General features: G+C 43.0%; 1 protein-coding gene across 1 annotated transcript; it reads left to right on the top strand.

The window, feature by feature from the left end:
- The first annotated feature begins 40,004 nt into the window (after nt 1-40,004).
- On the top strand, nt 40,005-66,691 carry STMND1 (stathmin domain containing 1). Its single transcript, XM_075543085.1, has 5 exons — nt 40,005-40,085; nt 51,784-51,964; nt 56,547-56,698; nt 64,804-64,935; nt 66,407-66,691. Exons 1-5 carry the CDS (start codon nt 40,005-40,007, stop codon nt 66,689-66,691), a joined length of 831 nt encoding a protein of 276 aa, XP_075399200.1.
- Nucleotides 66,692-72,089: the final 5,398 nt, after the last annotated feature.

The raw sequence follows: 72,089 nt of genomic DNA, 5'->3' as shown, positions 1-72,089 counted from the left end.
AGAATGATGATGGCAACAAATGTACAATGGATGTATGTATGGATTGTGATAAGAGTTCTATGAGCCCCCAATAAAAAGATTTAATAATGGAAAAAGAATACATGCTGTTTTTGCTGCTGTTTGTCATTAGTGCTACAGATACAGCATCCACATTTGTAACCAACTGGCTTTCAGAAGTGGTGGGAATGGAGTGCATAACCATGAGACATTCAAAGAGCACTTTTATTGCTCTGCAAAGTGGAAAACATTAGCAGTATGACTAAGGGTGTTTAAAGTCATAGGCGATGCAGCTATTGCTTTGATGGAGATGAAACAGTAAAGTGGAGGCACATCTCACACCGACTGCTTGATGTAACATTATTTCTTGCCATGCAGAATTTGGCGATCCATGGTCACAAGGAAGATCAATCTTCATTGAATAAAGAGAGACCTTTCTTGAGATGGTCAAGAGGCTTTCAAAATTTGATCCGATGCAGATAGAGCACCTGAGGACATTAAAGTGGGAAACATGGAAACACATGGAAGTACTGGTTTCTTATCTTGTACCCAAAACAGAATGAGGGAAAGTAAGTCATTGGGGGGGGGGGGGGGTTTGGAAAAAGCTGCCATGGACATAAAGTCTGTAAAGTGTTCAACAACACACCCTGCATATCATGTCATGACCTGATGTCTGAAGGCATCACATACGTAAAAGTCAACCATGAGAACATGGAAGGGAAAGAAATTTTCCCTTTAATGGGTAACAGAGTCGCTGACTTCGGTCCTGAATTCTCACAGAACTGGAGAGTTATGGGCTGGGGCATAATGATGTGCAGATGGCGACGCTGCCACTGTGGCTGGAATCCATGGAAGTGAACTAGCCATTCTTAAAGGAAAGGCTAAAAAGGGACCTTTAATTTGTGCGGTCAGCACTCTCTTGCTGAAAATACATTGCGTGTGACAATTTTTTCAAACCCTTGAGGCCATGTTTTCTTTCCCTGTTGCTTCCATCGTGGGGATGTGTTAATGGACCATACAGGGGTACCAGTGAAAGGATCTCAACAAATAGGCTGGCGAGCTCATCCTCCCACAGCTACACCACTAAACACATGCTTGATCAATTTTGATTGAAACTGTGATCCACACGAAAATTTGCCTACAAGATAAGCAGCACCAGCGTTTTTGTCTACTGTCTGTCTGGATTTCAGTTTTCTGTGTTTCCTGTAGTTCTGGTGTGGTGTAGTTGAGGAACTTAATCTAACACAGCAATACCTGCAGACTGAGGGCTTACCTCTCAACAAGCTGGCGACAAAACTAGAAGCACTAAAATTTTTTCTCCGCAAAAGGAGGGCAGTCATCCAGTGGAGGGTGCAATTGAATAGGGCTTTGAAAATCAGAAGAATATGGAATTACAGTAGAGAGAAGAGCCAGGTTTAGCAAGGGATGGAGAGCAGGCAAGCAATGGCAAACTCCATCTGCAAGAAGACAGTCAGAGTGTGAAGCCTGAGTGCACTGATTGCTTTCATTCTGAACTCCAGATCAGAGCGAGAGCCACTGAGGATGGAGTAGCTATTCTTGAGGCTGCTCAAGCAAAAAGTCTTCTATCCACCACTGAAAAAGAGTTAGAGGTCTCCACTCCAAGACTGGCCACTTTCGAAAATGAGTTTCTGAGAATAGAAATACCAAAGCTGAGCAAACACCTGAAGCCCACAGAATTTGATCTGGATGCAGACAAAAACTGGGAAACATCAGACACATTGGCATTCCTTGTGAATGGACCTTCACAGAAACTTTCCCAACCCTTCCACTAAGCTTAAAATTACTTCGAACTTTCTGTGTCCGTGCTTCACATAAGAAGAGCTTTTCAAAGCTGAAACTTATAAGAAACTATAGGCAATCTGCCCTGAGACCCTCAAAGCTTTCTGATCTTGTGAATATTATTGATTGAAAGTGAGTTGGTAAAAGGCATTGATGTTGATGAACTGATCCACCAGTTCATAGCTTTGAAGACCAGGAGGCAGGAGGGAGGGGGACCTCTAATTTAATCAATATGTTCACCAAGTGCTGAAATACTTGTGTATTTGTTTACTTTTATAATATTATATACTGAATGAATAATCCAAGAAACTGAACTGGACAACGAAAAATGTGACATAAGGATTGGAAGAAAACTCATAAACAGCATGCAATATGCAGATGGCATACTCTTGCTTGCTAGAAGCACTTAGTGATGAAAATCAAAGACTACACAGCTTTCAGTATGGATTACAGCTCCCTGTAAAAAGTATATTAAAATTCTATAGTGGGACCAAAAAACAACATCATGATAAATGGAGAAAAGATTGAAGTTGTCAAGGATTTAATTTTGCTTGGATTCACGATCAATGTGCCTGGAAACAGCAGTCAAGAAATCAAATGATGTACTGCATTGGGAAAATCTGCTGCCCCAAACCCATTAAAGTGTTAAAAAGGAAAAATATCAATCTGAGGATTAAGGTGCACCTACCTGAAGCCATGGTATTCTTTCCCATTCCATAAGAATGCAAAAGCTGAACAATGAATAAGGAAGACCAGAGAAGATTAGATGGTGTGAACATTATTGTTTACACCTAGGTGACCAAAAGAATACACAAATCTGTCTTGGAAGCAGTACAGTTAGAAGGCTTTTTAGAGACAAGAATGAGAAGACTGCATCTCATGTATTAACTAGAGGGTCATAACAAAGTGGAAGACCTTCAGTGATATGAATTGAGATGGTGGCGACAACCCTAAGTTCAAACATGGGGTTGGTTGTGAGGTTGGCGCAGGTCAGGGTAATGTTTCATCTTGTTGCATGAAGGGTCATTATTGAGTTGTAACTGACTCACGGCACCAAGCAACAACTCAAACATTTCATTTATGAATGTATTTCCATTTGAATTTATTATGTCTACAACGTCTGCATCATTTGATCCTGTCATTGATCACACAGACCCAATCCACCAATGGACCTCCTAAAATGGCAAAGTTTGCTCTTAAAACAAACATAACTTTGACGCTGTTCCTTTAGTGTTTCTACTTCTATTGTTCTGTTACTGAGTTTTTATTTTAACCAGACGAAACTATGTAAATGTGAACACATTTCGGCTGCGTGTGTGATCAGGCGATTTAAAGGTGTCATTTTAAACTTGCTTGTTGTTTATGTTCAGGAATATGCAGGGATTATGATTTAAGAGTAAGCACTGTATCAAACAGACTATGAAGGTCCGGAAAGAAGTCCATGGGGTGGGAGAGAGGTGACACTATACATGAGCGTACTGGGTGGCATCACCACTTTCTTCTTGCCTTCATCCCTTTTATTACATCTGATCTATATGCCTCCTGGTCATGATCAATAGCCTTCTTGGAAATCTGGCTAGACACTATGAAGAAATGAATTTGAGAGTAGATGTCTTGATTAAACAGTGAGATGGAGATTGACTGTGAAATGTGTAAAAAATGACAGAGCTCTGCAGGTCTTTTCCAGATGGTTTCTGATGAGACAGTGAATTTAGATTCTGAAACGGAAAGGCTTTAACAGAGAACATTTGGAAACTCTCAAGGATCACACTCACAAAGAAAAAACTTCTCTTCAGAATTAATGATAATTCATGCTTAGCTAGTCTTCAGCAACAGACGAGAACAGAGCACGTAGAAGCTTAACATTTGCATCATAACGTCTGTAGTATTACATATATCGTTATATAAATGCTCGCTTTTCTTTTTGTTCTATAGAGGGGAAGTATATGTCTGAAAGAGGAGACAATAATAGAAAGAGTTCAATCTAAGAACAATAAAGAGAGTCTAATTAATCTCTTTAACTTGTGTCTTGTACTGTGTTGAGGATTAAAAAAAGATATTGTTAGTCCAGTGATACATTATAACTTAAACTTATCTATCCAAATTCTCACCTATCCTTATCTATCCTAAACAAAGGGATGGAAAACTATGTTCTAGAAAGGGCTCCTCAGGTCACATCTGATGGAGGAGAGAGTGGGGGAAGAGAGTCTTAAAATGAGAATATGACATCTGGGAAGACTTCAGACTGAGGGTCCAGACTGCGTGAAGAATAATTCGACCAGTGTGACCCAGTGTTCCTATACCCTAATCTATGGCTATGAATGAGGTCATGTTGTGTGCCGCTCAGTTGGCTCAGACTCATGGCAGTGCTTTGTGGCCAAATAGTTCTGTCACAGGGAAGCTTGAATGTTCCTGGGCTGCAGTCTTTACAGGTCACCAAGCCTTTTGCTCCTATAGAGCAATTGGTGAGTGGGAATCATCCTCCTTTTGCTCAATAACCTAGAGCTTAACTATTGTGCTACCAGGACATGGGGTTAAAAATAAGCCAAGCATTTCAGGCTTACCACTACCATCTGCATAATTCAGGCGCAGCACCTCCACCCTGACACTTGGAATCCCTTCTATACCTTTCATCCATTTCTGACTCCCCATTTTTGTCCATTGTTGGGTTGTCCCCTGTGGAGATAGCCCATGCTTGCCCCTACCAGTGCCCATTGGATGCATGGACTTCATGACTGATGGCTGATGCACCCAAGACACTTAACCATTACTGTTCACAATGCTTACTGTTCCAGTGTAGTACCACGTTATTCACAGGAAGGCGAGCCTGGCCATTGAGCAATAATTCTCTCTTCTTTCCAAAAGAAAGCAGGAAGTTAGCATAAGAGCATATAGAATTCATGGGACAAAAAGAAAACAAATAAAAAGACAGAGCACAATCAGTCCATATCCAACAGTCACACTAGATATGAAGGATGTGAACAACTCATCAAAAGAACAAAAACACTCCATTTTTATTTAAAAAGCCAGGAAACTGTATGTTAATGTGAATAACACAGAGCCATAAATGATTTTGGTCTCATTTGGCTCTCGATGTAGCTTTCCCTTTTAAAACTGTAGATAATTGTGTTATATAAAAAGCAGAATATCTCACTTCCGTTATTCCCATCATAAAAGGGTTCAGCTAATATTTGAATATACTTTAAAAGGACAACTTCATTATCTTTGAACTCCATTTTTCCACAAAATTTTTGAAGTCGTCTCATACACTATCCATGTGTACTAATACAATATGATTTCAATAGGTTATGATATTAGTAGGAACAGAATTGGCATCAAGATCTGTAAAACACATATTTACTGTTACAAATTATAGAATAATAGTAAATAAATAGTTACTTATTTATAAACTCAAAATATCTAAAAGACTTGGTGAACCTGGGTTTATTTTCTTTCTCTTGTGTGTATCATACCTATGTGTTATTATTCTTATGACCATTTTGTTGAAGAATATTTAGTGTTGGTTAAGGTGCATGTGCCTAGACTCACTGTAGAAATATGGGAAACCTATAGTGTTACCAAGATTCATATGTGGTTGACCAATTCTAACAAAATACAGGAAAGAATTAGAAGATAAAAGGTGACGTGGCTATGTTAACGTCATACAAAGGTAGCATCCAGAGGAACTCGTATTATCAGGCATAAGGAGTGCCATTTCATACTCATAAAGTCCATTACGCAGTCGTATTCACGAATACACATAACAGCAAAACTGATCTTACTGTAAAGAGAAATATACAACTCCTGAATTACAGTTGAATAGCTCAATAACCTTCTCAATAATTGATGGAACAGGTAGACAAAAATATCAGTAAGGACAGGGAAGACTTGAACAACTACCAGCCTGTTTGACCTACCAGGTACTGTATTCAACAACAACAGCATGAAAGTTTGTTCCAAGTGAATATGGAAATTTAAAAAAAAACATAAAGAAACCATGACCCAAACCATAGAAAACAATAACAATAAACTTTAAAGAGTTCAGAAAGTATATTTTCTGGCAATGGAATTAGATTGTAAATCACTAACAGAAAAATATCTGGGAGATTCCTAGATATTTGGAAACCAAGTAACACGTTTTCAAAGGATCCTTATAGTAAAGAAGAAATCAAAAGCGGAACATAGAAGTATTACTAATCTCTGCTCATCTTGATAATTTACAAATTAATAAGCCATGAAAGGCAGAACATATTCATAATGTATAAATCTGACAAAAGACTATTATCAAGAATACAGAGCTCTTATAAATAAATAATAGAAAGATAAACAACTCAAACAAAATCTGGGTAAAAGACTTTAATGAACAACTAATAAAACAAATTATTTATATCTGCAGTAAGCACATACAAAGTCACTGAGAATCTTTAGTCACTAGGAAAGAGCAAATATAAAAGATTAAATACCAGCAAATATCTATTAGAATGACTAAAATTAGAGAAGACCAGGAAGTGTCAGCAGGGCTGAAGAGAACTGAAACTCTCATGTGTTTATCATCAGTGATAAATATGTTCAATCAATTTTCAAAATCACCTGGCAATTTCCAAGAAAATTGAAAAGGACCTAGCAGGATGTATGCATCCAAGATAATGAATGGACAACACTAAAAGACTTGTATAAGAATGTTCATATTTGCTTTATTCAAATTAATCAGAAAACAATGCAAATATTCACCAGCAAGAGGTTGGATAAACAACTTATGGCAGAGTCAGAACAAAGAATACGACTCAATAATTTTTTTAATAGAACAAATAGGATATGCGTGAATCTCAGAAATATATTATTGACTGGATGAAGACAAAGGAGTTCAGAAGTGGCTAAAGCAATGGATGATGATGAAAGTGAGAGCAAGTACTAATTGGGGGAGGACAGGCTCTGAAAGAGCCCCGGTGGTGCAAGGGTTAAGCACACAGCTGCTAACCCGAAGGTGATTGTTGCGAGTTTATAGAGCCTTCTTTGGAGAAACGACTTGGCGTTCAGCTTCCCCAAAGATTTCAGGCTTATAGAGTCACTAGGAGTTGCAATGGAGTCAACAGAAACAATGGGTTGTTTCAGAAAGGGACATCCAGGGGAAATACTTCCTAGGGTGATGAAAATATTAAGTAAGCTATAGGAACATCTTTCACATCTTGATAAAGCTGTATATATCTTTACCTCACTGGTGGTGACATGAGCATATAAACCAAGTAATCCACCGTATCGCATTGGGAAAGTTGGCTGCCAAAGACTGCTACAACATAAAAAGTGGTGTCTCCTGGCAATGGACTGTCATTCAGCCATTAAAAGAATAAATTTCTGAAACCTGGTACAACTTGACTGAAACTTGAAAACATTACACAAAGTGAAAGAAGCCAGACGCAATGGTCGCCTACTGTGTGATGTCATTTCTATGCAGTGCCCCAAATCCTCAAATCCATAAGATAGAAAGCTGATCAAGGGTGTCCAGGAGCTGCAGGGTGGGAAATGTGAGTGACTGCTAATGAATGTGGGGTCTAATTGAGGGTGATACATTTTCTGTCATTAGGTAGTGGTGATTGATGTACAACTTCGTGTATAGGCTTAAAACCACTTAATCTTGCATTTATGAGGGTGAACTTTATGGTATATATAGCATATAACGAGATGCCAAAAAGCTGTTATTAACAACACAAGAAAAATAAGTTGGAATAGGTCTTAAAGATAACCTTAATATGAATATTGAACACAAGGTATAGAGCAAATAATAGTCCCCTCCCGCCTGGAATGAAAAACAGGGAAACCATGGAATAGTGACTTGGACTTGTAAGAAGAGAGCACACTTAATTGCAGAGCCATGGGATAATGCTTAAAGTTGGCTTCCCATTTGTTCCGCCTTCAAGTTTTCTTTGAGATATAACGGATAATCTCTATACAATGGCTTCAAAGAACTCATGGAAAATTTTCATTATCTCTTCATTCCATTGCTTCACAAACATTTGAAGCTCCTTCCCCAGCTCAATTCATTAACATCCCTAATCTCATTCCTGACTTGCCAAGCTTTAATGTGGCTAGCATCCATTCACTAAATATTTCAGGATTGTCTTGAAGAACGTTAAGATCCCTGACTCCGCTAATAAATTTGAGTACATTTTCTTAGTAAGAGTAAAGAGATGGATGGAATCCCTGAGCAGTGCCAACCGTTAACACCTCCATATGGTAAGTAAAAGATGGGATGTTTGTGTCCACCCAGAGATACGGCACAAGAAGGCCACCATAAACCTCTGACACACATTGGGTCCCCATGAATCAGCTCAACAACAAGGGAGAGATAGTCCGTGTAATATTTTTCTACAGAAGCCATGAATCTAGAATTACTGAAGAGTTGGGGCAGGGTGCTGGTGATCAACTAACCCTAAGGTCTAGCATTTGAAACAAGGAAGTCTGGAGTTGCTAGGAATTACAGGAGCCCTGGGTTGGTTACAAAGAAGAGCTGACACCTAGTAATGGTCAGAGATTCACTAGCAGAGTTTACAAGTGAGTGCTGAGCATCTTGAGCAATGTGACGCACAGCATCGTGCGACATTCTAGCTCCTCTTTTTAACATGAATGTGGGCTAATGTCATTAATGATGCAAAAACCACCAATGCACAAGTCTTGGATCAGCATGGCCCCTGTTAAAATGCTGCGGTTGACGTTTTAGATGCTGCTGTGTTAGTTCGTACTCAGAGTGACACAACATAAAACAGAGCAAAATAACACCAATTCTGTGCCATCCTCAGATTTTTTGTTATGTTTGAGCCTCATGGTGCAGCCCCTGTGTCAATTCGTCTGGTTGAGGGTCTTCTTCATGTTCATTGTCCCTCCTCTTTACCATGTCCTTCTCTCCTGACAACAGGTCCAATGGCATGAGGCAAGACCTTGCTAGCTTCACTTCCAAGGAGCACTGGGCACTACTTCTTCCAAAACAGAGTTGTTTGTTCTTCTGGCAGTCCATGGTGCTTTCAATACTCTTTGCCAACACGATAATGAAAATCCATCAATTCTTCTTTGGTTTTCCCGATTCATTATCCAACTTTGATATGCACTTGAGGCTTCAGCCAGGGGCTTCTTAATCCTCAAAGTAGCATCCTTATTCTTCAGTACCTTGAAGGAGTCTTGTACAAATTTGCCCAGCGCGATATGTTGTTTGACCTCAAGCCCCCTCTTCTATGTGGTAAATCCTAACTTCTCTATGTATGATTATAATCCCGTTTGGGAATGGATTTTCTTTGTTATGTTAATGAGACCATATTAATGTAGGTATGTCTTAAACCCATCTCTTTTGAGCTATAAAAGAGTTTAAACAAGCAAGTAGCAGAGCAGACACCAGGGAAGATACATGTCAGATGAAGATCACCAGGGAGCCAAAAATCTAACAGAGAGACAGCTTTTCCATAAAGCTAGCACCCCAAAATCTGACTTCTAGCCTCCTCGACTGTGGGGAAATAAATTTATGTTTGGGAAAAGTCACCGACTTGTGGTGCTTCTGCTAGAGCATCACTAGATGATGAGACACTTGGCGAGGGAAGAGCTTAGATAAGGCTCCCCCAGAGAGAGATGCTGTACAGGAGGAATCCACTGATTGCAATTTCATTTGAGTAACGTGACAAATTGGGTAAAGAAATGGCCTTTGCCGTCTAGCTACCCTACTAGCAGTTAGAGAGCCCAATATGGAGGCCATGGCTTCACCAGCTTGGAAGACAGAGGAAGAAAAGATGATGGTAGCAGGGAAGTGAGACAGCAGAAAGTGATATAAAGTGGGGTAGTAATCTGGAAAGAGCTGGACAGCAGACCTGAATTTTAGGCATCTTGGGCTCATCTTATTTCATTGGCATAACTTTTCCTGGCAGCAAATTATCCTTGTATCCCAAATTCTTTATGCTGAAATGCTGATGTGCTAGTTCGTTTTTTTGTGCCAATATTGCACCTGTAAGAAAATACAGGTGGAAGTTAACCAGCTTATGGTTCAACCAAAATATATAGTTCCCTGGAGGCTGGCCACTCTCTCTCCCTGCCTTGACCTTCCTGCTTTCTGGCCACCTTGAAAGCTGATGGAGCCCTTTGGTGTTACCACCACCATTGGATCCACATGGCTTTGCTCCCAGCAGACTGTGATATTCCCACATTCTTCATCATTACATGTGGCGGTGTGAGTCTGAAGAGGGACTTATGAATGAGTATCAGACTTACAGACTTGGGTTGGACTGGGCTGGTATGTTTTCTTGATATGTAATCACTTCTTGATATAAAGTTCTGTCTTATACATGTATGAATGTCACTGGAGTTGTTTCTCTAGTCAATTGGCCTAACACGGCTAATAAGGCAAAGAATCACATAAGTGGGCCTATCCAAATTGGTAGACTACCATCCCATACTGGGAAATCTGTGATTGCTTTACATTCCCATAACAATGACATTTGACCAGGTTATGTTTGTGAATCCTTGGCAAGTTCATACAAGCAGAGTCAGTGTTTTTCTTCTAGAAAACTTTTTATTCAATGGGAAGAGATTAATATTGTAGCCACTTTGGGATGGACACTCTGTTAGATTCTGGGAGAAAAAGCTGAAGAGGTATAGGACCTGCACTCAAAGGTCTCACCGTTGAAAGAGCAGTCAGATGGATATGTGATCAACGACAATGCAGTGATGGTGACAGCCGGGTAAAAGTCAAACTGCCGTTGAGTGGACTCCAATAATGGTGACCCCATGAACTATGTGCGTCCTAGTACAACTGTGTTCCATATGGTTTTCAATAGCTACAGATGGATCACCAGTCCTTTCTTCTGAAATGCCCAGGCTACCCTAGAACTTCCGACCTCTCCACTAGCAGCGGAGTATGTTAACGCTTGTCCCACCCACAGACTCCAAAAAAAGAGTTCAAAGCACCACAAACATACAGCCAGAAGTAGGACTTGAAGATTCAAGAACGTTTCACCGAGGAAGGGCTGTGGCTGACTTTCGCCAGAACAGGAGTTGGCCAGGTGGATGAGAGAGGCAGAGGAAGGTCATTCTTGGCAACGGAGCAGGTAGGCAAAGTATGGGAATAAGACCAAGCATGATGGATTCTTGAGTTCACAACAGATTCCCTTAAAGATCCTGTTCATTACTGTCACCCCACCTCCGCACTTAAAGATAATAACAGGTCTGTGGAGACAGTGGGATAGCAAGGGGAGTGGAAACTCTGCTTGTATTTTATAATGCCCCTGGAGTATAAAACATGATGGAGAATGTGGCCCCAAGCGCTAACGCTCTCTCCCACCACCACAATCTTCTGCGGTGTGGCAAGGAATCCACTCTCTTGTGCCAGGACATCAAGTCTGTTAGTGGGATGACAATGGAGGCAGCGCACAGTGTCCCGGTTCCTGTCAATGGCAAATTCCTCCTTAATCTCCTTACCACTAGAGTGTTAGACCCCCTGATCATATTACCCTTTTTAGCATAGAGATAGAAATCTTATTTTTCTCTCAATGCTTAAAATAATTTTTGCCCCTTTCCACACTCTTTAAATGTTTTTCCAATGAGTGTTCCTCATTACTGGTGAGATTTATTCACCTCTGGCTCTTTTCAAAAGGCATAGCATGAAGAAGATAACAGGTTCTGACAAGTGATTAAAGAATGATTAAGCCTACAGCTTTCATTGTGATTCCTATCACAGAGCTGGGTATATTTTATATTTCCCTTGTTACATGGAGCTTTACCAAACAATCCCCCTCCTCCCGACCCCAATCGACCACCACAGACAACTGTAGCCTGCTAGCTGCCTGAAAGAGATCAGAGAGTATCTTAGGAGCCAAGTAGAATCTCTCTCTCTCTCTCTGATCATGATAAGCAGAAATGGAAAAGAACACCGAACCAAAAATAGTAGCACCATTTACTCTGACAGGATAGGAAACTAGCAGCTTCTGCTTGTGAGTTTTAGGATCTTGAACAAGCAACACCTTTGTGACTCCTTTTACTCATCTGTCACATCGAAATGATGGTAGAGATGCAAATGCATTGCTCTGACACAGTCTAGAATTAGTACGCGATTGAGTTCAATTTGTACGGTGCGAAGTTCTCCCCGCAAAAAGATGGCCGAGAAGACCAAATGGCAGAGATTGCCATAGGGTAGGGGAGGGGGGCTGGAGGAGGTCTTAGTCAAATTCTATTTAAAGCCAGGATTCTGGAGCCATATTGGCAATTGCTTGTTGGTCAAAAGAAATGCCAATTATTCTAGGTGCTCTTTAGCATATAATTCCATAGAACATTCTAAAGCAGAAACGATCACTTCTTTTGAAAATCCTTTTCCTCTCTCTTTGTGTTTGAAGTGATCTTGTATCTATGTCACTAAAGGTCCACTTCAATTTCACTTTTCCTCCATTTTTAGCCCCTTAGGCCACTATGCAGATCTGAGGGGTCAGGAACCTGGAGGGAGTAGCCTGCCTCCATCCCTCTTCCCTCCCTATTCCCTCCCCTGACTCTGGTCTCTTTGTAGTTGTCAAAGTCTTGTCTATTGGTGTATAAACCACGTTGCTTCTTCGTTGTTCTTCATAACGGTGGTTACATTTGCAAGACTGACTGAGTTTGCTAAGCCTAATATCTAGTTTGACCAGGCCTCACATTGTTGTAGATAGTTAGTGATTTTCGTTGATAGATCAAATTCCATAGCAGGAATGTACCAGAGCTTGTTTATCCATTCCTTTGTAGCTGGGGTTTTGGCTGAAATAAACATGGGTGTACATCTGTCTGCTCATGTTGTGTTCTCTATTTCTTTAGGGTAGATACTTGGTAGAGAGATTGGTGGATCATAATGCACTTGTATTTGCATTCGTCTAAGGAAGTGCCATACCGATGGTACAATTCTACAGCGCCACCGGCAAGGTACAAGCATTCCTCTCTCTCCGCGTCCTCCCCAGTACTTACTATTTTCTGTTTTACCGAATTTTGCCCAGAGAAAAGTTCAATGCTGTGTGGGAAGGTAGGGGGAAATCACACATATTGGAGTCCAACAACATGATTTCTGCTCTTGGTTGGCTTCTGGGTAACTCCCCACCAGCTACAACACAAGTCATTAATTCTCAAACGTTTTGTACAGACCCTGTCTGAAAAGAGGAGCAAATGGGTCATTTACCCAAGAATTCTGAGGAGAAATCTAGAGGAGGATCAGGTTGTCTAATAAGCAAGGCAAGCATGGGCTTACTTATACCTACTTATGTGTAGTGAGCAAGTTTATTATTTCACCACACCAAACACTCCACGTCTAGGTCTGGCTGGCACCTGTCTCTCTCCCAGTCCCGCAGCACCGTCCTACAGAATCAAAGCCTCTTCTCATATCTGCAACCCCTGACAAGGGCAGCAGACCCAGTACGCAAATAAGCACTTACTAATATGCAGCGGATGGTTTCAGAGTGTATTATCCAAAAGTAAGGTAGACTTGGGCTTGCTTGAGTTCTAAGTCAGCGCATATAAACCCACACTTACCTTGCAGACGATGTCAGCCTGTGCTCCCCTCACTTATTGGGTAGTCCACCCCTGATTTGGAAATACATTTTGTTATTTATAACACCACTTTTAAATATAATCATTTATTGTAAAAATCTATTTGAACTTTGAGTCCTAATCCATCTTATTTTGTTCTATTTTTGAAAATAATTTTGAAATCAAAAGATTTTAATTATTTGGCATATAAAATTCACTTTCTGGCAGTTTCTGCTTTCAGCCATGATCCATCTGCCCCCAGGAATGATATTCCTTATTGTGTGTCCTCTTTGGAGCAGTCACTGGCTCATTGGTATGTACGGCCCAAGGTGGTGGGTAGGTGGCAGGTATACCCCCATGTAAGAAGGGCTGACCTAAGTGATTGCACCACTGAAAGAACTGACACCAGTCTAAACTCATCTTCTCCAGCCTCATGTAGACACCTGACATGGCCCAACTGCACAATGACAGAGTCTACCCACCTCTCAAAGCCCAAATTTCTCTTTCCTGCTCACTTTTATGAGGATATTACTATTTTTCACCAGTGAAAGAGATACATGGGTGTGTCAGATAGGACATTTCTCATATTCCCTCTACAATATTTACCCACCCACCTCTACTTGTACCTGCACCATTCTCTTGTCCATCCCTTTTGTTACCGCACACAGTGGCTGTCCTCTTCTCAAAGGTGTTGTGGTCCCCACTCCTTCTTGTATTCTCAGGGGTTAAAACATCTCTAGCACTACAATTACTTCAGTACATCTAGTTCTCCTTTATTCTGTTAAGATCATGGAGAACTAGAGGTCAAGTTTGCAAAAGATTGTAATTCTTTTTTTTTTAGTTTTATTGTTACCTATTTCACATATACAATTCAATGTTCAATTATATTAAAGAGAGTTGTGCCATCGTCTCCACGATCAATTTTAGAACATTTACTTCTTTCTTGTACTTTTGGTTATTAGCTCCCTGCCTGCATCCAACCTTGCCCACAGTAACCCGCAGGAAGCCATTCAGTGGAGTCACTGCCCCCATAGCTCTACCCATTCTGGATTTCATGTATAGCAAAACATAGAAACCAAAGTGCAGCGGAACAAAAGTCCCACTGCATTCTGCATCATACCAAGGCTCTTCACCCCCTCAGTCTATGGTCACAGGGGATTCACTAGAGGGTTATTTCATGCGTGGACCCTGCGAATGTGTTAGTCTGAGTCCTTTAGAGAAACAAATTCACAGCAACTCATGTATAAGAGAGAGTTTTATATAAAGGTTAAGGGCACATCAAGAAAACTTCCTAACCCAGTGATGGCCCAGCCCACAAGTGCAAACTTAGCACATACATCCGACACCAATCCACAAAGTCCTCCTCCATCTCACAAAACACATGCGATGATGCCATCTACAGGAGGAAAGCCGAGTCAGTGAAAGGGTAATCATCTCAGTGCTGGCAGGGTTCTCCACACAGCTGCTCCAGCACCCAGGGCTGCATTGGAGTAGGTCCATACGGCTTCTTCTCATGGATGTCTTGCAGGAAGTGAGTCTTGCAAGCTGAAGCAGGGAACTAGTAAGTCAGCTGCACTCTGGTCCAACCATCAGAAAACAAGAGACCCGAGAACTAGAAAGGTGAGGCTCACCGAGCCATTTATCTCTCCACCCTTCAATTAACCCCACATGTGTTTGGCACAACAAACTAACTGTCTCAGTTTCCATTGTCATACACAGTCTTCCACAAACCGAGTGTTCCCAAGTTAAGCTCTGATACTATTTCCTCATTCAGATTTGAATTTTATCATTCACAATCCTTGGATCACACAAGCTGGTGTGCTTCTTCTCCGTGGGCCCAGTTGGCACCTCACTCCAATGGGTATTTGTTCTAAGATAAAGCTTTAAGACTCTAGATGCTATTTTTTTCTAATAGCAGGGCATCTAACTTCGCCGCCACACTTTGCACCAGCACCCATGTCTTAGTGATTTCTTCATGAAGATGAGCACCAAGCAGGGCCATGTCATAAGAACTAATTGTTCTTTGATTTTGGCAAGAATTAAGCGTGAACCCCAAATCCATTAATATATCTATGGTTTATATTTCTCCATGGTTCATTTTAGAGACAACTTTATCATTTTATGTTAGAAAACAATATCAATCATCTCCCTGGGGCATGTAGATAGTATCACTCATTTAGCCAATGGTGTAGAATTTAAAACAGTGTTGGTAAAAGGACATAATACCAGTGGAGGCTGGCCATGAATAACAATGCATGACTTGTTGACTTGTACAGATTATACTTTTAAATGATAGGACACTATTGAGCCACACAATGGAGATTGGTGTGAGTGTAAAATTTTTCAATAACATTCATTCACAATGGTAGAACCATGCCTACCAGATTGTTACATGTCATAATAAAACAAGAAGAGCATTAAAATAGTAAGCATATAATAGTCTTGGGCCACCATTCATTGGCCACCATCAAAGCAAAAGATCCACACCAAAGTCCAATGATTTCCAGCTCTATGAGCTTGGGATAGCAGTCATCTGGTACTGAAACACTAGGGAATTTCAGCCTCAAGACTAAGGACTATGGTGAGCTTGAGGGGAGTGGAAAGCCTCGTCTTTCTCCTAGTAAGTTAACTTTAATGGAGTCAGATTTCCAAGTCTTACCTTTTGTGATTTGTCCATTTTTTGTGTGTTACTTAAGTTTCCTATTCTAAAATCATTAGAGAAAATATTCAGATTTTCTTTGAGAAGCGTTGAAGTTTTGCATCTTACATTTAAGTCCTTTATCAAGCAATGACGGATGTTTGAGTGTCAGATGTCCAAGGAACCATGATGGTACAGTGGTAGTGAAGTGCTCTGTTGCTAACCCAAAGGTCAGTGGATCAAGCCCACTCAACTGCACCAAGGAAGAATTATGGGTAGTATGATTCCATAAATATCAGACTTGGAAATCCTATGGGGCAAAATCGACTTGACAACCCTAGGCTTGGTCTTACCTTGATTGATGTTGTTTATTGTGTGGCCATTCACTCTTTAGTGCATCTCATCTGGGCTCTACTTCCATCACCAGAATGACAGCGCTCCGGGGAAAGTGACCAATGACATGCCTACCCTTTGAGCTCTGTTGTAATCACTCAGGAATATTTGACATCCCCGAACACTCTATCCTGGAAACCAAGTGTTGATGAATCAGTGTCAACTTATGGCCACCCCAGGTGTGTCAGAGTAGAACTGGGCTTCACAATATTTTCACTGGCTACTATTTTGGAATTAGCCAGACCTTTCTTCCAAGGCATCTCTGAGTGAACTTGGACTTTTGGTTAATGTGTTAATTATTTCCCAGAGAGTTCTCATTCTTTCAAAAAAATTCAAAAAATTCTAATTCTCCTCTTTAATGAAACCAAGGCCTTTCGTTTGTTTCCATAGATCTAGATGCTCCTTGTCTATCCCTTTTGGATGGATCATCTCTTCCCTGACCTCTAAGTGTCGGGGTCCCCCTGGGATCACTTTCTTGCCTTCATATCTTCCCTTTCTACACTGTTTCCAAAGCATCTACTCCCCAGTGTTATCCTGATGCTGGCTAAAATTGAGACTGTGGGCTACATCTTCCTTCTGAAATGCAACACCTACATTGACTCCCACAAGGCTGTCTTCTTGGTGTCCCCTGGTTTTCATGTTTAGAACTGAGCCCTGGATCTTCTCATATTCCCCCAGTTCAGTAAGTACCATCTACATCCATCCTGTCCCATGCCAAATGAATGGGGTGGGGTTGGAGAGCAGGAGGAGGGAGGATTTCCATCTCTGACACCTACCTTCCCTTAACCTTCAACATCCAGTACAACAGTAAGTCATTCCTGGTCACACTCAAAATATATCTGGGATCTCCAATCATTGTTTATCATCCACGTCTCTAACCACCTCCTCATAATTCTCTCCTTGTTCCATTTTGAGTGTTTCTCCAAACAGAAGGCTGCCTATCTCACAAGCATATCAATTGTCCCCATGTCAACTTTCTGTATAAAACCCCGCACAATGGTTTCTTGCACTGAGGATGAAATCTCAAATTCATGACCTGAATGACCAAGAGCGAACCTAGAAGGAAATGATGCAGCCTCTCATCCTCCCTCCACTCGAACACACCAAGCACCTGCCCACCTGGATCAGTCTTCTCCAACACTGTTTGCTTGCCTCCTTCTTCAAACCTCAGGGTAATGGTCAATTTCTTTTCTTTTTTTTTAAATGAATCTTTTTTTGTTGTTGTCACTGAAAACTGCAAATCCATTTCAGTTTTACTTTATCTTCTTTTGAATTTTTAGCCCCTCAGACCAATATTTAAGTTTGAGGGCCAGAAGTCTGGAGGGGGGTTTGGCTTTTAATGAAGCATACGGCATGTATTTTACACAGTGCATCTCAAGAAATGAAATCAACAACAGCCTGTGAAACCCTTCCTAGACGTGTCTCTCTTTCCTCCCTTCTTCCTCAACAGCCTAGCCCTCCCCTCGTCCTGTTCCTACTCCAGTCCCTGGCCTCCTCGTGGTCATCAAAGTCTTGTCTTTTGGTATATAAAGCACATTTCATTTTATTTGTCTTCCCTTATATGAATGGCATTATGAAATAGTTATCTTTGGAGGATTGATCAAATTTGCTAAGCAGAATGTCTCTAGTTTTGGTCATGTCTTGCGATCTTTCAGAGAGCGGTCTTATTTTTTCCTTGATGCTTCATATTCCATTGTAAGGGCAACTGTCATTTTCTTAGAGAGACTTTCCTGACCACCACCCTGTCTTTCTGTCCTCACAGTACCTTGTAACTTCCTGCCTATCATCGAATCCATCTGTGAGCAGATGTTTATTTAATAGTTGACTCATTGTCTGAACTCCTGCTAGTTCTGAGCTCTTTGGGGCTGGGGCATTACTATGGATTCTATTATTATTAAAACAATATCAACAATAATAATGCTATCATCCCACTGCCACCGAGTCAAGTCAGGCTCATTGAGACCCTGTACAGAGCTTCTGAAGCTGTCAGTTTTCATGGGGGCAGATAGCCTCATCTTTTTCCCTGAGTGTGGCTGCTGGGTTTGCACCACCGACCTTGCGGTCAGCAAGCATTCCTGTTCTTACCCAATAACACTACCAGGACTCCTTGATAATATCATTACGATTTTTAGATTATTCCCAGGACACACAGGGGAGATGATGCCCCTTTCCTCTCCGAAAGTCACACCGTCTCGTGGAATTTTCTCAATAGATGGAAAACTCGGGGCTTTTGAAGTCTTGTCCTGGTTGTAAGAGGATGCTATTGGGAGATGTTTCTGTTTCTCTAGTGTACATATTTTTCAGATCTGGATGCTTTATCTTTCCCTGCTCCTGTCTAGGCCTCCTGCCAATCCCCTATGGTTCCCTTCATAATAGCTGCAAGACTAAGATTCCCTTCCAGGGGGCAAGGCATCAGATGGCAGATGGAGAACAAAGGCTTTCCCCACCAAGGCCTCCCCAACGGTACATACTGCACACACTGCAGATTCTCGTTCGTTTGAAGCTGAAATGTAATTAGTGTTCGTACTTGATTGTATAGTGGAATATGAGTAGCACAAAATCCATTCAGCGAGGATGATTCTTTTAGGTGATTTGGGTCTAATGAGAGCAAGCTTATTACTGGCCCAGCGTCACCGTGGTGCTATCGCCCCCTGGTGGCCATGTTAATTATTCGGCCCAGCACCGTCGAGAGTTTTTGCGGTTTCAGCAGCACTCACAAATCCTAAAGATCTGCGGGTTTCTTTTCTTCTGGGAAGATAGGAAAGAATGACTCAGAGGACATTTTCTTGATATATGCCCCGGCATGGATGAACCTTGAAGACACTATGTCGCATGAAATAAGCCCTTCACATAAGAACACATGTTATCTAATCCCACTCAGCTGAAGGACCCAGAGCAGTGTCCAGAGCCTAGTGTTTATTAAAGCGTTATCAGGAGCCGAGGGACATGTGAAGTGGGTAGCCGCATTTAAATAGCATGAGGTCCCTGTTTCAACGGATGGAAATTTTAGCAACAGATATCAGTGACAGTTCCACGGACATGATGATATAATCAATTCTGGTGAATTGCTATACGCATGGAAAACGTTCAATCGGTGCATGTTGTGTTCTCTATATTTTTTACAAAAAAATACATAAACTTTTTAACTGCCCAGTGTATAACTTAAGTGTCCGCCTGACTCTCCCCTTTAGCTTAGCGCAACTCTCTCCGACTGTTACCTCCACCCCCAGGAGAAAGCCATTCTGTCTCCTCTTGCCCAGAGGTGCCCTGATGGCCTAGTGGGCTATGCATTGGATGCTACAAGGTTAGGAGTTTGAATCCACCAAGGGCTAGAGGGGAAGTCTGTGGTGTTCCACTCCAGTAAACCGTTATGGTCTTGGAGCCCCAGGGGCAGGTTGTCCTACGGACCTCAGTGGCAGTGAGTTTGGTTCTTTTGGCCTGGAAAGAATCTGAGTTCTTCATTTTAGATGTAGATTGCGGTTGTGCAATATTCAGGCTGCTAGGAGACCAGCAGGGACTTCCAGGGATTTCAACACTCAAGAGGAGCCCTAGTGACACAGCAGGTGAAGCAGCACATCACTGCAGAATTTGAAAGGGGCGATCTGCTCCCCTCAGGATTTACAGCCCTGGGAACCCTATGGGACAGCTCGATGCTCCCTCACAAAGAGGAGATTTTCTGAGGATGGGGGTGCTTGTTAAATCAGGGGCAGTCTTTGAATATGCCTCCACATATCTCTCCCCCACCCCCAGCTATCACCTCCACCCTGTCCCTGTGTTGGAGTTGATTTCAGCTCACAGTAGGATTTGTGGTGGGTTTGACGCCTGGCCTTGAAGTAATCCACTGTGAACCAGGGCCCCTTAAAGGAGGGTCTAGAAGACAGAGGGAAAGAAGCAGCAGCAAAGACTTGCTTCTGCTTAAAGACGCCGCAAGCCGCTATCAACTCCACAGCTGCATGGAAATGCACATTAAAAAGCTACAGACGCTTGAAAGAGGACCTTCATCTGAGGTTGAAGGTCAGCCAGCATCTTGACAGTCATTCTTTTGAGACTTTGAACAGAGGGCACAGGTAAGCAGACTTCTGACCCATGAGAGAATAAAGGCATGTTGTTTGAAGCCGTGACTGCTTGGGAAATTGGTTAAGCAGTTGTGGAAGAAAACAATATTTCTCCTTCATGACTCAAAAAAGAGGATCGCGGTACTCACTTGTATTTTAATTTCCCAAAGAACTTGCAGAACAACCCGGTCAAGAACTGTATTGCTTGATTGTGGGACTTGATTGCTTTCTTGACTCATGGATTCGTTAGCATGTTGTTTGGTTTCCAAAGACTTTGGGGATTTTCAGAGCTCTCATGATTGGTTCTTCCATTTTACTCCTATTTCTCCCCTCTTGGCCATGATGTCAGTCTGGTCCTAAATGGTAGTTTTGCATATAAGTCCCACACTGCATTGCGGTTCTCTTTATTTTTTTAAAAAAAGACAAATAATCTAAGCACCTTTAAACACTAAGAAACATTCCCCTGCTTCTATTCATTCTTCTCTGGAAATCTACCTTCTTATCCAGGATTATGTTCCTTCTGCCTACACCCCCCTCTCCTGAATTAGAGCACCAGTGATACTCAGATGTATAAGAAAGACCTATACATCATGAAAAAGTTTACATCAGTGAAGCAGATCAGCCCAGTTCAACTCAAGTCTAAGGGTCAGATGGTAGTGGGAGGACCCTCTAGACACACAGCTGCTGGCAAAATGGGACTTTGGGAGAGCACAGGTTGGTAGGTGCAGAGTCACATGAATCCAAGATCAGCAGGAACATAGCCTGGCAGCAACAGCTCCCAGAGTCTGTAGGCCACATGGGCTGCCTGCCAGATGCAAGATCCAAGGAAGAAGAAGGGCAAGAGAGAGAGGCCAGTTCTCCACATGGTCTCTGAGACATAGGCCACACCCCCAAGGAGATCTCATTGGGCGGTGGGTGGCCTGACTGAGAGGCTGGACTGCACCCAACACTTGTCACAGGTGCAGACAGTGGACACAAAACCCCACTATCACAACCTCTGTGAATGTGGATTCTTTTTGTTGTATAACTTTCACCCTCCTTTTTTTATCTTCTGTTTTCAGACATTTTCACAAGGAATATCTTCACATTCACAGTTTCATGTTTTTTTCTCTGTGGCTCTAAAGACAAAGTACTATCAAGAGTATTTTGAAGGTAAATTTTACTGTACGTCCCTCTGTACCTAGCATGCTTTCTTTCCATGTCTGCTTTTCAAGATTCCTCTGTATCAATGGTTTGGAGCAATTGAACCGTGTTCCTCGGTGTAGTTTTCATTATGGTTGTGTGTCTGGGGTCCCTTGAGTTATTTTAAGTCTATGGGTTTCTAGTTTTCATCAGATTTAGAAATATTTCAGCCACTGTCTCTTCAAATATTTTTTTCTGCCTCAAACCCCTTTAAGGATATTATTTACAAGCAAAGTAGACTCCTTGAAGTTGCAGTTCATTTTGCTTTTAGTCTTTTTTGTCCCCTTTGTACATTTTTAAAATAATTCCTATCGGTATGATTACAAGCGCGCTACTCTTTTCTTGCTCAATGTCTAATTGGTCATTTATTCCATACAGTGCATTCTTTATCTCAGACACTTTCATTTTCATCTCCAAGAATTCCATGTGGATTCTTTGGATGTCTTCCTATTTCTAAGGCCTTCAATCTTTCCTCTTCCCCTTTGCACATATGTTGTTGCTGGTGGTAGATGCAATCCAGTCAGCTTTCACACATAATGACTCTGTACAAACAGAACGAACCACTGCCTGGTCCTGGGCCATATAACCATTATTGCTATGTTTTAGCTTATTGTGTCAATTCTTAAGGAACTTCCTCTTTTTCACGGACCCCCAACTTTACTAAATACCAGGGACTGTTCTTTCCTGATAACGTGTCCAAAATCCATGAGCATTCTGGCAACACGTCCTCCAAAGCAGAGGTGTTTGTTCTCCTGGCAGTCCATGGCACTTTGTGTATTCTTGGCCAGCACAAAAATTCAAATGCATCTATCCTTCCCTGATCTTACTTATTCCTTGTCCAGCCTGCACATGCACACGAGAGGGTTGAAAGCACCATGGCTTGGGTTAGGCATATTGTGTTAGTCCAGGTTGACTAGAGAAACAAACCCAGAGACACTCATCTGTGTGTAAGAGAGAACTTTATATCAAAGAGTAATTGCATATTGAGAAAATATCACAGCCAGTCCAGATCAAGTTCATAAGCCCGATATTAGCCCATGTGCTCTGTACTAGTCCATAGATTCTTCTATAGATTCATGCAGTGCATGCAATGATTCTGAATGCAGGGAGATGATAGACCAGTGGGTGGAAAGTTTTGTAGTGGTAAAAGATTCTCGGTGCTGACAGGGGGCTCCACGTGGCTCCTCCAGCTCCAGGACTCCAGTTCCATGTGGCTTGTCAACAAGAATGATTCCCAGGGAGATGAAGCAGAGAGTATGTGTCTTGCCTCCAGGGAGGGAGACAGGAGTTCCCAGAATCCTCAGGAGAAGGTCATGCCCACACAGAAACATGATTGGCTATGACCTGATTGACAGGCTAGACTCCACCCCTTCACAAGTTGACCACATTTTACTCCTCACAATGACATCTTTAACTCTTCAACACCTTCAAGACATCTTAAGCAACATAGTTGCCCAGTGTTGAACATTTATTGTGGATCCATGTAAAATGAAATGGTTGACAACCTCAAACTTTTCTCTGCTTATCATAAGATTGCTTATTGAACCAGTGTGCATCCTTTATATTTTAATAGATTGATATTTTCCTGCTCTTTGATTGGCTAGTGAGCTTGTTTGTTTTACTGGATGCTGAGATAGTTAGTTTATTGTGGTTTTATCTCTTTAGAGAACCCGGTCTAACACAGATGCTTTATAGTGTCGAATTTGTGTTGATGAGTCCTGGATATTTTGTATTTTTATAAATATTCTTGAGCTTCGTCTTGGAATGCAATGAAGTTACTCAGACATACATCCAGCCTTGCATTTTAGATTGATGAGGTGGGATCCTAACCATGTTTGTCGTTGGAGCTCTGGTGGCATGGTTGGTTGAGCATTGGGCTGCTAACCACAAGAGAGGCAGTATTGACCCACAAGCTAAAAGATGAGTCTTTATGCTTCTGTAAAGAGTTACAGTCTCAGAAACCCACAGGGGCAGTTCTTCCCTGCTGCATGGGGTCACTCTGCATTAGAATTGACTTCATGGCAGTAACTTTGGTTGGGGGTTAATTGCCTAGAATCAACTCCAAGTCACCGTGACTTTATGTACAATAGAATAAATTGTTGCCCATTCCTGAGATATTTTTCATTGATTGTGGTGGACTTGACATATTAACCATAGCATTATTTAGTATCAGGATAATTTTTTCACACTACTGAAACCAGAATTTTGAGTACTTCAACCTATGTCTCATGGTTTATGATGGCTCCTGGTTAACTGGGAGTATCAAACACAGAGTGAGCTCTGAGCTGTATGCCTTCTAATTCTCTTGGGTGGTGTGTGTATACACACACACACACACACACACACACATATACACACATGCCTCGGGCACCTTTTTCACATGCATGTGTTAACTAATTTTCTGCTGAATACTCAAAAGGACCTTCTGTTGATCCCTGGCTTCTCTGTCTCCTCACTTGTATTTTTCCATGAGAACTGTAGCCACCTTGTCCTCCCTGGGATCTCAGCTCCTTCTCCTCCATTCAGGAAACCTGGCTCCCCCAGGCCCTCCCCCCCCTCCTCCTGCCTGCACTGGGACCTAGAACCATCCTCCAGGCAGGTAGGGGAAATCAGGGGGATCATCTGATCTGTTTTCCTCAATGATCCCCTCATGACCTGGTGGCAATCCCTTGAAAACCACTGTGTCACAGACCTTATCTTTTAGATGTTTGCAGTGGAACCGTGTGGTAAGGTGCTGTGATTTGGAAGGGATTGCCTCTCCATGTCTGTGTAATGCCCACCAGATCACTGGGTGGAGCCAGGAAGCACTATGCAGAGGGGACTGGTTAGTTTTGCCATCCTGTTGGCATGTAAGAGGAAGCCACCTCAGAATCAGGGAGGGGGGAATATCTATCATCACCATCAAGAAGAGCCAACAGCAGACAAATGGCAGAGGAAGAGGAGGCACCAGAGGCCACAGCACCAAGACCTTGAGGCGAAGCAGAAAAGCCACTCTGAGATCATGAGGAAGAGTGGTGGGTTTCCTGGCCCACAAAACAAGACAGAGGCCAAGGAATCATGTGGCTGGGAACTCAAGGGCCAGGGAAAGATATGCCTGCCAACATGACTTAGAACAAGTTTTCAGACAAAAGAACGGAATACTTCACCATGTTGTAACCTACCAGCTTCCCTAATGACCCTCATATTCATGAGTATTGTTTGTGAGCTGAGTGTGGCCATGGCAAGGAATTACTGAAACCAGCAGAGTCGTGCAATGTCGTGGAACAGATGGTTGGTGCCAGAACGAGGCAAAGAAGGATGGAGGGTGGGGTCATGTATGCTTTGGGCTGGTATGAAATTGGATTATCCTTCTTCTTTGCAGAGCCTGGTCAAATGGGGGCCCCTTGGCATTTCTTCCAAGGGTACTAACTCTAATTCTTGTAACTTCCTCTTATCCAGAAGCATGTGGCCCAGATAGACTTCAGGGCCATGCTATATCACAGAAAAGAGCAGAGGCGGGAGGCATTACTCCACTGACTTTCTCAAAGCTGTCTGGATATATGGTCATCATACATTTGGTTTGGTTTTGGTTTCTCTGTTTCCCCTTGGGTTTCTTTTTCTGTAATAAATTATGCAATGAAACGAGATTAGACACCTTTAAAAAATTTTTCCTAACAGGATAGTGTAAAAATAAGAATTTTAAAATGCTGCTGGATTTAATTCAAACCAAACAAAAAGTATGAGGCTATGTATAATATATATGCATGTGTGTATTCACAAGTATCTATATACATGAGTATGTCTATATACATGAGTATATATGTATATGCACACATGAATATATATATGCGTATATATATGTATATACACACACACAAGTATATAGATATGACTATTTCCCTCTGGCAGGTTGAGGTAATATCACATCTCTGGACATTTGAAAATACAACCTGATTACACATTCTAGTGTCCTGGGCAATCTTCATCACTAATATTCCTGCTAATATGTTTCACTGTTGCCCTTTCAGTACTAAGCCGGTACACAGTCTAATTAATAGTCCATTGGGATTTGCTCTAGAGGAGAACAAGAAAAAGCTCAGCAGGAAAGTTTAAGGCCTTCCCACTATGGATATGTCTTCATTTACTCCCATCAAGCCTTCAGAGAGTCAGCTCTGAAAAGCATCGACAGTGCAGTTAGCTGTAAAACCTGTCAGAGGAAAGGAGCATTCTGGTTGCAGTGCCTGCTGGAGTGTCTGAGCAGTCATCTGCATTCCCCACCTGTGTGCCAAGTCGGGGGGGCGGGGAAATAGAGGGGAATTGCCATGAAATACAGGGTGCTCCTCTTCTGAGTGCTAGAGGAACACGGGGAGTAAGAAAGAGAGGGCTCTGGATGGGCAGGGTGAGTTTAGGGATGTCTGGTACAAACTCCCTTGTCTGTGCCATGATAAACTATCGCATTTATGACCCTTATGGAGCCGCAAAACTCATTCTGACACACAAAAAGCCCCGTGGTGCAGTGGATAAGCTCTCGGCTGCTAACTGAGTGGTCAGTGGGACAAACCCGCCAGCAGCTCCTTGGGAGAAAAGGCCTGTGGATCTGCTCCTACAAAGATGGTAGTCCATGAAAGTCTATGGGGCAGTTCCACCCTGTCCTACAGGGTCGGTGAACCTTTCTGGCCACGAGTCACCTTGATAGATGAGTGTGACAAGACATGATTCTCCTTGTAAAACAAGAACCAGATTACTCTACATGTAATCAGTCAATCCTATGAGCAATCGCTCTCACCTCATCCCTACACTTCTCCTCACGCACTCCTGGGCATGCACTCTGGCTTCTGTGCTGTCCTTTTCCAATGCCAAGTGACAGGGACCATCCTATCTGCCTGCCAATCTGTCAGTTGCAGCGATTTGTCACTGGCTGTCCCTCTGCGCCACTCCGATCACTCACCGTTATAAAGGGCATTTCCTCACTGCCCTTCCTGCCTCTTCCACTGAATGTTGCTCTCAAAAGACCCTGTTTCCCATCAAGATCACCTTCACAGGACCCTTATTTCAACATAAATTTTGAGGAGACCTAAGTCTTTCCATAAGCCGAGGCTATCATTATTGTCAACTGCCTATGACTAATGGGGATTATTAATAGTGACTTGGCTCCAACTCATGGCAACACTATGCATGGCAGAACAAAACGTTGGCCAGTCTGGAGTCATCTTTAAGATAGTTTGCATGCCTGAGTCCGCTCTTGTGTCTCTTGTGTATGTCTGGTGCCTTCCTTTTAAGGGGCTCATCTTCCAACACTATCCAACAGCAGCAGCCTGTAGGGATGCATAAGACTTTCCCTGACTAAACTTTGGAAGTAGATAACCAGACCTTTCTTCCTAGTTTGAAATCTCTGCTGAAAGCTATCCACTCTGGATGACCCTGCTGCTATTTGCTATCCCAGGAGTAAAACATCCAGCTCAGCCCAATACGTATGCCACCAGAGTACGAAAACCTGACACACACTGGGGTAGTGATGTAGGAAGATGATGAAGAAGCATTTGTGGGGAAAAAAATGAAATGGGCCGGGTCTAGGACACCTCTAAAAGCAGGATTGGTAAGAAGAGTTACAAAAACAGGGCCTCAATAAAAAATCCTACAAACATCCTGAAGCAGATTTATGTATCTGCTTCATTGGGGTGAGGAACCAAGGGGCTTTTTTTTTCTTTGGGGGGCCTAGACAGTGTGGTGCCATGCTAGACTTTTGTTGTTGTTGTTTTCAAGAAATTCAATAGCTTTTCTCATTCTAGTTCCAGCTGCATCTGCCTGACTCCAGCGCTCCTTGAATGCTTGTCAACATGGTAAATTCTTCCTACAGATAGGGACACAGGTGGGTCTGAGGCCAGTGTTACCTGCCAACCCTAGGACCTAGCAGAGCCTCTAGCATTTAGCACACACTTGACACATGTTGGAGAAACTTAATGTCACAAATCATTTCAGTCAGCAAGGATACTGGTACCACCTGGTGTGGGCATAGGGCTCCTTTAGGCACAGGGAACTTGAACATTGGCATTGAAGGACTGAGTTCCTCAATCTTAGTGGGGCCTAGTTCAGAGCAAATGCCTATATGCTCTCTGTGGTGTGGAAAGCTATCTCAACCTTTCCCTGTCCCTCCCATAAACAGTTCTCTCTCGTCCACCCTCACCATCAACACCCAACAACGACTCATACACTTGAGTTTCACAGACCGCCCACAGACAAGCATTGGCAACAACCTCCTTGTAGTGATTCCCCTAGGAGATCCAACAGATACTCTACAAGAGAAAAGCTATATACTTCTTTCTACTCCTTACTTTGTGACGCTCTTGTTATCTAACATTTTTTCATTTAAAAACAATACTAAAAAATAAGCCCCTGGTTATTTTGCACACCACCTACAATATATACTCGAGTATCAGCTGACCTGAATATAAGCCAAAGCACCTAATTTTACCACAAAAAACTTGGGAAATTATACTCAAGTATAAGCCTAGGTGAGGGGAAATGCAAAAGCTATTGGTAAGTTTCAAAATAAAAATAGATACCAATAAAATTACATTCATTGAGGCATCGGTATGTTAAATGTTTTGAATATTTATTTCAAATAAAAACAGTATACTAGTTCTGTAACTGGAAAAGAGGGTCAACAAAAACAATATGGTATCAACAATAACTATACATGCTGTGTTATTACTGCATGCGCGGCATTACTACATATGCTGCCTTTCCACATGTACACAACACACAGTTTCTATAGTTTGAGGCCTAACGCAGGCTGATGATATTCTAGAATGTGATAACATGACGGTTTGCATAGAGAAGCCTGTGTTAGGGCTTCTAGTATACATGCTGCATTGTGTATGCACCGTGCTACTGCATCCACTGCGTTATCGCATGTGTATGGGAAGTGCTAACGCAACACGTTCAGTGACACAGTGCATGCACAATACAGTGTGTATAGTATGAGCCCTAACACAGGCTGCTCTATGCAAGCATAGTCAGCACTGGGTCCAGATAGGGGTTAATAAGAAAATAAAACAAAATATAGCAGACTCAGTGTTTAAAATAAATGTACTTCATATCCAAGACCAGAGATATACCGGTACTTGTATTCAGCAAAGCTTGGGTAGAGCACGGGGGCGTGACCAAGCATGGGTAAGGCTGTAAAGTATCCGTCATTGGTCACAGCCCTGGAGAAGAGTGGGAGAAGAAGAGCAGCCGCATTCAACATTCATCTGACAAGGATGCGGTGCGCCCCAGGTCCCAGTGCACCCAGGCAGGCAGGTTCTTACCCAGTATGGCACGGACAACAGAGAGGCTGCTGGCATGCAGGAGAAAAGAAGAGCAGTGACTGATATCACAGAGGCTGCATGTCTGCAGATGAGCGGGGGAGACCAGAGAACACCCGCACTGCACTGGAGAACAGGTAAGTGGGAACCACACTCGAGTATAAGCCAAGGGGGGCTTTCTCAGCATAAAAATGTATGAAAAACTCAGCTTAAACACAAGCATATACAGTAAGTCATGCATGTCAAGCCTTGAAACAAAAGCCATGCTGGTTGTGATGATTAAGGCTATGTTTCAACGTGGCAGAGTCATGATTGTCAGTGGTTTGGTGATTGGATAGCAATGTGATTTGGCACGTGATGTAATCATCCTCCATTTGGGGATTTGCTGTGGCCACCCTCCATTTTTGATTAATGTTGATTTTTTGCATAAGGACTTGGTCCTTCGAACCTAACCTAACCATGCCAACAAGTGGCAACTTAAGAACTCATGGCTATCAGGTTGATTCAGAATCATAGCAACCCTGTAGGGGGTAGAATAGAATTGCTCTTATGGATTTCCAAGACTATAAATCCTTACAGAAGCAGACAGCCTTCTCCTTCCCCCAAGGAACAGCTGATGAGCTAGAAATGCTGATCTTTGGGCAACAACCCAATATGTAGTGGGTGTAATTTCTTTCTCAGTGATTTTGACGATCAGATTCGCACACCAACCTATTCTGAAGAGACCAGGCAACTCGCGGTGGCTGCACTCACCACAGAGCTTTATGAAAGAGAACTGAGAGGGAAGGAGCAGGAGCAGCAGCAGGGAATCATGGGACTCATGCAGCCCCCACCCACGCTCAAGGGGCTGCCTCTCTGGAAGAAAGGCGTTGGCGACATCCGTCACTGGTGACAAGAGCAATTTTTCAGTCAATTTGAGGGTGTATGACATACAATATGTGATCCTGTGATGCTGCTGCTGCTTTTTTTTTTAAAGAGAACTTTTTGGCTTAATACATTAGGGTACAGGGCAGTTGAGCTATTAGGTTTAAAAATAGGATGGGATCAAATTTCTGCCTAAAACCATCGTCTGACAAAACAAACATTCAAATTTTATTCAAAATCATTCAGCAATTTTTTTTTCTTCGCTGGTGGTGATTACTTTGGTATGTTTAAGGACTCTGGGTCAGAATTTTGTCTACTTTACAATAATGTAGGTTGACCCCCAAATGTCAGATTATAACTCAAATCATATAATTGCCATGGATTTGCCATCAGCTACTAATCTAAAGATCAGTGGTTAAAACCCACCTGTAGCTCTGAGGGAGAAAGATGAGGCTGTTTGTTCCCATGAAGACTAAGAACCCTATGCAGAGTAGCTATGAGTCAGAATCAACTCAATTGCAGTGGTTTTAGTTTGGATTGGTTACTAACCTAAAGGTTGGAGGTTTGAACCCAGTCAGCGGCACCATAAAAAAAATCCTGGACATCTGCTTCCTTAAAGATGACTGACCAGAAAACCCTATAGAACACAGAGAACCCTATAGAAGCACGTGGGGTCACCATGAATTGCAATAGTCCAATGAAACAAGATTGATTTTTGTTGATATTTTCATGTGATGTTAGTCCGAGTAGACGAGAAAAACAAATCCATAGAAACTCATATTTATATAAGAAAGAGGTTTTGTATGCAAGAGGAATTGGACATTCAGAAAACATCCCAACCCAGTCCAATCCAAGCCCATAAGTCTGATATTAGCCCATATGTCCCATACTAATCTATAAAGTCCTCTTCAGACTCATAAAACACATGCAATGACACAGAATTCAGGACAATCACAGGCCAGTGGGTATAAAGTCTTTGGATCCAGTGGCGCTGTAAGCATCTCAGTGCTGCCAGGGATCTCTACATGGCTTCTCCGGCTTCAGAGGTCTGGTTGCATCAGGGTAGGTTCATGTGGCTTCTTAAGCTCAGGGCACTAGTGTAGTTCCATGTGTCTTGTCAATTGCAGTGTCTCCCAGGGAGTGAGCAGAGAGTCTCTCCTGCCTCCAAGGAGGAAAACCCAGACTTCCCAGGAGTCTCAGGAGAAGGGAATATCCACACAGAGACCTCATTGGCTATGACCCGATTGACAGACTAGACTCCTCCCCTTCACTCTTAATCCTCTCAAGTACCAAATTGACACCAGATGATGCAATTGCCCCACATGTATTAAAAAAAAACTACTAGGGATGACACATTTCTCATGCCTTCTTCCGATGTTTCCATGTTATCCTCTTCATGATAACCCCAGGTGGAATACATGATCCCCTTTCCCATTTTAAAGATAGGTAAACTGAGAGTCAAGAAAGTGAAATGTAGTGCCTTCCCAAGGTGAACGTCAAAGCCGGGTAGTGGCCTCCAGAGGCCAAGTTCTTTTCTACTCTCTGCAGCTTGTCACTCTGTTCCTTTGCCAAGAATACCTTGAAGCGCTGGTTAAATCCCAGCCTCTGGGGCATTTAGTGCGCTCATGTTCCGGCATCTGCATTTCCGAGGAGCAGCCAGAAGCGGTTCTAGAGCAGACCAAAGCACCTCCTTTGGAGAATCAGAGCTGCAAGGATACAGCATATTCAGCATGGCCTCGCTGGATGCAGGAGAGACCTGAGATTAACTGACCTCCTCGCTGCTGTTCCCCTGGTCCACCACAGGGTTGGGGACGGAATCTAGCCACTTCCCACGGCCTTCAGTGGAGGAAGAAGGAGGGGTGGAGATGGAAGCTCCGTTCTTCCTGAGCCTTTCAGTACTGCCAGCAGCCAAACTCCCCTGGAGCGCCCAACAATATGTTCAAGGCCAGCCTGGAAAAATCACACTACTCATCTGAAAAGTCGCAGCGATTCATGCCCACATACTGCCAAAATTGGAAGCCGTGAAACTCATTTAAATACTGCTTTTATTTCATTGTGAGAACATCCGTGTGTGGAAATTGCCACGGGGGACCTTAAGATCCGGGGCCGCGTTCTAAACCAGACCCTTGCCTTTGCAGCTGCCACATGGCCAGCATAGTCCCTCTTTTTACACACCCGCATCAGGCCCCGGGCGCAGCCCTTAGACCCATATAATTAGACCTTAACCCGAGACAGCCGGGGCTCTTAATGGGAGCTGTGAAGAGAAGCCTTCAGATTCTGTGAGATTATTACGGGAACATTTGCTGTGGAGCTGCGGTCCTCTGAGCCATTGCCTCTGTAGTCACACAGTTTGTGTGGGGTGAGCAAACTTCGGGATTGCGGGATTCCTGCCAAGGCTCAGAACACAACCAGTCCCCTGTTTGTGGGCGTATTTACTGATTTCCAGTTGTTCTCTGCAAGAATCTGCCATCCCCTCCAGTCCCTTAAAGGGATACCGCAGTAGCTTGCACTGTGCCTTGGGATGCAACTCCATTCAACCACGACAGATGTCATTTTCAGGGAGCACACCCGCATAGTTTGATGGTACACATTTTGTGACTTTTTTTTTTCTTTTAAAGTTACAAAGAAAAAAAGGGAGGAGGCACCATGTTCTTTCTGTAATCGTGGTTTTTCTTGACTGTACAGCTCTCTAAATGTGCCGAGTGCTGTTACTGAGGCAACCTGCCCCAGCAGATTCCAGAGATAGAAACTCCGGAGGCTCCCTCACAGCTGAGCAGCAGTGGGGTGCGCGCGTGCGCGTGTGTGATTATTTTCCAGAAAGACGATGTTTGGGTTGAAATGTCTGACAAAGGGGACGAGAAGAACTGGAAGAACGCCAGTGCTTTTAAATAAGGTCCTTCGATTCATGATGATGTTCCAAGTGCCACCGGCTCCAGAGAGTTGCGTGTTCTCTCTTGGCTGATTTTTTTCTTCCAGTACCTCCATGCTCCCTGCATTGTGTCTCAGTATGCAGAATGACAGACCATCACGGTGAAGTTTTTGCTCCCCACTGGACAGCCCTCCCACAGAGAGGGGTGCCCCTGCAAAGCAGGGGAGCACTTTATCAGCGAGTGAAGCCACTGCCAAAAATGTCCTACAGGCCCAGGAGTTCTGTTACTTCACGAAGACCAAACCGCCACCCACCTGGCAGCTTCTGCCCCTCCAGAAATCATATTCGCCCTTTCAGTACTGTTAGGGCTCCACGTGAGGATGCAATCACCTTATGGAACTTAATCAAGGACCAGCAGTCTCTATGCCCTGAAAGGTCAGCTATTATACAGCTTAGGTGTTCCAGGACGTAGGGTGACTGCCATACCCAACTCTGCTGCCGGTGCTCAAAAGCAGCCTCCGACCATCTGTAAACAAATGCACATAGCTGTATTCCAGCAACACTTGATTCGTGGCGCTGCACCTCGGATTCCATGTCATGTTCCTGTAACAGTAAGCATTCTGTTTTTGAGAGTTTCTCAGTATGGTGAGCACACAGGGGTGAAGGTATGACAACTCCTCAGATCTAATAACCAAACGCCTTAAGGGAGTGAGCCATTCAAACCTTAGTCTTGGAGGGACACCAAGGTCAGGTGACCTAACAGTCCACCAAGACAAGGTTCTGCATCCAGCTCTGGTGAATAGCAACTGGGATCTGAAAAGCTGTGGACAGCCACGCGAGATGCAACCACTCGTCTCTCCATGTCTGCTGGAAAGCAGAGTGATGTTGTTGTTGTTGGTTATCTTCTGGGGCTCTGGCTCACGATGACCTAATATATACCAGAACAAAATGTTGCACGGCCCATGCCGCCTCTGAGAGCTTTGATATGTTGGAGTACATTGTGTGGCGATTGAGTCCGTCCACCTCATTGTTTTCATCTGCCCTCTGCTTTATGTCCTTTTCCAGTGATTAGTCTTTCCTGAGATCAGACCCAAAGGAAGGAAGCAGAAGTCTAGTCATTCTTACTTCTAAGGAGCTTGGTGTGTTCCTTCTGAGACCGTTCCATCCAATCTTTTGGCAGTATATTTAATATTCCTTGCCAACACCAAATTTTGAATGTGTCACTGCTTCTGTATTCTCTTTCTTTCTTTGACTCCTATTATCTAGCTTTCTCATTGACACAACAGTGCTTGCTGAAAGGGGAAGGAATTGAGGGACTTGCTGATGAAGATCAAGGGTTGTAGCCTTCAGGATGGCTTACAAATCAGTGTATGGAGGATCAAACTCCTCACAACTGGACTAATAGGTAGGTAGCAGCATGATAAATGGGGGGAAAAGGGAGTGGAATTATCAAGGATTTGTGTTACACAATCGATGCGTGGAAACAACAGGCAAGAGATCAAAAGACTTATTCCATTAGGTAGATCTGCTGCACAAGACCTTTTTAGAGTATTGAAAAAGCAAGATTGTTACTTTTCTGACAAAGGTGTACTTGACCCAAGCCATGGAATTCTCCATTGCATCATACGTATGTGAAAGTTGGGTACTGAATAAGGAAGACTTGGTCTATTTGAATGGTGGTGCTGGAGAAGACTATTGAAAGTGCCATAGATCGCTAAAAGGACAAACCAATCTGTATTGGAAGAAGTAAAGCCATGTGCTCCTTAGAGGTAAGGATGGCAAGACTTTGTCTAGGCAAGCCACATGTTGGCCCCCACCCTCTCTGAGATAGATATGATGAGGGAGTTAAGGCTCAGGGAGGCTGAGTCAGATCACCAGTAAATGGCAACCGTGTCTGAGCCGCAATTTTAACACACCACTGTGAATGTCTATGGACACCTGTAGGTTTCTTATTCCAATTGCTGAAACCATCATGGTGTTTGCGGCATCAGTTTTCCTTAGAACCTGAGGGCCCTGGGGGTTCAAGCCTCAGAGAGCCAGTTACTGGGAGAATCATTATCTGTCCGTTGCCCACGAGTAGACTTGGACTCATGCTGACCCCAGAGTGGAGCTGAGCTCTATGGGATTGGCAGTTACTGCTTTCTCCAAACTAGGTCACAAAGTCTACTTTCCTGAGCTGCTCTGGATGGAATCCGACCTATTGGTCAGCAGCCACCCATGTTAGCCATTTGCACTTCCAGGGACTCCTGGAAGAAACATAGTGAGAATGTTGGGAGACCTCACACTCAGTTCCACCGAGAAGGGACAGGCTGCAGACGCTGTTAGCAGATGACATGAATGAATCAAGGTTGGTCAGCCTTCCTAGCCTCCTAATTTGAATTAATCAAATACATGTAAAACACCCCGAACACTCCCCAGGACATAGCAAACATTCACAGACATTAGCTGTTACTGTGCTAATCAGCCAGTTGGAAGATGTTTATGAATAAAGGTTGGCACCTAACTTTCTATTCATGGAAAGAATATCAGTAAACTTGGTGAACTGGATGCTGGAATCAGAATGGACTTCTATGAGAGTGTCCACTTCTTAGGAAAGATGGGCCTGAATTGAAATGACAAAAGTTTACATGAGGGATTGTAAAAACCCACTGGCGGTACAGTGGTTATGCCTTCTAGTTTGGCAGATCTAAACCACCAGCCACTATAGTCGGGGGAAAGTCAAGGCTTTCTACAATCTCAACAACCCACAGGGCCTGTTCGGCCCTATCCTATAGAGAGAGTCCCTACGAGCCATGAACTACTTGATGGCAGTGAGTTTGCTCTACAATTTGATAGCATAATTAACAGTAGTCGGAGTTGTGCAATGGTTAAAGAACCATGGCTAACTAGTGGAAGAAAGATGTGGCAGTCTGCTTCCATAAAGATTATCACCTTGGGAACCATACTGGGCAGTTTTACATTGTCCTATAGGGATTCTAGGAGTCAAAATGGGCGCCTTGGAAGTGGGTGTGCAGTTTGGTTGCAGGAGGCTGACCCTGCCCCATGTACCTTTGTTTCCTAATACTGCAGGGAGACAGAACTGCTCTCTGGCTTGCTCTTGTCCAGACAGGTCAACATTCGAGCCCAGCAGAGGGAAGGGAAAACCCTGACTTGAGGGACTTTAGGATGACCCAGTAACTCACCAAGATCCCTTCTGTACTGGTGCAGAGAAATATTGACAAGTGCCTGTTTTGGCGTTGGTGGTGCTGTCAGGTTAATGTTGGTCAGCAGTTCAAACCTATCGCTCCATGAGAGACAGTTGAGGCTAACTGGTCCTGTAAAGAGTTACAGCCTCAGACCCTATATAGTGTTGCTATGAGTCAGGATCCCCTCTGTGGCAGCTGGCAGTATGGCTGTGAGTCTCCAACTTGTAATTTTATACATGAAAGTAATTACTGGATTGAGAAAATATTAATTAAAAGCCACCCTTTTAGCCTTCATATGTCTCACAATGCTGAAACTCTGTGGGTTTTCTGACTTGTAACTGAGAGTAGAAAGCCCAGTGTTTTTCCCAAGGAGCTGCTGGTGGTTTCAAACTGCTGACCATGCAGATCACAGCCCAGTGGGTAAACCACTACCCTGCCAGGGCAGTCCTTCAAACGTATTGCCTACTAAATTTCATCCGAAAAATTTTCATTATCCTCACTTATTTTTCCTTTCTTCCATTTTCCCTCCTTTTTACTTGATGTCCTTTGGAAGTACAGATTTATAGTCAAAAAATTCTCTGCCATGTGTCAAAGAGGCAACCAACTGTGACAGCATCACCCATCAGGGAGCTTGTTAGAAACATGTCATTTGGGGGACACAAAATCTATCAAATCGCCATCTGCATGCCAACAAGATCTCCAGGTGCAGTGAATGTCCAGGTGCACATTGAAGTTTGAGAGGCGTCATGAGTCAGAATGGAGTTGATGGGAGTGAGTCTGATCTTTACAACAGCTTCACCCCTCCTTGGTGAACCTTGGGCTTAAGAAAAAAATACTGGGGATCCAATGAGAACCCGCTTTATTTGCCCTGTAATTCTTGAGATTGTTCAGACTGAAGAAAAAAATCAACTCTCTTAGTCAAACTTTCAAATGCCCACTTTGAAGAGAATTAAACGTTTTGCCTGTTGAGCAGTTGTCAAAGAGGAATCAGGCGATCCCAGACCCACGCGGGGCAATAAAGGACCCACGGCACAGATCCCTGGTATACAGTCGCAGTCGCAGCTCCAGAGCAGAGGCACGCAAGAGGCAAACGCAGCCTGCCACAGGAGAAGGAAGTGGGAGCCACGCCATACCCCAGTTTTCCTGAACGGAAGGGGAAAGACAGGATTGTGCTGGTGGATTTTTAATAGCTGGCTCTCTGAAAAAGAGTAAGAGAAAACACTCCTCTAATTTGCTGATTTTCATAATGCATATATTCCCACCATGGCTCATTTTCAAACTACCAGTCAGAATTCTCCAGAGAAGCAGAAACAACACGATACTTACTGTGGATAGTATGTTAGTTTCTCAGTCCTGCTTGTTCGTTTTCATCACAAGGGGGTGGGTTTAACGAACAGAAATGCATTGTGTCCCAAGTTAGGATGTTAGTAGTCTGAAATCGGGGCTCTGGCTCCAGGGGATGGCTTGCGCTCCCTTTCCGCCCTCTAGAGAAGGTCGTTTTACAGGTGCAGTCCCCTGATGATCTCCACGTGCCATCACTCTTCCCAGCTCTCCTTTCTTGCTTCTGGGCATAAGTGTGATTTCTTGATATCGCAAAACACACCTTACACTAGTGGTTCTCAACCTTCCTAAAGCCAAGACCGTTTACTACAGTTCCTCGTGTTGTGGTGACCACTCCAAAAATAAAATGATTTCTGTTGCTACTTCATAACTCATTTTGTTACTGTGATGAATCAGATGACCCCTATGAAAGGGTTGTCGACGCCCAAAGGGGTCACGACCCACAAGTTGAGGACTGTTGTCCACTGATAGCGCCTCATTTACATATCAAGCAAGTTCTAGTCCTAGGTGAGATTATTCCCATGGGCCCAAGGATGCAGATTTCCAATGCACTTGGGGGGTATATAGCTCAATATAACACAAAACAACTTAATTGCTTTGCTTTTTCATTCTATTTTTCCACCAACATTTTGATACCAGTGTGTGTGCATGTGTGTGTGTGTGTGTGTGTGTGTATGTTTAGGAATTGCTCCTGTGACTATCTTCTTATCACTGCCATTGAGTTGCTTTTGACTCACAGCCACCCTTTAGGATGGGTAGAACTGCCCTTGTCGGGGTTTCCAAGACTGTAAGTCTTTACAGGAGGAGAAAGCCTGTCTTTCTCCTGAGGAGCTGCTGGTGGTTTTGAACTGCTGACCTTTCAGTTAACAGCCCAACACATAACAAGTACACTATCAGGGCTCTTGGCAAACCCATGGATCCTGTGACAGCCTGGAATCTCTAGGAGTCCTGTTTCTAAAATTGGTAGCCAGCCAAGCTGCCTATCTATAGTCTTAAGAGAGAATACTTTTCCCCCCGGGGAACCTGTTTTTGTTTGTAAGCTTTTCAAATGATTGAATGAGACCCACCCCTTTACCCATGCTCTGGATGTTTCCTGAAATGGGGTGTACTACCTTCTGGGGGCGCTGGAACTATCCAGGATGGAGGTTGGGCAATGCCCACACTTTATCCTGGCTTATGGGCTATGATAGTACCGGAGTTTTTTCCTGAAAAGGGCAGTGGTAGGCCAAATAAGTTTGGGAGCTTACTTAAGGTCAGCTGACTTCAATGTGAATCACATCAACAAAATATCTGCACAGCAACCTCTGGCCTAGTTTTGGCCATCAGACTGATGCCACTGAAGGGGAAGTAGAGAGAGATGCTCAGAGACTCTTAAGTCGATGGTATTCCCCAGTCAGATACAATAAATAGAAATAAATGTCAGAAAATGAGTCATGGTAAATGGAATCATATAATTTTGAGAAGTGCTAAATTCTGAGCACTTCATAGTTAACACGATTCATATCATTGCAAGTTCTTGGAACTTACATTTTAAGAATGGCCACGTTTAACAACTAAGTCCAAATAGTCCTGAAAATGTTAACAATAGACTCTCTTGAACCTGTGTGGCCAACTCCAACTCCAAATTTCCACTCCTGGAAAAGGGGTATGTTTACAACGTTACCGCTAGAGGAATCGAATGTTTGAGAACAGGGGCTGGAAAACTAAAGATTCATGTGCCATACTCTCTTGGTTGGTACATGTGACTCTGAAGTACAATCAAAAAATTGTAAAGGATGTTATTTAGACAATTATGATTTCATTTCTTTGTTAAAATGTATTCATGGCTCTCAAATAGTCTTTAAGTTATTGTGAGGGACAGGACTGGCTGTTCCACCTCAAAAGTTTGGGAGCCCCATTCTAGAAGATCCCTGTGTCACCTGCTTTGTCCTGGTGGACAGCTGCTCACAGATTGCCAAAAAGAAGAATATCAAAAGTAGCCTGTCATATTGCACTCACACCTTCGTGGGAGTTTCTAAAGAACATGGCACGGGTGTTCTTTGTGGTGGAGTATTCTGGCTGAGGATTCCCAGTTTCTACTGGTGCTATTTCATTCGGCTTATAGCAACACCCATGAATTAGTGCCTTCACGGCTGTTCCCCCAAACACTAATTTAGTCATTGGTAGGCTTCAATATGAATTTTTATCTCCTCTGTTTTACCCCCCTCGCTTTTCCTTTTTCCTGAAATACAAGGGAAAAACGACAAGCAACAGATCCAAGCAGTTCCGAGGGAGAGGGGAGTAGCTAGTGTGTGATTAAATGCGACAAAGGAAATAATCAGCTTTGTGTAGCAGTTCCTTGGTTCCTTTGGATCTGGGATTCTTTCCTATCTAAGACTTCTTAGTTGCCTTGGGGCTTTTGTTGTTCTTGTTTTTCAGTGTTGTGGGGACAGGCACTGCTTGAGCTTCTGATCAGGCTCTGGAGTTTTGGGCCATGTCGCCACCTGCCTCAGAAAGGGAGCTTTGGAAGTCCCCCGCAGGAGGCAGTTTTTAAAAGAACCCAGCCAGGAAGTCTTACTCTCCCTACCCTTTGATCTGGAGAAGGCTGAAATTTGCACCCCAGTTGTGGCCTCCAAGCCTTCAACTGTGGAGTTTCCAGTTACAAACACTTGGTGGCATCCCAGGTGTGAGGGTGAGGAGGTTTATTGTGGCAACAGTTCCCAGCAACTGCCCCAATGCCCAAGCGATGCCTTCTGCTGAGCCTGTGCAGATGGAAGGTGGGAGGGGCGAGACGCTCAGGGGCGCAAGGAGAGGCAGCCCTGGACAGGTGGCCGGGGTTCAGGACTGCCGCAACAGTTGGACACACGAAGAACTGGGCCAGAGACACCGCGTCCCGCGTATAGCATGGGTTGTGGACCTTCCCAACCCGTAGAAGAAAAGAGACAATTCCCCGCGCCCAGGAAAGGCTGGCTGGAGGAGAACAAGGTAAAAAGAAAACAAATAACCCGGATAGGAGGCTTATGCCCGTTGTATTGTTTTTTGTTTACCATCCTGTTTGACCTTTGAGGCTTTGCGTCTTCCATGCTTAGGGGTGCCTGTAACTTGCTGGGAAAAAGCCCCTTCCTAACACAGACACACACACACACACACACACACACACACACACACACACACACACACTCACATACCCCTACCCCACCCCTGGACTTCCAGCCCATCTACACTGTGTGAGTTGTTAGAAATGGCACCTTTAACTGCTAGCAATTAACTGCTGGCTCCAACAGGTCTTCATGCTGCTCTGGACCAGCTTTTAAAGTCTGTAGCATGTAATGCTTCTAGAAAAGAGGCTAGAATAAGGCAGAGAGGTGGGTTCCGCCCAGAGGCGTGGCTGGCTGATTCTCAGGAGAATGTGGGAGTGCCTGGGATCTGCTCTATATTGTTGACTTCCGGAAACCCCCTAGGGAGTTACCTAGAGCTGAGAAAGATCTTAAAAGCCATCTGGCTGAATTCTCTAGCTTCACAGAAAAGGACTCTCAGGCCCAGAGAGGTGGGCATCTTGCCAGGAACTGCACAGCTTGTTTGGGAAGAGAGCTGGGGAGAGCATCTAGTTAGCTTCCAAGAGCCTCATTCCAGAGCTCTTTCCACTTTTCGTGTGGGAAAATTTTTAGGGTGGAAGAATTGAGCTAGTGAAGGCAAGCACCAGGGCCATGCTTTCTTTCCATTCTCACCATCATCAAGAGCCCCTTGAGGTCCCTTCCAGGAAGGTGACCCAAGGGTAGGTTTGCCAGTTAGTTGCCATCACTCAACTCAGACCCCATATGTGTCAGAAGAGGATAACTACTCTTTATAGCTCTTTCAATGCCTGGGTGTTTGGAAATATACTGCCTGGCCTTTCTTCTGAGATGCTTCTGCGTGGACTTGAATCTCTCTTCTTTTTAACTGTTTGTACCACCCAGGGCCTTCAGTGAACATGTCACCATATAATTCAGCATCAAAAGCAGGCCACTTTTGAGTTAATAAGTTTTCCTACACAGTCTGACGTCAGCCCGGACCCTCTTCAACAAAGCAGGATAAATGGCCATCCGGCCCGCAGAGCATTTGAGGAGTACTATGCAAACATTGACCCAAGGATGAGTAGGTGCCAGTGTGGACCCCTATTGAGTGTGAGGTCTGTCTGTCCGGCTCTCTCAGAACATTAAAGAGATGAACAAAAGACTAGTGGAGGCAGAGATGCAGGATTAGTAGCTGGTGCACTCAGAGATGCCTGCCCTCAGCATGCCCATCTTGAAACATGTTTTCTGCTCTTCATCGGAGCACTCTCTGCACCTGCAACCGCTTGCCCAGTCTTTCTGCTTCTTTATGGCCATTCTGACCACTCGACAGGACACAAGGCTACCTATCTTCCAGAGGAAAACCTTCTGTAGCATGCAGATCTCTTTACAGATTGGTCCCAATCCTTCCACTTTACTGCAATGCAAGGAAAATACAAATCTTCACAACTGCACCAATAAACAATACCATGATAAATGGAGAAAAATGGGAGGTGGCAGCAATTTCATTTTATGTGAGTCCACAGTCTGTTCATTGAAGCAGGAGTCAAGAAATGAAATGATATCCTGGTCTCAGCAAGTCTGCTGCAGAATATTTCTTTGAAGGGTTAAAAGGAAAGCTGTCACCTTGAGGGATAAGGTGCACCTGACCCACGCGATGGTATTTTCCATCACCTCATATACATACAAAATCTGGATAATGAAGACTGAATAGTTGATGCCTTTGAGTTATGATGTTGGCAAAGAATATTGAATACATCTTTAGACTGCTAGGATAATGCGCCACGCTGTCATGAAACAAGTCCAGGTAGAACGTGCCATGCGGTTGAGAATGGAGACTTTGTCTCATTACTTTGGACATGTTATCAGGAAGGACCAGTCCCTGGTGAGCATCATGCTTGGTAGAGGGTCTGGAAAAACAAAGACCCTCCAGGAGATGAATTGATAATAGTGGCTACAACAATTAACTCAAGCATAACAATAATTATGAGGGTAGCACAAGCCCAGGCTGTGTTTCATTCTGTTGCCATAAGGTCACTGAGTCAGAACCAACTTATTGGAACCGAACAGCATAGCAACTTTGTCTCGTGTTATCATCTCTTCTAGTTCCAATGTCCTCACCACAGACTCGGTTTGGCCAAACTAAGTGTGTGTTCAGTTCCTAGAGGCTTCTTCACACCAACACACCTCTACTGTCTATATCCCCTTCTTCTAGAGTGCCCTACCCTGTTTGTCTAAGGACTGTGTCCTTGAACACTAGTGGTGTTACTCGATTATCATGTGATTCATGTTTCTTTAAAGGTCCTTCTATGTAGGTTTATGAGCTTGTTGAATACCGTTGAACTCCCTTCGCCAGGAGTGTCAAGTTGACATAAAATCATCTGACTACCACACCTGGCATGCCAAATTTTCCAAAAGCCTGCAAGGATTCCTGGGTTCCTTCCCAATTTTCCTGATTAAGTTGGTCCTCTCTTTTCACTTAGAATTTTTGACCAATCTCCTGACTTATCTCCTTGCATCCTCTCTGCCCCACTTACCTCCATTAACCACATGATCCAATTGCTCCACTCCTGGTCTCGAGTGATCTAAAATGAAATCTGATCATGCCAGTTCTTTGTTGAAGAACATCACCAACCCATTAGCAAAGCCCATGAACCAGTGGCCAAGAATGTGACTCATTAGATTTGATTTCTGGACTCATGACTTATTGGTTCGGGTGAGCTCGATCAAATTCATTAAGCTCCCTCTACCTAAGTGTACTATCTGTAAAGACAATACTATTTATTTTAGAGTTGATGTGATAAGTAAATAAAGTCAATTACCATAAAGTGCTCATAACAATATCATAAACAAAATAAGTGTTTAAAACTGATTAATACAAAGTATAATGTATTACATATACTAGAAAATGGTGTTAAAATATTATTATAAGACCCTATCTGTGTTTCTCTCAGTGAAATGCACCGCCCCCAGAGGCCCTTGAATGATCCAGGGTGGTTACAAAAGCAGACAGCTACACTTCAGCTGTTCAAAACCACCAGCTCTGTTCTGAGTGAATAAGATGAGGCTTTCAACTCCTGTTAAGAGTCACAACCTTGTAAACCCACAGGAGCAGTTCTGCCCTGTCCTATAGGGTGACTATGAGTCAAAATAGACTCAACAGCAGTGAGTTTAGTTTTGGATTTTGATCTCCAGTGTTTACTGCATGCCTTGAATACATCTTGAATGACTCCATGTTCCTTCCCCAGATTCCTTAATGTCACCTTGGCTCCTAGGAGTATAACTAGGAGAGTCAGCAAGATGAAAATTCCATATCAACACAACCTAAACATAGACTCAGAATTGACCCAGGCATATATAGTCTGCCCCCATCCAAGCACTTATGTTTGGAAACGTGTTCTGGAAAACAATCTGAATATTATTGTCATTAATTAAATACTCTATAGTCATCAACATGATCATGCTTCACCCCCTGCATTAATTCATTAGTCTCTCAAAGCAGCGCACTGCTTCTCAGCATTCAACAATGTCTTTAAAGCAAAATGAGCATGTTTGCTTTGCAAAATGTTTGTGTCTTGTAGCTGAACCCCCTTAAAATGGGCAAACTTCTTGGGACCAGTCAACGAACGTTTTAATCACTTTCACCTGACTCTAAATATTAAGAAGGGAATGAGAAGCTTTTCTTCATTGAGGAAATGCCCTTTTACTATATGAATAGCCCAGAGCTATTTGTGTGTTAAGAGAAGGAGGCTAGATTGGATAAAAAGATCCCCAAAGATCCTTTAGAATTTTACCTAATATTTGATATTCTTGTGTATTCTGTTAAGAGCCTAAATTAGTCAAGTAGCCTAAATTACTTCCAAAATCCAATTTTGAAAAGGACTGGATTTTGGAAGGTTGTCCTATGTTGCCATGCCTATTAGAAGTAAACTTGAAAAGAATTTTAAAAAAGTAGGATTGAAAACAAATCATCAGCGGGCAAGTCAAAAGGCATTGCTATGAAATCCTCATTAGGTGCCATCGAATTGGTTCCAACTCATAGCACTCTATGTAAAACAGAATGAAAGCTTCATTAAACAAACGTATCAAGCTGTGAAGTCATTGTTCCTCAACTTAGCCACGATCTAGGTCTAAGAACTTCTGAAGGCACCATTTCCATCTTTCTACCCCTCCCACTAAGAATGCTGTCCTCTTTGATTTCCTCTACGTTAAATTACCAGTTCGAGAATGCTCGAGGGACTCAAATTATGCACCTTTGAGTTGTTCTTTGACTTGGGAACCAAAAAGAAGCCTGAAAGGTCAAGATCAAGGCTGTACGGAGGACAGAGTAAGGTTTTCCAGTCAAGAGTGAAACGGGAATGTTGTTGGGATAGGAAAAATTCCTTGGCACAACTTTCTTGGTCATTTTCACTATGATGCAGTTTCTCCATTTACTTAAAACCTCTTGCTGATAAGCCCCCATGATTCTTGGTCCTCCAACTTTCAAGAAACTCTATCAAGATTACCAGGAGGGAATTAAAGGAAAAAACAAGTCACCATGGCCTTCCAGCCTTGAATTTAACGGAGCCAGTAGGAGCCCTGTTGGTGTAGTGATGACTCATTGGACTGCTGACTGCAAAGTCAGCAGTTCCAAACCACCAGCCGCTCCATGGGAGAACAATGGGGCTTTCTACTCCCATAAAGAGTTGCAGTCTCAGAAACCCACAGGGAGCAGTTCTGCCCTGAGCTATAGAGTCAGCATCAACTGGATGACAGTGAGAGTAGCTCCCTCGGGAAGTCACTCGTTTGATTGAACCCCTTTTGAAGGCACCCTAATAAGACTGAGACACGCATATTTTAGAGAGAACTTGTCTATAGCCCTGCACTGTTGGTAGAGCCATGTTTAAACACATTCAGTTTGGCCTAAACCTATGCATGTAAGAACTAGAGCCCTGATAGCAATATTTTTTTGATAGATGCCTAAAGACAAATATATTCATAAAGTGTTTCTGCCAGTAATTTGATGTGAGAAAGCTTCAGCACCAAAAAGTCTCCACGAGAGACTCTCTCCAAGCTGTTTGAAGAATGTGTTTCCCCAAAGTTTTAGAACACTTACATAATTCCTCCAGACAGTCCTCCCCCTACCCTTAAAAAAACAACAAAAAAAGTCTGTAGTTAAAAGCAGTACCTTTTTTGGAATGCTGATAATTGGGATTCACAACTTCTCAATTCTGTCTAAAATTGATAAAATGTTATCCCCAAGAGGCTGGGGTATAAAACAAAATTAATGCAAAATGTAAAAACAGATTGAATCTGTACTTCTGCTACAGTGCCATCTCAAGGAAAAAAATAAAATTAAACATTTCCCCCGCCTCTTCTCCCTCAGTATCATTGCTTACATAATGCTGATCAACTTCCTGTGTGAAAACACTAGCTCCGCATGTATAGATCGATCGGGGAAAATAACAACAACCTGTTTTGCCATATCCCCAAGAGACATAGCTCTAATTAATTTGTAAATATTTTAGGTCTTGAGAATATGTCTGTTCTTGAGTCTGTATTATGAGATGGGCTTGAAGAAATCCCCAGACTGTCTTTCACATAGACAAGATTTTAAAGGCAGTTTTCATTTCAAAAGGAAAAAAAAAAAACCACCTTATATTCCGGATCTGGATATTGAAGGTTCATGCAATTTGTCTGATGTGAGAAGATGAGGAATGCTCTGCAAGTATTTTAATTGTATTCATTATCAGTGCTCAAAGGCAGGCCTTTGATAAGTAAGGACACGGGTCAAGGTCCCTGCTAATGACCGAGTTCCAAACCTACAGAGCTGCAGCTGATGAAACCATTTGAAGCCATTCATACCGTTGTGGTATTTAAATTGATTCTGAAGCAGAGTACACAGAACATCATTGTAAAAAAGCAACCTTTTAGACTGAAAATCTTCAACTTGGATCTCAGCATCTCTAAGCAGTTGTTAAATCATTTACCTTTTTTGGAGAGCCACCAAGACATGTTACATGCCAAAATGAGTCGTCCCCTGATGTAATTTTGTACATCACTGGATTTATAACATAATGAATATGGCAATACAAAGATCCTACCAAAATGCCTTGGAGTCCATTTTCAATCACCCCAAATGCCTGTGAAAGTTGAACAATGAGTATAGAAGACCAGAGAAGAATGAACACATTTGAATGATGGTGTTGGTGAAGAATTTTGAAAGTTCCATGAACTGCAAGAACAAACCTAACTTATCGGTCTTGGAAGAAGTACAGCCAGAAAGCAACACTTAGAAGTGAAGATGGTAAGACTTGTTGGGCCTCACATACTTTGGACGTGTCATTAGAAAAGACCAGTCCCTGGAAAAGAGCACATTCAAGTACAAGGGCAGTGCAAAAGAGGATCACCCTTGACAAGATGGATTGTTGGGATGTGGCAGGACTGGGCAGTATTTCATTCTGTCGTACAAAGGGTCACTTTGAGATGGAAATGACGCTGGAGCACCTAACAACCACCATTTACTTGGAAAGAGGATAAAGAACGTTAAATCTGATTTACATCTCTACCTTTACCACGAAACATGTGACCCTAAAGCACAAATGTCAGACCAGTCTTCTTTGTTGTCTCTAAAGGCTGTGCCTGTCTTTCCCTCAAACCCCACATTGCTGGGGCAGTAGCTGTGTCTTTGATGAAAGACAGCGGGCGAATAAGAAAAGCAACCATGAACCCCTAAGTGAAGAACTGGAAACTATGGAAGAGGAGAAGTCTCTTCCAGAGAAGGCCATCATTCTTGGTAAAGCAGCAGAGAAGTCCATCATTCTCACCAGAGAAGGCCATCATTCTTGGTAAAGCAGCAGCCTTGGCGAAAAGGAGGAAAGCCCTGGGCAAGATGGAGGGACACAGTGGCTGCAACGATGGGCTCAAACACATGAGCCACTGTAAGGATGGCACGGGACCGGGCAGTGTTCCACTCTGTTCTGCTTAGGGTTGCTAGGATTGGGGACCAACTCAGCAGCCCCTAACATCACAGATGAGTTCCTCTCACTCACTGCCATCGAGGCAATTCTAACTCATAGTGACCCTAGAGGACAGGGTGGAGCTGTCCCTGTGAGTTTCTGAGACTAACTCTTTATGGAGTAGAGGCCCATCTTGACTCCATGAGTCCCTAGTGGTGCAAGTCAAGTGCTCAGCTGTGTTGGCATCCGTGAAACGGCATCCTGAAAGAGATCAACAGCTCTGCTCTGACACACATGGAGGTCTACTCTGCAGAAACTATTTTTTTCTGATCTTTCTTGAAAGACACACACACACACACACACACACACACACACACACACACACACACCTAGATCCATTTTCCCTCAATTCAAACTTCCTTTTACTCCTTACCCACTTGACACTTGATAGTCAAGACCCAAGTCAAGCATCTTCTCCTCTTTAGCACCCTTTCTTACTCCCAGGAAGATACCAAATGGTTGCACCCTGTCACAGAGCACAACAGTTAGAGGATTAAGTCCTGAGAGTCCAGGGGAGAAAGAAAGCATCTCTAGAGGGAAAGAGAGAAAAAAAATCAATACATACAGAAAGAATAGCTAGAAGGCCAATAGTCAGTAGTCTCTTTTCATGAGTGCTGAGGAAGCTTTCCACAGCATGTGTGCCTTTGACAGATAGAGGAGACTGATAAAAGCATCCAGAGTAAACGCTGGCTTCTATGGAAATGAGAAGGAGGAAACTTGCAAGCCAAGCAATGGAAGAATGGTCAGCACTGATGGAGAGGAGGAACTAGTTAGAGGGAATGAGAGAAATGTTTACCTGGAGATAGATAGCTATATCTTACTCTCAAATGATATATTTTCAAATAGAATTCATTTAATTTATCACAACCATTTTTCTTCTTTTGTTGTGAAACAGGGACATTTGATCATGGGTAGGCACCTTTGACACTTTTTATTTGTTCTCTCCTATTTAAGAGGAATAGAATTATACTTTAAAGACTTAGACACCTTCCTAAGGTAATGGTGTTAGGTACTGTTGAGTCGGACCCATCTGTAGTGGCTCTATATACAAGAGAAGCAAACCCTGCCCACCCCTGTGCCATCCTCACAATCATGTCTGTTTGAGCCCATTGTTACAGCAAACGATTTCAATCCATCTGGTGGAAGATCTTCCTCTTCACTGATGCTCTACTGGTGACAGAGATTTAAAGTCTGGGAAACCCACAGGGCAGTCCAACTTTGTCTTTCAGAGCACTGTGAGTCAGAATCAACTGGTGGCTGTAGTTTTGCATTTGTTTACTTTACCACGCATGATGCCCTTTTCCAGCTATTGGTTATTAATAAGCATTCTTTCTCTATAAAATCCACTTTATTTTATTTTAAAATACCTCATATGTAGTATAGATGTTATCCATTGAAAGTTTTCAATTTAGAACCCACAATCCAATCTAATTTTACACATTTTAACTTTCCCTAAAAGTAACTACAGGGATTCATGGTGTCTCCAAGGTTGAGCACTTGGCTGCTATAGAAAAGTCAGCAGTTTAAGCCCACTGATGGCGCCATGGGAGAAAGACTTGGTGACTGTCTGGCCGTAATGACAATAGCCTTGACAACTATAGGGCAATTCTACTTTGTCCAATAGGGCTCTAATAAGTGGGAATCAGCTGGACAGTAATGGATTTTTGGATGGAAAAGAAATTGTATACTATAATAAGAAACTATAAGTTATATAGTTCATCTATACATTATCTCCATTGCTCCCCAGTCCCAACCCACCTGTCATAGAGACCTTGTAAGACAGTCCTAACCCACCTGTCATAGAGACCTTGTAAGACAGTCCTAACCCACCTGTCATAGAGACCTTGTAAGACAGTCCTAATCCACCTGTCATAGTGACCTAGTAAGATAGTCCTAACCCACCTGTCATAGTGACCTTGTAAGACAGAATAGAACCACTACTTTGGGTGTCTGAGATATTAAGTATTTGGGGGAACCGGTGACCTCATCTCTCTCCCTTGAAGAGACCGGTAAATTAGGACAGCCTACTTGGTAATGAAAAGTCCAGTGTCTTCCCAGGGCTCCCCGAACACTGCCTGAAAGCAGCACAATCTATTCTCCTACTGTTGTGGAAGTCAGAAGACCAGAACCAGTTTTCCTGGCTAAAGTCAGTGTTGTCTAGGCTGATTAGTTGAGGAGGTTCTGAGAAGATCTTTCTCCTTGCCTTTTCACAGCTCCTAGAGCTGCATTCAGGAGCCTTGGTGGAACAGTGTGTTAAGCATTGGGCTTCTGACTGGTAGGTGGGCAGTTTGAATCTACTTGTTGCTCACAAGAAGAAAGATGAGGCAATTTGCTTCTATGAAGACCAATAGTCTCAGAATCCCTATGCAGCAGTTCCACCCTGTCCTGGAGGGCAGTTTACGAGTCAGAATCTTTTTCAAGGAAGTGGGTTACAACCCATTCCTCTCATTTTTTAGCTCTTGGCCTCTGCCTTGATCTTCAAAGCCTGCTAATAGCAACCTAGCATCTTTAGCTAGGTCTCTCCTCTCATTGTCACACTGCCTTTTCCTCTTCTGCAATCCCATCCCCCTTCTTAACTCCTTCATGTATATACATTTGTGATTGCTTCTAGGCCCTCCAGGATTATCCCTGCATACTCCCGGATTATCCTGTCACCTCAGGAATCTTAACTTAATCTCTCTCATCTGCAAAGTACCCTCTACAGCTTCTGTGATAACATGCACTATGTAAATGATACAGCTTTGATTGTTTAAAGTGGAGAGGACTTGGGGCACTTGCTGATGAATACCAAAGATTGTAGTTTTAGGAAGACAAAAATACTCCCAACTGGACAATGAAACATAATAAATGGAGAAAAGATTATAGTTGTAAAGGATTTTGTCTTACTTGGATCCACAATCAATGCTCATGGAAGCAGCTGTCAAGATATCAAAAGCTGCATTGCATTAGGTCAATCTGCTGCCCAAGACTTCTTTAGGGTATTGAAGAGCAAGGTTGTCACTTTGAGGACCAAGGTGCACCTGACCCAATCCATGGTATTCTCCATTGCATCCTATGCATATGAAAGTTGAACACTGAATAAGGAAAACCGTAGATTGAAGTATTGATGTATGTGAATTGTGGTGCTAAAGAAGAATACTGAAAGTATCTTGAACTGAAAGAAGGACAATCAAATCTGTGTTGGAAGAAGTAAGCCCAGACTTCTCCTGTATTAGTCTGGGTACATTAAAGAAACAAATCCACAGAAAACTCATGTATAAGAAGTTTATATACAGGTTAAGTGCACATCAAGAAAACATCCCAACCCAGTGCTGCCCAAGCCCACACATCCAACATTAACCCATATGTGCAACACCAATCCACAAAATCCTCCTCCATCTCACAAAACACACATTATGATGCTGAATGCAGGAGGAAAGCCAAATTAGTGAATGTGTACGCATTTCAACACTGGCAGGGGGCTCCACACGGCTGCTCCATCACCCAGGGCTGCATGCACCCAGGGCTGCGTCAGGGTAGGTCCATGTGACTTCTCCTTGGGGATGTCTTGCAGGAAGTGACCCTTGCCAGCTGAAGAATGGAACTGGCTAAGGCAACTGTACCCTGGTCCAACTATCACAAAGCAAGAGACCCTAAAACTATAAAGGCAAGCCTCACTGAGCCATTTATCCCTCCACCCTTCAATTAACCCCACATGTGTTTATCAGCCAGGTTGGCACAATAAACGAACTAACTCAGCTCCTCGGAGGCTAGGATGGCAAGGATTTATCTTATATGTTTTGGGTGTATTTTTAGGAGAGAACAGTCCTTAGAGAAGAGCATCATGCTTGATAAAGTGGAGGGGCGGTGAAAATGAGGAAGGTCCTTGATGAAATGGATTGACACAGTGACTGCATCATTGGGCTCGGGCATAGGAACAATGATAAGAATGGCACACATCCGTTCAGTGTTCTGTTGTGCATGTAGGGCCACTATGTGTTGGAGCCGACTTGATGGCACCTACAGTAACAACCACCATTTGGACAGAATGGAAACGATCTTTGGCATTTCCAAGACTATAAATCTTTACAGGAGCAGGCAGTTTCATCTTCCTCCCACAGAGCAGCTGGTGGATTTAAAGCACCAACCTTGGATTAGCAGCCTAATGCTTAACGCAGAGCATCACTAGGGCACCTTAATGATACCTTAACTCAAGAACCCAAACTCACTACCACTGAGTTGATTTAAAGCACCAACCTTGGATCAGCAGCCTAATGCTTAACACAGAGCATCACTAGGGCACCTTAATGATACCTTAACTACCACTGAGTTGATTCTGACGCATAGTGACTATAGGGCAGAGTAGAGTTGCCCCTGTGGGTTTCCCGAGACTGTGACCCTTTATGGGAGAGTAGAAAGCCCCCTCCAGAGGAGCATGGTGTTTTCAAACTGCCAGCCTTATGGTTAGCAGTCCAACAGGGAAGCAACCCCTGGTGCAGTCCAACCACGACACCACCAGGCCTCCGTAGGGCCCTTTAATCAGCCTGCCACAGAAAGCTAAGTACTCACAGAGCACCCTCTACAACATTGCTTCCATTTCCCCGGGAACACTTTTCTGAGAAATCTCTCCTCTGACAGAGCCCTTCCCTTCCATAGGCTGATGCTGGTCAGACTCACCCAGAGAACGACTGTAGCCCCCAGAAGAAAGCTGCAGAGCCCACGGACACTGTGCCTGGTACAGAAGAGGAGGCCCAGCAGGCCCAGATGGGGAGTTTACCTGGAACCATTCCAGAAAGCTCCCCATCTCCAAGTGAAAGAAATGGAAGAGTACCTCCAGGTAAAAAGTCCTCATTCTAGTTGATCTCCACTCTGATTTATAAAGATCTGCTTTGTGGGCGATGAAACACTAAAGCACCAGGCCTTTGTCTCAGAGCTGATAGAAGTTAACCTTTGCCTTTTGTTAGGTGAGTAAATAAGGCTAACCATTAACTTCTTGTTGAGGAGATCATTAAGAACCAGTGTGTGTGTGTGTGTGTGTGTGTGTGTGTGTGTGTGTGTGTATTTTCAACAAAGAGTCTGGAGTATCAGAAAAGGTTTTAGGAATAAGAATAGTCTAAATGGAAAAAAGAAACCTGTTGCATTCTGGTTGGCTTTGACCCTGGTGACCTTACTTGCCTTGGAGCAGAACTGTGTTCCAGATGGTCTTCAATGGCACACTTTTCTTTTGCTTTTTGTCCTTTCTTATTAAAAGATCATTTTATTAGGGGCTCTTACAACTTTTGTTACAATCCATACATCAATTAGATCAAGCGTGTTTGTACATATGTTGCCATCATTCTTTTCCAGACATTTACTTTCTATTGAGCCCTTGGTATCAGCTCTTTCCTTCCTCTTGCCCCCGCACCCTCATAACCCCTTGATAAATTATTATTATTTAATATCTTATACCCACCACCGTCTCCCTTCCCCCACAGTTTCTGCTGTTCATTCCCGTGTGTGTGGAGGCGGTGGGGGTGGATATATGTCAATCATTGCAATCGGCTCCCTGTTCCTCTCCTCTTCCCCCCCTTCCCCCTTCCCCCTACCCTTCTGGTACTGCTATTCCCATTCCTGTTCCATATTTTTCTTACATTCTATATCATTGGGTAAATTATTGATGTTATCAAATGTAATGGCCTTATACCCCAGGGAGATGATTGACAGTGTTGTTACTTTGTTTTTTTGTTATTCTGCCTTTTGATTGTTTTTGTTTCTGTTTTTATTCTTTTTTATCATTTTATTGGGGGCTTGTATATCTCTTATCACAATTAATACATACATCCATTGTGTCATGCACATTTGTACATATGTTGCCATCATTATTCTCAAAACATTCTCTTTCTACTTGAGCCCTTGGTATCAGCTCCTCAATTTTTCTTCTCCCAATCCACTACCCCCTCCCCCATGTACCCTTGATAATTTATAACTTGTTATTTTTTTGTCATGTCTTACACCATCCGACGTCTCCCTTCACCCACTTCTCTGCTGTCTGTCCCCCAGGGAGGAGGTCATATGTAGATCCTTGTAATCTGTTCCCCCTTTCTCCCTCACCTTCCCTCCACCATCCTGGTATTGCCACTCTCACCACTGGTCCTGAAGAGATCATCCATCTTGATTCCCTGTGTTTCCAGTTTCTATCTGTGCCAGTGTACATCCTCCAGTCCAGCCAGATTTGTATGATAGAATTAGGATCAGGATAGTGGGGGGCAGGAAGCATTTCAAGAACTAGAGGAAAATTTTAACAACCAAGTTTGCAGTGCATAATTTAGACCTTACCATTTACACCACACAGGAAAAAGAGGAATAAGCCAAGCTTAGAGTTATTTAAATTCCCACTAGGTTAATACCTACCCAAGGCAAAGTTTTACACATGAAAAAAATCAAAGTTACAACACACTGCTCCCTCTGTCTTTCTGATTGAACACAAAAGAAGCCATTAGGACCTGGTGTGCCACCTAGTGTGCTATTGAAGAACATTTGTGGGTTTCCCTGTGGTGTGTTTCCCTTTCCTTGAGTTACCCCTTGGTGTGGATTTAAGAGATCTTATTTATGAATCTTTTATCCCTCTCTTGGAGGGAGGCGGGGGCTGAACTTAAGAGAACTCAAGGAAAAACTCTGTTTTATTTTTTCGAAGAGGTTTCATTTTATTCCTTTTTTCTGTAGTTTCTCTCTGAAACAAGTTAAGATCAGAAAATAGGTGCATTGATAAATGAAATACTCCCCCCTTCCTTTTTCTCAGTGAGAAAAAAAAATCTCATAACCAGTGGGTTAATATACAAAGAGCACTCCAAAAGTTCATGGAAAAATGGAATTGAAAATAATGTATTTTCCATAAACTTTAAAAATCCTTTGCTTGACATATAATTCATTGCACATAAATATTATGCAATTCAGCACTACAGTCCTATTGGGAAGAATTGTGCAATTATCACCAAATCATTATTAGCACATTCGCCACCCCACCCCACCCCTGTAATCCTTGTTGTTACCAGTCTCCACTGCCATGCCCCTAGAAAATTCTTAATTCTGATACTATCTCTACAGATTTACCTCTCCTGGGCTGGGTTTCATATATATATAACATATACATATTTCATATATATATTTCACACATATATATAAATCCAAAACAAAATCAAGAATTAAATAACAATGACAAAATAAAACAGAGAAAACTTCAATCAAATAGAAAGCAGATAATAGTTTAAAAACACTGAACTTTAAATCAGTCCAAACAGAGATCAAATGATAAGCGATTGCGTTTTAACCTAACCATATCTGCCCTAATAGACTTTGCAGCATTCCCTGTTGATAGCACAGGATCGCCTTCCTGGACTATGGATGGAGGGAATTCACTGGGGACTAATTCCCCTGGGCACCCTGAAAATGGCTTTGGGGCTTCCACAGTCATGCATAGCCTTCTGCCAACCAGGGGTTCAGAATTTAAGCTCTGATACCATTCCTGCCTCAGGATTTGGATTTTATTATGTGCAGTACTTGGATCATGCAGGCTAGTATGCTTTTTCCATGTGGGGTCAATTGATGCCTCACTTAGATGACTGCTTGTTTTTAAGACAAGCCTCTCTCTCTCTCTCTCTCTCTCTCTCTCTCTCTCTCTCTCTCTCTCTCTCTCTCTCTTCTATCTTCCCACCACAATTTCAGGAAAGCTCTCTTTGTACCCCTCCAGGTTAGAAATTTCCATATTAAGCCTCCACCCATTTAATCAGATGGACAGGTTCCTATCAAGATGGCCAGGTGATGATTACAAAGTAAACACCAGCCTATTCCTGAGGACTCTGCATATCATCCTCTCTGAGGAGAAATGCAAAGCTGTGTTGAGCTCAATAAACCAGCCACAACAGTTGTGTAAAGCAGCACTTACAAAACGGCTGCTGGTCTGCTACATTATCTCATTGTGTGGTTTGTAATTGGAGAGGTCTCACTCATTAATGCCGGTATAAAGGCTCTCCTAGACACGGTTTCAGCGTTCACTTTGAGAATCACCAGTAACCATTTAGCTCCCATCACTCTTCTCCAACTCTGATTTGGTCCAAAGACTCTGTTCAGAAAAGGCTTACTTGTGCTTGTGTAGATTTAGCAGATGGTGTCATTGTACACTCAGGGTTGCAGAACTAGAAATCGCTTGGCAACATTGTGCTGTTTATCCTCTGTATACAAAGCATAGAAACCAACTGTAACTCATAAAAGTTACCAGAAGACTCTCGCATTCTTAGCTGTGGTTTAGCTTCATAATTAGTGCCGAGAACCCATGTGGTCTGATACTCAAGTGTATAAGTGTTGTTACAACAAAAAAATTAGTACATAGCAGCACATGAAAGGCTTTTTGTGATGTTAATATGCGGCCTGCTAAGTAAGCCTCGTACACTGTGGTGTGTTTCCTCTGTACGGACTTGAAGAAGGTGAACTTCAAAGGATTACAAAGACTTATAATGAGAACAGATCATTAAGGGGGTTGAAACTAAGGATTTTAATGAGCATTAGGGATGATTTAATTTTAAAACGAGATCCATACAAAAACACACATATTGCAAAATGTGACTGAAAGTGTGGATGCTCTATTAATGAATTGTCTATGGTTGTCCTGCCAACAGCCACAGGCTTGTCCGTTCCTCTTTTAGGACAAGGTCCACACCGCATTCGTATTCATCTAAGACTCCAGGCCCACGAGTAAACACTTGATTTGCAGTTTTTCACCCCCGTGTAAGATTCCTTGTAATGTGACTTGATATCTGCTCTGGGCAGGCCTGCAAAGCGCACATGAAACAAATGCACGTCGCTCAGTGGATGAGAACCTCTGTGAAACCTTCAAAAATCATCCTTGCGTGAAGAGAGACTAAGAAAAGGGGGGATTCTCTTTCCCCTTCCAAGCTGAGAGTTAATATTTAATCTTATGAAGTAAAAGCATCCCTAGAGAAAATAAGAAATGGGTCATGTTGAACTGTAGACATACTAGAAACAAAAGTTTTAGGGGAAAAATAGTTCTGAAATCCAAAAAATGAGTAGAATAGAGTTCCAGTACATGGACACTGTATTTTATCATCACAACTCTCTTCCACTGACTAGTTTTTGACTCATTGTGACCGTATAGGACAGAGTAGAACTGCTATGTTTTGTTCATGGGGCTGTAAATCTTTCCTGGAGCCAAGCCTGATCTCTCCTTGCAGAGCAGCTGCTGGACTCGAACTGCTGACTGTGCAGTTAGCTGCCCAGCGTTTTTAACACACTAGAACCCCAGGGTTCATTTATTTTATAATAGGTACGCAAAAGGAGACTAAGATATCATTAAGTAGTGTGATGAAGGAAGCATCCATTTAATATGTGCATCCATTTTCCTTTCCTCTTTCCTTTTCCTTTGGAAGATCTAGCACCCAATGGCTTGATCAGTAAATCCCAACACCTGGAGAGTCGAGAGCGGCAAAGGTCCTCAGACATCCTGGAGGAGCTCATTGTTCAAGGAATCATACAAAGCCACAGCAAAGTGTTCAGAAATGGAGAATCATATGATGTCATGGCAAGTAACTTTGCAATACGCTTAACTGACCGTTAAAAGTGGTAATACAATATGACTAATCCCAAGTCGTTCTTTTCAGCATGTGCATTTTAGCGTGACAATGGAGATTACAGTAAACCAGTTTTTCCTTCCATAAGTCTCCCCACCCCAATTGACAATCCCTCACAACTGATTTAGGAGTTGCCCTGATCATGAATGCTTAAAGAATCTAATCACACATTTACCTTTGGTTTTACTAACTGAGGTCCAATAACCTCCTACCATTTAATAACATGTCTGCATTCTTTTAGCAGTTTGTATTGTGATTGGCTAGGAGTCTGGGTGGTTACACGTTGGACTGCGATCCACATGGTCAGCAGTTTGAAACCACCAGCATCTTTGCAGGAGAAAGCCTGGGCTTTCTACTCCAGTAAACAGTTGCCATCTTGGCAACCCACAGGGGGCCACTAAGAGTCAGCATTGACCTGGTGGCAGCGGCTTTGGGTTTTTAAATTTGATTGCCTAAGCACTGGGCAGACCATATGAAACTAAAGACCCTACTGGGTCAGAAAGCAGCCTTAATACCAAAGCTGAAATGCACGAACTTATGCACAAGGGCTGAGTTTTGGTGCTTCACTGGTAGATGTCTTGCTTCCCTTGCAGAGACCTGGGTTCCATCCTCAGCTAATGGACTTGGCAGGTGGCAGCAGCCATCTGTATGTCTGCCAGTGGATGCTGCTGGGCTGTTGCCAGATGCTGAACACGTTTTGATCAGTGCTTCTAGATTAAGACCAACTAGGAAGAAAACCTGTCAATCTGTTTTTTACAATCAGTCAATTAAACCCCACGGACGACGAAAGTCCAACTTTGTCCACAAAGGTACAAACAATCATGGGCCTGGTATAGGAAGAGGCGGCATGTCATTCTGCTGTGAGTGTGCTCACACAGAGCAGGCCCCAATTTGATAGCAGCTAACCACTGCACAGACATCCTCGTGTCAAACCTGAGGAAACAAAGACATGGCAGAAATTGTTTTCCTATTTTTTCCTTTGTTGATTCCTCTTGACTAATTAATCTGTCAATGCTGTTCCCTCACCAGAGTAATAAGTATTACTGGTCACGGCCTACATTTAGAAGTCCACATTTTTTTAGAAAGCTCCGTGTCGAGAAGACAGCATCTTTCACAGTTGTTTGGCTTTCAGTTGGCATGGGTTTGGTTGAGTTCTAAGCCCGAGGCTTGGATAAGTACTCCAAAGTAGCATGGCTTGTTGTTGGGGTTGTGTGCCGCCAAGTTGATTCCAACTCATAGACTCAGCCAACAGGACCGAGCAGAGCAGACCCACAGGGTTGGCAAGCAGGCCGCCATCTCTATGGAAGCAGAGGGCCCCAGCTTTCGCCCTAAGAAAAGCTGGAGGATTTGAACTGTCAGCCTTTCAGTTAGCAGCTACTCTCCTGTAATAGGAGCCACTAGTACCCCCAAAATAAAGTCAGAAAAAAGAAAACGAAGAGATGGAATCACAAAACAAACAATGTAAAGAAAGAAACTGATGTGGTCGAAAGGGAGACCAGAAATGAAACAAAGGCTTTTCATTGATTTTCATTGTGCCATAAAAACATAAAATTGGGAATAAAATAGACTCGGTTTTAAAAAGTGCTTGCCACCTAGACCGAGTCACTTAATGGCGGAGTTCCTTCACTGAATTTAAGCCTCCCACCCCCCTTCCCCCACTGTCTTTGAATCTATTCTGAGTTAGAGGGACCTTTGATAGGGTTGCTAAGACTGTACATCTCTGTGGAAGCACACAGCCTCTTCTTTCTTCATTTGGAGTGGCTGGTGGGTTTGAAATGCCGACCTTGTAGTTAGCAGTCCAACCCCTAATCCCAAGTGGTCTTTTCTTAAGTTTAAGAAAACTAAGTCCTACAGCAACATTTGGAGAAAGGAGGGAATTTTCCCAAATCTTATGAATTTTATCAAGAAGCACCAATAATAGGAGGATAAAGTTCACCTGTGCCTTCAGCTCAACTTCAACTTCTTCCTTCAATACTGCTACCTTCTGATGTGGTTGACCATGGACCGACTCTTTTGGGGGCCGAGACTGTGTATCTTTCCATCTTCTTTGGATGGTTCCTGCTTCAATCCATATTTTGCCCAAAGAACCCTTTATTGTTTCACCTTGAGGTTTCAATTTTTTCCTCAGTTGGTTCAGTTTGAGAAATGCTGAATGTGGTCTTATTTTTTAATTGTCCACATCTTTGCACAGTAACTATAATACTTTGTCCTCCTGAGCCACCCTTAAACTGTCTCTGCTCAACTCTTCCTTCATCGTTTCTTCTTTACTTTCCAGAGCAGGTTTCACAGTTTCTTCTGACATCCATTTTGGTCTTTCCTCTCTTTCTGACCTTTTAGGGATGTTTGGCTTTCTTCAAGTATCATGTTCTTAATGCTATCTCACACCTCTTCTAATCTTCAGCCATTGGTTTCAGCGCGTCAGATCGAGTCTGGAGACAGTCTCTAAATTCAGCTGGGATACACTCTCGGTCCTGTGTTTGCGCTTGTGGGTGGGTTTGAATTTTGTTCATCTTCAAGTTGAACTTGCCTATGAGCAATGGAGGTGTCTGTTCCACAGTTGGTCCTTGACTTTGTCCTGACTGATGATATTGAGCTTCTCTATTACCTCTTTCCACAGATGTTATCCATTTGATTCCATCTGCTGAGGTCTAGGTTGCTGTAAAAGGGGGTTTTGTCAGAGGGAATGAATTACAACATTCAGATGGCAGAGATGGACGGGTGCATACTCAGACCTTGTGATGGCATGCGACAAGGTTAATTAATGAAAGGTAGGCTGTAAAGGAACTCGATCCATTAAACATGAAGGCCACAGGCTTGACTTTCAGTCACATCTTCAAGTGAACCAAAGACTTTTCAGATTAGTAAGAAATGGAATGGTTGCAAGAAGCATACATGGCATATTTGCAAAAGAATTTAAAGGTGATACAATCAGAGAGTTAGCAAAAATGGCACAAATTTTTGTTTGTTTGTTTGTTTGTTGGTGGTGTTTGGCCATGATGTCCCAACAAAAACCAAGCTGACAATAGCCTGGAGGAGCCACACAGCTCTACCTCTGTGTGTTTTACAAATCTGGGGACCTTGAAGAACCCCTGTGCTTGGCTCCCACCTCGGCCTCTTGCCTGGGGCAGGTGCAGGTGGCAGTGATGATGTTGTGAGTTGCCAATTCAATCTGACCAATGGGGACCCTTTGTGGACAGAGTTGAACTGCTCCCTGGGGTTTTCAAGGCTGTAACCTTTTGTAAGCAGATCAACGGGCCTTTCTTCTGAGGGGCCATTGGGTGGCCTAAACCAAACTGTTGGCCTGTAATTAAGCACTGAATGGTGTGAGAGAGTGGTAGGATCCTTGTCTTTCACACAGGAGACATAAATCCCTTTCCAGTTATGGTACCCCACTGCACAGTCACCACCCATCAGCGAAGGCTCAAATGTTGCTGTGATCCTGAAACAAAGAGTCTGATGCCTATGACTTGGGCTGCTAACTCCAATATCAGAAGTTCCAAAGCACCAGCCACTTCTTGGCAAAAGGATGAGTCTTTCTACTCCTGAAAAGATTGATCATCTCAGAAACCTTCAAGGTCAATTATTCTGTGTGCTACAGGGCCACTCTGAGTCAGAATGGACTAGCAGTGATCATTTTTTATTTAAAAAAATGTTTATGATGTTAAGTAGGTTTCAGTGGAGCTTCTAGACTAAGTCAGACTTGAATAAAGGCTGCCAATCTCTTTCTGAAAATCAGACAATCAAAACCCAGCCTGAGTCAAAAGCAGCTAACAGCAGCCTGTTCTAAAACCGGTCTCAGAACTCTTCCCTGTACACCTGGTGTGTGGCATGCTTATGTGCTAAGCTATACCTCAAGCCAAAGAGGCTCCCTCCTGGGTCACTGAGCAATTATGTCTCTCCTTCATTAATTAGTACATACTCTTCCGGGTTTAAAAGATGACAATGATCACTGGAGAACGAAGAGGGGAAACTACATTTAGAATGGGAATACTGGACAGGTGCTATCTTTCACTGTCTAATGTGTAATGTTAATTTTAGAGGTTAAAAAGGCATGACAAAATTGGCTAAAAACAAGAGGCAAGGGAAACAAAAGGGATGGTGGAAAAGGGATGTGAATTTTAGCAGCTAAGAATTCAATCTGACATGTAGACATTGTTTATTCATTGCTATAAAATGTAATACTTTTATTTTATGTCAATAAAACTGTTAAAAATGGGAGGATAAAGGACACAGAGCCATCATGAATCAGAATCAACTCAAGAGCAATGTTTTCTATATGCATATGTGCATTATTTAAATTTATACTTATATGTATATTATTTATCTTCTGGGTTGTGTGGACCTATGTTATGGTTAGGTACAGCGAGTTGAGTCTAACTCCCAGTGACCCCGTGTGACAGATAAAATGCACAGGGTTTCCTAGACTATAATCCAGGGGACCTCAAACGTTTTAAACAGGGGACCAGTTCACTGTCCCTCAGACCAGTTGGAGGGCTGGACTATAGTTTTAAAAAAAACTATGGAGAAATTCCTATGCACACTGCACATATCTTATTTTGAAGTAAAAAAACAAATGGGGCAAAAACACCTGGTGGACCATAGTTTGAGGATGCCTACTATAATCTATAGGGAGCAGCTCACCAGGTATTTGTTTGTTTGTTTGTTTTTGTCATTGTTGTTTGTTTTTTCTGAGAAAACAAAGTCATTGATTTGATTATACAGGATAGAACTGCCCCTGTGGGTTTCATAAAAGCTTGATGGCAGTAGAAAGCAGTCAGACTGATTTTTGTGTTAGCACCCAAGGGATTAATCCTTCACCACCACAGATTTAATGCAGACCTATTTTTGAAAAAGATAAAAACCTGGAGTTCCCTGGAGTCTGTTCTGACACATAGGGACCCTATTGGCCAGAGCAGAACTACCTCTGAGGGTTTCCCAGGTGGTGACTCTTTATAGGAGCAGAAAGCTTTGTCTTTCTCCCTTACCTGGTGGGTTTGAACTGCTGACCTTGGGGTTAGCAGCCCAACTGGTAACCAACTAGAGCACCAGGGCATATGCAGACCTATAGTGTACTTCAATATAAGGGAACTTTAGACAACATCTCTCCCCTGCCTTAGGCCTGCCCTCAGGTCATCTAACCTGGCAGGTGATGAAGCGTGCTGGAAACTGAAGCTCTTAGTCCATCTTCATTCCAGAGGGCCCCACTGTGAGTCTGTCTCCAGAGGTCTGTGAGGTGACATTCTCTTTACTTTTACCATTTGGGTGCTGGGAGGGGACTGTCAACTTCTATGGCCATTCATGCTCTCTGATTGTATGCTTACTCAGAAAGAGTTCAAGTGATTCGTGGCTATTGCTGGTTGCCTCACACCAATCCCACCTCTTAACTTCATAGGGTTTTCAAGTGTGAGCTTTTGCATGTGGTTTGCCTTCCAAGTGACCCCTGCGCAGGTTTTAACTGCCCACCTTTCAGCTTGTCGCCCAGTGCTTCACTGTTTGTGTCATCCAGAGACATACCACGTTCTAAAAGTGGGTTGATTTCCCAGTCTACTTTCGAACAATCTGCGGAAATTTCCAGAGCTAAGCTCTATGTGTGTGTTGGTGTGTACAGACTGTTGTACCTCTCTCTAAAGAGATGTCATCAGTCCGCCTTGAGTCACAGCATTATCTAGCTTAACCAGCTGTTGGCAAGTCATCTCCAGCTCCTGAGGACCCCATGTGTACCAAAGAAGAAGGGGCCGATTTTTCAGAAGTAGATTGTCAGGCCTTTCAGCTGGGGCATCTTAGAATGAATTTGGTTAGCAGTCAAGTATAATAACAGTTTGTAGGGTGTGGGGCTGCTAACCACAAGGTCAGCAGTCCGAAACCACCAGCTGCTCCTCAGGAGAAACAGGAAGCTTCCTACTCCCATAAAGAGTTACAGTCTTAGAAACATAGAGGGACAGTTCTACCCTGTCCTATAGGGTCGCTATGAGTCTGAGTTGGCACGATGGCAATTGGATTTGAGATTGGGATGTTATTCCCAAAGTTAGGTGTGTTTCATGCCAAATACATGTCTCCCAGCATGCGCTGAGTCTTCCTAGCCCAGACTCTGTAAAGCCTCTGTTGATATATTCTCTCTGTGCTCAAAGACTGGTCCCTGCTCCATTCCATTTTTGCTCGGTAACCTTCCCCATGGGATAATTTTTAAGGAAGAGGAAGTCAACTCAGTTAAGACTCAATAATGCCAATCAATGCGCAGCGTGACCTTCTCCAGGAGGTATAAAAGTCACCAAACAGGACTGAAATTGGAATGGGTAGCAATTGCTCCTTTGACTTTTAAAAAGAATCTTTAGCGAAATTATCTAGAGCAGCATTGAGTTTGTCTAGTAACAAAACTGTCACATACATTAAACGCTTCCTCCAGCTGCAACAAAAATACACATCCTGGCCAAAAGGAAGACCACATTAAATCAAGGGAGGAAAGCCAATGGCAGAGCTGCATGTGTGGTAGAATCCCGTTCATGCCCTGACAGATGGATTTGTAATACATATCCATAAGAAGGTGGCCAAAAGTTCATGGGAAAATGGAACGAAAAGATAATTGATTGCTTTGGCTACTAATGTTTGGAAGTCCCCTCAAGTCTGGTTTATTGGGTCTTAGAGATAGTGCATTTTTTACAAACTGAAGGTCGGTGACATGCATCGAGCACGTCTACTGGCGCCATTGTTCCCACCTTACATGCTCCCTCCATTGTCTCTGCAGGTCCCATATTGGTACTTCTTACAATAGCTCAAACATTTTCACAATGCTATAACCCACTTCATAGACTACAGTACATTGTAAATATAATTTTTATATGTACTGCAGAACCCAAACCACCCAGTGAGTCACTTTATGGCAATATTTGTGCTATTGCAGAGATCTGGAACCGCACCCCTCAACAGTGCTGAGGAAGGCCTGTCCTGTGTATGTGTGTGTGTGTATACAGTGTATATACATACTATACATGTATACATGCACATACGTACATACACATGAATCCACTGATCATTCATTTCCTTCCCCACCTTATGGGGGGAAATCCATATGTGTGTATACACATATACATGTATATATATGCATACACACATGCACAAACACATACACATACATACACATATGAGAGGATGTCTGAAGCTGTCTTCCCCCCAAATGGGCAAATCTAGTGCTGGAAAGATCCAGGAGGCCCTCATTAGCAGATACCTACATTTTATCCTGGATTATGGGCTATCATACACATTTTTCACTGCCAGTGAGTACTGAGTGATTTTCTTTGGGGAACCAATGGGCACACACCAAATGCTTCTCAAAGGTTCATGGGGAGGAGTGAGATTGGGGCCAGATGTTTCAACGGAAGCTTAAGGGGGTGAGTTACTTGTGTGTCATTTTAATTTTTCATTATAAATGTGCAGGGGCGGGGCTTCAGAAAGTTCCCATGGAAGTGGCAGCAGAGTTGCCACTTGGGAAGCCTGACTTCTCTCTCCTCCGTGAGACAGAAAACTGTCACAACTCATCTCGATCCCAACCTTAGGGAACATGATAAAATCCAAGGCCAAAAACGCATTGCCAAGGAGTCCATGCCGACTCCCAGCAATCCGATAGGACCGCGTAGAATTGCCGCTATGAGTTTCTGAGCCTGCAATACTTTACAGGAGTAGAAAGCTTGATCCTTCTCCTGCAGACAGCCTGCTGGGCTCTGGCCTTGAACTACCCCTCCACGGCTCATTCACCTGCCTTTCCCACCTCATGCTCATCCTCAAAACGGGTTACACTCTTCATTCAATTCCAGAACATCTTTGCGTACTTGCCAGGCTTTCTATACTGGCCTGTTTTTGAGTGAGCACCTGACAGGCTTTTCTCTCGAGAAATCCATCCCACCATTTCCGGCTTCCCTGTTGTGACTGTCTTTTAAATCTGCCATTGAAAGCCTTGAGATTGTCAATACCCATGGTACATGGTTCATTCTACCCCTCTTCTCTTTCTCCTCTGCCGGTGAATATGTTTGTCTCTGAAGCTGAAATAAGTGTCTTCCTGCAGGTGAACCTGACTGAGAAGCCTCTGAGAAAGCCACCTGCCAGACTGAAGAAACTTAAGATCAAAGGGGAGGTAAGGGACTTCACCTTGAAGGACATCGAAGAGAAGATGCAGGCAGCAGAGGGGCGCCGGAAGGTACGCAAGCTCTCCCTCCTGCTGGGGCTCAGACCCACCTGCTGCCTCATAAAATGGGTCTTCTCAGCAACTCTAGGACAAATTCCAAATATTTATATTAAGAAATTATCTCTAGGCCTTTCATCATGAGGCAGTGGTGGTTTAGTGATAGAATTCTTGCCTTCCGTGCAGGAAAACCAAAAATAAAATGCATTGAGGGCTCATGGTAAATACATAAGACAGGTCAATGCATAGCAACCCTCTAGGACAAGGTAGAACTATTCCTGTGGGTTTATGAGACTGTAACTCTTTACAGAGTAGAAAGCCTCATCTTTCTCATGAGGAGCCGTTTTTGGATTAGAACTATGACTTCATGACTGTCAGCACAAAGCATAACCACTACACTATCAGGAATTCTGGGCAGGAACACATTCTCTGACATACCATCCTCCCTGGCCATTTTAGAAGCCAGAGGTGCATCTGGAGATCATGCCAAGAATGGGGCTCAGCAGCTGGCTCTCTGTTTATGGGAAGAGATGGATTAGGTCGCAGGGAGAGGCTGGGAGCAAGCAGAATTTCCAAAGTCTAAGGGAATGGAAGATCCAAGTTTTCCAGTTCAGGGGATACAGTCCAATACACAACAAAGGCTGTCCCTCGTTGTTGGGTACCTGGCTCCAGGGCAGTAACTCACTGCCATGGAGTCATTCTGCCTCACAGCACCCTATACAGCACCCTGCTCCTGGGATTGCTGAGACTTTGCACCTACATAGCAGCAGCCCCCAACAGCCTCATCTTTCTCCCAAGGAATGGCTGGTGGGTTTGAACGGCTGACTCATTAGGCTGCCCGAGCTTCTTCTCGGCTGTTAGGATGAAGGAGTGTGAGAATCTGATCAGGACAGTGGTTGGAGTATGAATTTAATCAGCTGCTCAAGAAGCAGAAAGGAAAAAGCCTTCCGACAGGGCCTCGGGACTTTGATGTCAAGAACCTCCGGTCATGAGTATGGAGTTTTCACTGTCACTGGAGGCAGAGAGTGTGAATTGAGAGGGGTTCCTGTAGACCATCCCATAATTCCTGAAGCCTAGGCACTCATGGCCAGGGGCCCCGTCAGCGACATAGCCGGGACCCACCCCTCACAGCATTGGGCTGTTAGCCTCTATGACCTGGTGGCATTACTGAGTAACCATAGGACTGCCAACTGCCAGGTCAGCGGTTCAAATCCACCAACTGCTCCTCTGGAGAAGGCTATCCCACACAGGGTAGGTGGGAGCAGATGAGATGGTGGTGTATCCACTTGGAGCAAGGACAAGGAGGTTGGCTCCTGGAGGGTACAGACTCCATCTGCTTTCTTCAATAGTAACTCCTCTATGCATGTCTGTTAAGGGGCTGAATTACAAGCGAGAGAAGCCAGCTGTCAGGCATATTATTGAGGATTTGCATGAAGTGCTTCCAGCTGTCTTTCCTTCTGTGATGTGCTTCTTTTTTTTTTTTCAGACAAAAGAGGAAGAAATAAGGAAACGACTGCGCAGTGAGCGGCTTTTGCCCTCCGACCAATGTTTGGACCCAGTGGAAGAGGGTGGGGGCACCGCTCCCTTTGCCGGGGGACCTCGGACTGTGAGCGCCGCTGGATTGGAGCCATCTGATGTGCAGGGAGGGGAGCCACGGAGGAGGAAGAAGAGCAAGAGTGAGGTCGCCTCGAGAGATTTAAAACACAGTTATGAAGATATGGGGGTCGTGGAGTCAGACATGTCCTACAACCAAGCAGATGACGTATTCTAATAACCCACAGGGACTTAATAAAAAAGACAACCTGATGCAAGGGGCTTAAGTGGAGAGCAAGTGCCTTGAGAGTGATTGGGGCAGGGAATGCATGGATGTGCTTTGTACAGTTGATGTATGTATATGTATGGATTGTGGTAGGAGTTGTTTGAGTCCCTAATGGAATGTAAAAGAAGAAAAGAGAAGGGGGTGATTGGGGCAAGGACTGTACAGATGTGCTTTGTGCAGTTGATGTGTGTATATGTGTGAACTGTGAGGAGAATTGTGTCAGCCCCAATAAATTGTTAAAATAAAAAAAAACAAAAAAAGAAAGTAGGATTTCAAAGGATCATATATTTTCAAAATTCTTTCGACATCTGGCAAAAGAGCTAACTAGCGTGTTTTACTGTATCCAAGTATTTTCTGATAATCGACTTCTGCAGTTTCACTAAATTCTTTAAGCATTTCAACACGCACAGTGTATATATAGAAATAATCTATTTTAATAACAATATTTTCCACATCTACAGGCAACAAATCAGCAGCTGTTTGAATGGCATTATGTATAATGTGTACTGTACAACCAATACCAATAATGTTTTGACTAAGGTTTTAGTTTAATTTATAAAAAATATTATTTGTACCTCTTCTCGCTTTTCCTCCAAAATTTGTGTTCATGTTGTCTGCACAATATGCAATCATTTTATGTTTTAAATTTTTTTCCAAAATATTAATAATGGAACTGAAAATTATTTCAGAAGTTTTGCTGGGCACAGAAACAAAATATAAAATTCTAACTTTTATTCGTTTCTGAATCAAAAATTCTAATAATGGTTGGAAATAACTTTATATCCTTATGCTTAGATGCCTCAATATATGGATATAAAATTAATTTTTTCTACATTTTTGTTTAATTCTGAAAATGCATACGGGGCAGCACATTACACACAATTGACTCAGATTTTGTTCTAGCACAGGCAAATTTTTGGTTGATTACCTTTTTGACAACTTGTGATGTACAGTCCATAGATCTGAAGGAATGATTGTGATTAATAGCATGAAACGGCATAAGTCCTTCTGCTAACGCTAACTTCTTCGTCTCCGTAAGGTGTTTTCAGAAAAAAATTCCTGTATTTTAGAGGAAGATGTAGCGGTATTTAAATATCTTTTTATGTTTCTGTGTCTCCAAGTGCTTTGAAATATCATTCTTCCAGCCATGCGGAATAGAAAATTCACCATTATATTTCTCACATTTTACCATGTAATCACTTTTGGTTTTTTTAATAAAAGGAAATTCACTTCTTTAAAAAAAAAAAAAAATAAATAAATAAAATAAAAAAGACAAAAGAAATCGATTCCTTCCGGCTGTGACTTTTTTCCCCCATATGCTTCACATTTTCTTGGTCTGGCCTCACCCCACTGAGAGTTCTGGCTTACACTTAGGAATGAGTCTGTGTGTAGCACGGACTGGAGGTTAGCTGGCCCAATGAAATGGCTATGCTGTCTCATTTTTAAAAAGGAAGGTTTGACCCACTGAGCTATTGTAGTGATGGCATTCTCATTTAGTGTGGCGGCAAACATTGTGAGGGGAGGATGTTTTTAATGTGATGAGCTCTTTCTCATCTATAGGAGCCTTCATGGCACACTGGGCTGCCAGCCACTGTGGGAGAAAGATGGGGTTTTGTACTCCCGTGAAGAGTGACGGTGTGGAGACTCACATGGGACAGTTCTAGTCTGTCCTAGAGGGTCGCTATGAGTTGGCATCCTCTCGATGGCACTGAGTTTGTGGTTTTGATTTCCTGTCTGCATTCACATGAGTGAGTCGATGACAGTTTCCTTTGGGCTTCTCCTCCCCCTCTTCCTCCTGCTCCTGCTCCTGTTCCTCCTCCTCCTCCTCCTCCTCTTCCTCTGTCTGCCCCCTGATGGACTGTCCCAGGATCAGGGTATTCTGATTAGAAGAGTTCCTTGTAAGGCCCTTCAGTTCCTTGTAAGCTCTGGATTTCCAAGCAGAAGACCCAGGTTCAATTCTCAGCCAGCACATTCATGCGCAGCCAATGCCCACCATCTGTCGACTGCTCGTCTGCTGAACAGGTTACAGTGGAGCTTCCAGACTAAGACTAGGAAGAAAGGCCAGGTGATATAATTAATCTAATTCCCCAAATCGGCCTCTGAGAGCCTTATGACTCACCATGTTCCAATCCCCAATTGATCATAAGGAGGGCTCAGGACTAGGCAGTGCTTCGTTCCAGTGTGTCCAAGGTCACCATGAGTCGGGGCAGACTATCAGCAGCTCACAACAGCAACATTTTACTGAAGTTATACTGAGGCTCAGAGTGTTGATAGCATGGTGGTTACATATTGGGCTGCTAACCGTGAATTCACTAGTTTGAAACCACCAGCCACTCCTCTGGAGAAAGGTGAGGCTTTCTTCTTCCATAAAGAGTCTCAGGAAAAAACCACAGAGGCTGTTCTACTCTAACTTATAGGGTTGCTCTGAAGCAACATTGACCCGATGTCAGTGAGTTTACCGTGGTTTTTCCTTTCCCCAAATCACCTGTGTCCCATCAGTGATCAGGCATAGTAACCCAAGTGCAATTCCAATTTCAACTATTTAGGGGAGTAGAAAAATCTCAGGAGTGGGAATCCACAGGATGGCAGTGAGTTTGGTTTGAAGGACAAGCATGGCAAACCGAGCTTGCCTCCGTGTCCTTGTAATTAATCTGTCACTATCTGGTTTGGACATGTCATCACCATCCACCTGGATTGCACCAGAGTTAGTCTTCTTAGTCTTTCTACAGTGGTCTTCTGCCTCCAGCCTTCACTGGCTCCCTTGGATCTCAGGAAACAGTTCAAGGTGACTCTTTGTTTGACTAGCAGGGACCTAAGCTTTCACAAGTCAACCCCACTGAACTCTTCAGTTCCTCATCCTTCTCTCTCTCTCTCCACCTTTGCATATATGGTTCCTTTATTGCTCTCAACCCCTTTTGCTTGGTCACTGCTTAGCTTGCAGACAGCTCAGCATCTCCTGCTTATAAGTCTGCTTTGGGATTTCCTAAATGTGTTTCCCTGGTGTTTCAGTCCTGTATGGAAGAGGACTTCTGGGGGCCAGTGGTGACAGGTGATACTTTCAGACTTGCTCTAGAATCAGAGACCTTAGAGTCCAAGTCCACCCCTTAGAGTATAACCTTAGCAGGGCCTGTAGGTATCCTCGGTCTCAATCTCCTTACATGTTCAATTGGAATAGGCACTTTCATGGAGTGAAGTTGTGTGTTCAGCAGCTGAAATATGGCATAATATTTATAGCATGGTATTTTTGCAAATCCCTCTGTGCATGCTTCTCATTCCCTAAAATTGCTCAACAGAGAAGATGCCCTGATGGCATATGCCAACCTCATAAATCATTAGAGTTAGAATCAACTCGATGACAGTGAGGTTTTAAAAAATATATATACAAAGATGCTTACAGCAATATGTGTGTACCATTCAGATCTCTGCAAACAATAGCATCGACATGACTTCCAAAATACATTCAATACACATGTATGAGTATACTAATTGTGAATTAAATCCTCATATTGGATAAATCAATCATAATTTTCCTTGAGATCTGCTGGTATTGCCTGTGTTCACAATTGTTGGGTGGGCTGGTCATAGAGCTAACATATACACCCTATACACCCAAACCACCAAACCCACAGCCATACTGTCCATTCTGTTTCACAGAAGTTCTCTAGGACCAAGTGGACAGGCCCCACAAGGTCACAAGGGTGTAAGCTATGAGTTGGAATTGACCAAGTGGCAGTGAGTTTGAAGCATTCAGAAGCAGGCTGCTGCATCTGTTTCCTGCTGAGTTGCTGCATATTTGAACCACCCAACTTTTGGTTAGTAGCTTTAACTGCTGTGTGCCACCAGGACTCGTGATCTACAGCATAACTCTGAACATTGTCATTGACACCCTTGCTTGGAAACCTCTCCACATATAGAGAGTTCACATGAACATGAAAAAGAGTAACACATCCTAACTGATTATTTGCTTATTTTTTTAGGTATACCATCTAATTTGACAGGATGAGGAGAAAGATGATTAATATTTAGATTACCTGGATACCAATATATCTAAACCTAGTGGCGGTAGAGTTGATTTATGCTGACGTTGGTGTGAACTGTACTGGAGGACATTTTTAGTGGCTAGTTTTTTCCCTGATGTCAACTGCCAGAACTTTCTTCCAAAGTGCCTCTGAATGGACTGAGATCTTGAAACTTTCAGGTAGTAGCAGGCATATTAACCATTTGTACCACCCATGGAAATTCTAATGATATCCCTGATAGTGCATTGGTTATGTGTTGGACTGCAATCCTCATGGAAGGCAGTTCAAAGCCACCAGCTGCTCCTCGGGAGAAAGACTGGGCTTTCTACTTCTGTAAACAGTTACAGTCACAGAAACCCACAGGGGGTCGCTATGAGTCAGCATTGACTCGATGACCATGAGAGAGTGAGAGAGAATCCTAGTCACAAAAACCACGTGAATGACCCAATAAGAAAATTACCACAAGACATGTATAGACAGTTTACGAAAAATGACATCCAGTGGCCAACAAAGATATGAAGAAATGTTTGCATGCATTAGCATGCATTAACCAATACAGGTTAAAACAACAGGATAGCATCTCACACCAACACTTAGAGCAATTTTAAGATAATACATACTGGAGGGAATGTGGAGAGATAGGAAACCTCGTAAATTACTGGCAGGATTATAGAGTTGTACAACCACTATGAAAATCAGTATGACACTTCCATAAACAAATGCAAATACAATTATCTTTTGATCGTGCAATTCCTGTACCAGGCGTACATCCTAAGAAATAAAAGACCAACACAAAGAGACATATGCACACCTATGTTTATTGCAGCAATTTCCATCATAGCAAAAATATGGATATAATCAGAAGCTCTGGTTATAGAAGAATGGATAAACAAACTCTAGTACATTCATGCAGCGGAATGTTGTGCATCAATAAAAAAAGAGGATCACAAGAAAGGGACAAAACGAGAGATATTATACTTAGCAAAGTTAGTCAATCTTATCAAGATCAATATTTAGTAATGCCATCATTATAAGGGGGGGAAGAAAAGTGATCTTTGCACTAACAACTAAGACTTTGAAGACTATGAGGAGGCTGAGGACCAAGGGGGGAGGAAGGCGAAGGAGAGATAGGAAATAAAGGGGGTCGGAGGAAGGAGAGGAGGGAAAAATAACAGAGAATCACATCTGTACATAATGTTCCCTTAAACAATAGGCCAATGATAACAGCCTTAAAGGCTCCAGACTTGTATTCCTTGGATCTAAATATTGATCTGAGTGGTTATGAAAGCAGGAAAAGTGAACGGAGGTGGCCTTGGAGTCTTTAGTGACAT

The sequence above is a fragment of the Tenrec ecaudatus genome, chromosome 1 (assembly GCF_050624435.1).
Source record: "Tenrec ecaudatus isolate mTenEca1 chromosome 1, mTenEca1.hap1, whole genome shotgun sequence".
NCBI lineage: Eukaryota > Metazoa > Chordata > Mammalia > Afrosoricida > Tenrecidae > Tenrec > Tenrec ecaudatus.
The sequence above is the reverse complement of the archived record's forward strand: the minus strand, read 5'-3'. Positions and strand labels throughout refer to the sequence as shown.

Bases quoted from the DNA above. Each gene is read 5' to 3' on its own strand.
- STMND1 (XM_075543085.1), top strand. From the start codon at position 40,005: ATGGGTTGTGGACCTTCCCAACCCGTAGAAGAAAAGAGACAATTCCCC. The intron at 51,965-56,546 runs GTAAAAAGTCCT...TTCCTTTGGAAG, and splicing joins AAATGGAAGAGTACCTCCAG to ATCTAGCACCCAATGGCTTG. The intron at 64,936-66,406 runs GTACGCAAGCTC...TTTTTTTTTCAG, and splicing joins CAGCAGAGGGGCGCCGGAAG to ACAAAAGAGGAAGAAATAAG.